Consider the following 72,089-nt stretch of genomic DNA (forward strand, 5'->3'; position numbering starts at 1 on the left):
CAACTCCTATCTTCGCGAGGCTGCTATCACCGTTGCTTAGTTTCCGGGGCTGTCACCGCAACGCTCCTCCCCATGCAGAAATCTGGCCAAGACAATAGCCAGGGACAAGCCAGTGAGTACTTTGAATGTACTCGCAAACATTATGAACACTGGGATAATATAATTGATAATTATGCACTGAAATATTCTATGATCACATCGTCAGTCATAAATAAAACATCTTTTATGCATGCAAGCAGGTTATTTATATGCAACATGAATAAGCAATAATGGAGTGGGAATAAAATGCCGCAGTCGGGCGTCTGTGCGACACCACATCAAGGGCTTATAAAGTAAATAAATAACAAGCAATGCCACAGTCGGGCGTCTCAGCGACACCACATAAAGGGCTTATAAAATAAATAAATAACAAGCAATGCCACAGTCGGGTGTCTCAGCGACACCACATAAAGGGCTTATAAAATAAATAATCACAATGAATATCCAGGAGGTAGAACCGTCCCAGGGATAGTCAATGATATAATGGGTTAGTCCATAATAATAATAATCAAAATCTTCACAAGTCAGAAGTCACAATCCAAGTTCTGGTTTAACAATTTCTCCTCCGAAGACCGACACTAAGACCAACCCTTGACCCATCCCAGACTGAAATCCTTAACCATGGACACGGCTATTCGAATAGGTTTAATCTCTGCAGAGGGTGTACTCTTTACCCACGAGTAACGGATTCCTTTAGTCCATCAGGACTAATTCCGTCTACGGTCTTTTAATTGAAAGCACACCTGACTTACACACACCAGCTTAACTCACCGGTGTCTGGAATCACCCACGACACTTGTTAAGCAAAACTCTAAGTGGGGAGGCTACAACCTCGCGTAGCATGGGATCAAATTTATATCGCGCGCTCTAAGGGGTGGCCTCCCCTCTCGGTCCCAACCGGAAACACCCATGCCCCCGGACCAGGTGGCCTGCCTACCGGCTACAACCGGTATCTTCCACCATGGCCTCTCTGTACGGTGTGTGCTTGAAAGGGGTTGATGACTTACTGAACCATACCCTACCTGTGGCAGGGACAAGTGGTAGTACAAAACAAGTATGGGGGTTACTGGAACAAGACTCGATCTACGGTCGACTCAGGAGGTTTATAAATTCCCTGCATGACATGTATAACAAATATATTTCAACCAACAAAATCACCACTCAATATACCTTACCATGCCATACCGGACATAACCGTCCCGACGGAGACCGGCGATAAGCTCACGCCTACCCAAGGCAGAGGCTTTCCCGGATTCCTTTCCGGCATGCATGCAAGGCACATGAGGATGATTACCATCACAAGTATATTCATTTCCAACAGCAAGGAAATCACTAATATGCCCTTCATGCAAATGATCGTATCGCCACATAAAATAACGAGTTTTTCCGAAGTAAGGTGGTGTTATAACCGTGTCAACTAACACACCAAAAATATTATGCCGGGGTTCAGGATGCTTGCCTTCATGGTGTGGAAAGGCAGGGTGCACTCCAAAACTTTTGAAAGCTTTCTCCTCTCTCCAAAAATCCTATTCAAAATATTTTTGAATCAATATGTAGTTTCAAAAACAGTACCAAAAAGTTGTCTGAAATTTTTTGAAATAGATCTTAAAATAAACTAGATAAAATTTGAGGAAGGTAGGAAAAAGAATCAACTCATTTGGAGTTATAATTAAAAAGTTATAGGTAGTCAAAGTTGTGGTCAAAATTTGTTTTTAAAAATTAAACAGAAAAAGAAAAACGTTTCGATTACTGACCACGTCGAAGGCGTATTTTGGATTTACGCTTCCACTTACTCCAACGTGGACGGCGCGTGGGTCACTGACAGTGGGTCCAGCGGGCCCACTGGTCAGGTTTGACCAGTCCTTTCCCTCCTCTTCCTCCGCCCCGAGCGGAGGCGGAACTCCGGCGACGCTCACCGGCGAACGGCGGCACCATCCGAGAAACCGAGGTCACCCGCAGGCTCAGGGGGTCGAGGCGGTCGCTCCGGTGGTCGCTTTGGTCTCTGGGGTGGACGGAGCTGCCGACGGCGAGCTCCGCAGCGGACGGTGGCTGTTGGGAAGAGTGGACTTTTGGCTCCGGCGGTCCCTGACCAAAATCGAGCAGGGGGATGGACTCATGGGTGCTGCAGGATGTTGTTGGTGGAGTGAGTGGAGAGGGGGAGGCCCAGGTTGTGAAGAACGGAGCCGAGGAGGCGGAGTGGCCGAACCTGGCGGAGTCGGGGAAGAGGCCTTCCCGGTCGATTGGCTGCCAGGGGGGTCCTAGGGAGATGGCTTGAGACTACCTGCGTGCGGGACGAGCTCGGGGCTTCCTTTTATAGGCGAGCAAGGCGGTTCTGGCGGCGCGTGGATAAGGTCGCCGGCGACCGCCATTCTGTAGCTAGGGCGTCGTGGCGGCGACGAGCGCTAGGGGACACGCTTGTGGATGAGCTCGCGCTGCTCCAGGGGGCAGGTGGCGAGCGGGAGAGGCTCGGGCGGCGCCGACCTGAGCAGGGGCTGTCGGGCGGCCGTGGCGGCTAGCTCCTGGCCTGCCGGGACGTGGCGAGGGGGCTGCTTGGCGTGTTGCGGTGAGAAGGGGAGTGTGTGGCGTGGTCTGCAAGTGTGGGCAAAACCAGGGGCGCGACGCGGCGGCTCGGGCGCGGCACATGCAAAACGCGTGCTCTGCTCGCGCCCAGAGCACGCACGGAACGTGCTCGACAAAATGCCAAGGCATGCTAGAGGTCTCGGGTGAGGTGGGGTTTAACAGACCTAGGTTAAAGTCATCTAGAGGCTTAGTGGACAGGTTAGTTTTCCCAGAGGTGCAAGGTCACAGTGCATTGACAAAAGTCATGTCAAAGCTGTTCATGCACTCAAGGTGTTTGACAAAATGCCAAAGGCACCTAGGCATTACTTGGAGTGGCCAAAACTTCCAGAGTGGGGTCTCTTTAGATGAATAAGAGGGTGGGGAGGTTAGTTTGTGAAAAGCACAAACTTGTTAGTGCAAGTTTTGCAAAACTACAATTCTGGACAGGAGACAAATGACATCACTTCATGAACCAAAAATGATCCAATGGGTGCATGCTCCTGGACTTAGGGGTTTGGTAGGGTTGACTACAAGTAGGAGAAAGCACAAGGTCACTGGAGCAAAAATAAATAGGGTTGCAGTAGAAATCACAAGGCTGGACCAGAATGGAAAAGAGGTTGATTCACTCCAAATTTTCAAAGAACAACATTAGGTTTTTGCATGAAGTTGAATTGCATGCTACCACTGACATCCCATAATTTTGGTGGAGGCTAGAAGGAAATATTTAAATGGGTTGTAGTACAAAATTGCACTCTGGACCAGAGAAGAAAATTGGGTGTAGAGCTCAAAATATTTCATGAATAAAAGATATTTTTGCATAAAAGTGATTTAAAAACATCACATGACATCTCCAATTTTTTGTTGGAATATTGAATGAATTTATCAATTGGTTGTAGTTCAAATAGGACCATAAAATCATGGGAAACCATTTTTCAAGAAAATAAAGATCAAGCAAATTAATTATGTAATTAGTTCTACTAATAAAAGAAGATTTTTTCTTGAGAGGTTAAAAAAGTCCAATAACATATTTGAAAGGTTTTCACTTTAGGGAACAACTCCATGATGATAAGGAAGGAAATGTTTCAAAAAATCAAAAGGGAGCCCAGAAAATAAAAGTTTTAATTTCCTGGAAAAATTTTAATTTATTAAAACAAGGTCAAAATTTTGGGGTGTCACACCTCGGTGGTTCAATTTTTTTTATTTGTAACAATATCTTTCATATACTTAGCATAAGGATTCATTTTAAGCATATCAGTCAAACGCATATGCAAAAAGATAGGTCTAATCATTTCAGCAAAGCGCTCAAAATACTCATCATCCTTTTTCTTGGATGGTTTAGGAGGAAAAGGCATGGGTTTCTGTACCCATGGTTCTCTTTCTTTACTGTGCTTCCTAGCAACGAAGTCTCTCTTATCATAACGTTGATTCCTTGATTATGGGTTATCAGGATCAACAGCAGGTTCAATCTCTACATCATTGTTATTGCTAGGTTGAGCATCAACATGAACATCATCATTAACATTATCACTAGGTTCATGTTCATTACCAGATTGTGTTTCAGCATCAGAAATAGAAATATCATTGGGATTCTCAGGTGTGTCAACAACAGGTTCACTAGAAGCATGCAAAGTCTTATCATTTTTCTTTTTCTTCTTCTTGGAAGGACTAGGTGCAGCAACATTAGTTCTCTGAGAATCTTGCTCAACTCTCTTAGGGTGGCCCTCAGGATACAAAGGTTCCTGAGTCATTTTACCCCCTCTAGTCATAACTCTAACAACATTATCATTTTTCTTATTATTTAATTCATTAAGCAAATCATCTGGTGCTTTAAGCACTTGTTCTACCTGGGTGGTAACCATAGAAGCATGTTTACTAATAAGTTTAAGGTCACCTTTAACTCTAGACATATAATCACTCAAGCGTTCAATCATACAAGCATTACGTTTCGATTGTCTACCAACATAAGCATTGAAGTTTTCTTGTTTAACAATAAAATTATCAAACTCATCCAAGCATTGGCTAGCAGACTTATTATGAGGAATATCTCCTTCATCAAATCTATAGAGAGAATTTACCTTTACTACCTGTGTCGGGTTATTAAGACCATGCATTTCTTCAATAGGTGGTAAATTCTTAACATCTTCAGCTTTAATACCCTTTTCTTTCATAGATTTCTTTGCCTCTTGCATATCTTCAGGACTGAGAAATAGAATACTCCTTTTCTTCGGAGTTGGCCTAGGAGTTGGTTCAGGAAGTGTCCAATCATTATCATTACTCAATATATTATTCAATAGCAATTCAGCTTGCTCAACGGTTCTTTCCCTGAGAACACAACCAGCACAACTATCCAGGTGGTCTCTGGAAGCATCGGTTAGTCCATTATAAAAGATATCAAGTATTTCATTTTTCTTGAGAGGATGATCAGGCAAAGCATTAAGTAATCGAAGAAGCCTCCCCCAAGCTTGTGGGAGACTCTCGTCTTCAATTTGCACAAAATTATATATTTCCCTTAAGGCAGATTGTTTCTTATGAGCGGGGAAATATTTAGCAGAGAAGTAATAAATCATATCCTGGGGACTACGCACACAACTAGGAGCAAGAGAATTAAACCATGTTTTAGCATCACCCTTTAATGAGAACGGAAATAACTTAAGGATATAGTAGTAAAAAAAAATTCCTCATGAGTGAATAGGGTGGCTATATCATTCAATTTAGTAAGATGTGCCACAACAGTTTCAGATTCATAGCCATAAAAAGGATCAGATTCAGCCAAAGTAATTAACTCAGGATCGACAGAGAAATCATAATCCTTATCAGAAATACAGATAGGTGAAGTAGCAAAAGCAGGGTCATATTTCATTCTAGCATTCAAAGACTTTTCTTCCAGCTTAGCTAACAGTTTCTTAAGATCATATCTATCCTTGCAAGCAAAAAGATCTCTAGCAGTTTCTTCATCCATAAAATAACCCTCAGGCACATCAGGCAATTCATATCTAGGGGAGAATCTTCATCATCACTTTCATCAATATTATCTGTTTCAATAATTTTATTCTCTCTAACCCTAGCAAGTTGTTCATCAAGAAATTCACCTAATGGCACAGTATTATCAAGCATAGAAGTAGTTTCATCATAAGCATCATGCATAGCAGAAGTGGCATCATCAATAACATGCGACATATCAGAATCAATAACAGGTGTAGGTGTCGCAAATTTACTCATAATAGAAGGTGAATCAAGTGCAGAGCTAGATGGCAGTTCCTTACCTCCCCTCATAGTTGAGGGAAAAATCTTGGTTATTTCATCTTTCAAGTTCCTCATAGTGATCAACAGATATCAATCTCAAATGACTCAAAGAATAGAGCTATGCTCCCCGACAACAGCGCCAGAAAATAGTCTTGATAACCCACAAGTATAGGGGATCGTAACAGTTTTCCAGGGTAAAGTATTCAACCCAAATTTATTGATTCGACACAAGGGGAGCCAAAGAATATTCTCAAGTATTAGCAGTTGAGTTATCAATTCAACCACACCTGAAAGAATTTATATCTGCAACAAAGTATTTAATAGCAAAGTAGTATGGAAATAACGGTAACGGTGGCAAAAGTAACAGTAGCAGTTTTGTAGCAATCGTAAAAGTGGCAACGGAAAAGTAACTAAGCAAAGATCAATATGTGAAAAGCTCCTAGGAAATGGATCAATGACGGATAATTATGTTGGATGCGGTTCCTCATGCAACAGTTATAACATAGGGTGACACGTAACTAGCTACAATTCATCAATGTAATGTAGGCATGTATTCCGAATATAGTCATACGTGCTTATGGAAAAGAACTTGCATGACATCTTTTGTCCTACCCTCCCGTGGCAGGGGGTCCTATTGGAAACTAAGGGATATTAAGGCCTCCTTTTAATAAAGTACTGGACCAAAGCATTAACACTTAGTGAATACATGAACTCCTCAAACTACGGTCATCGCCGGGAGTGGTCCCGATTATTGTCACTTCGGGGTTGCCAGATCATAGCACATAGTAGGTGACTATTGAATTGCAAGATAGGATCAAGAACTCACATATATTCATGAAAACATAATAGGTTCAGATCTGAAATCATGGCACTCAGGCCCTAGTGACAAGCATTAAGCATAGCAAAGTCATAGCAACATCAATCTTAGAACATAATGGATACTAGGGATCAAAACCTAACAAAACTAACTCGATTACATGGTAAATCTCATCCAACCATCACCGTCCAGCAAGCCTATGATGGGATTACTCACGAACGGCGGAGAGCATCATGAAATTGGTGATGGAGAAAGGTTGATGATGACAATGGTGACGGATTCCCCTCTCCGGAGCCCCGAACGGACTCCAGATCAGCCCTCCCGAGGAAGATTAGGGCTTGGCGGCGGCTCCGTATCGTAAAACGCGATGAATCCTTCTCTCTTATTTTTTTCTCCCCGAAAGTGAATATATGGAGTTGGGGTTGAGGTCGGTGGAGTCCCAGGGGGGCGAGAGGCAGGGGGCGCGCCCCAGGGGGGCTCCCTGCACCCTTGTGGACAGGGTGTGGCCCCCTGATGCTGATTCTTTCGTCAGTATTTTTTATTAATTCAAAAACGTGTCTCCGGGGATTTTCAGGTCATTCTGAGAACTTTTATTTCTGCACAAAAATAACACCATGGACAATTCTGCTGAAAACAGCGTCAGTCCGGGTTAGTTCCATTTAAATCATGCAAGTTAAAGTCCAAAACAAGGGCAAAAGTGTTTGGAAAAGTAGATACGTTGGAGACGTATCACCCACCAAAATTTTCTTGTCAACATATTTAAGTGGTCACACAAACCTCTCAGCAATTTGAAACAAGACATAGAATAAACCAGGACTGCTTGTGCCACAGCCTTCACCAGAACTTCTTTCCCTGCTAATGACATCATTTGTTCTTTCCATCCTTACACCTTACTCCACAGATAGTCCTTTAGATACTTGAAGGCACTGTTTTTGGAGGACCCCACTTGAGTGGGCATTCCCAAATATTTAGCACCAAGGGTTCCATTTGGCACTTGCAATAAGGCCTTCACTTCCCGCTTCACATTGTCTGGACACCCTTTGCTAAAGAAAGTAAGTGACTTATCATGGTTAATACGTTGGCCAGACGCCATGCAATAGTAACTCAACACCTGGTTTACCTCATTTGCTCCACTAGCACTTCCCTCAAAGGACAGTGTGTTGTCATTTGCGAATAGTAAATGGTTGATTGGTGGCACCGTAATAGCGATCGTGAGACCATTTAGATTGGGTGACTCGTCTGTTGATTTTTGGAGGAAATAAATGCCCTCTGCTGCTATCAAGAAAGGGAATGGAGAGATGGGGTCTCCTTGTCGAATCCCAGGCGGTGGTTTAAACTCGGTAGTTCTTACCATTGAAGAGCACTGAAAATTTTGCCGAACTCACCATGCCCATCACAATATCCACCCACTTCTCAGAAAACCTAGCTTCAACATTTTTTGCTTTTAAGTAATCCCACTCAACTCTGTCAAATGCTTTCATCATGTCCAGCTTCAGAGCATAATACATATTACTCACTGTTGTGGTCCATTTCATAAAATGAAGACACTCATAGGTTGCAATTGTATTGTCGGTAATAACTAATAAGTTTACCTGGGACGAAAGTAGACTGTTTGTTTAAGATAATGTCTGGGAGTACTAATTTCAACATGTTGGATATGACTTTGGAAGCAATCTTACACAGAACATTACACAAAGAAATAGGTCAAAACTATGTTAGTTGAGTTGGATTTTTTTTTACCTTTGGTATTAAAACCAAAATAATCTCGTTAATACTTTCAGCTATGTTTACACAGAAGCAACCTGTTGGATATTTTTACTAGATGGGAGGAGAGTTTCTCCTCTGGTCCATGGTCTCCATGGCTCTCGAAGGGCAGGAGGCCCTTCAAGATTGGATCTCTCTCTCTTTCCTCTCTCTCTCTCTCTCCCTCTCTCTCTCGTTCCTATTTTTTGGCTGAAATTTTTTCTTAAATTCCTGGAGATCCGTAATTCTGATTGGGCTGAAATTTTAACACGTTTTTTATTCGGATATTAGCTTTCTTGCGGCCGAAGAAGGGAACCAACTGCCTTATAGGGGTGCCACAAGTCTTCTAGGCACGCCCTGGGTTGGGGGCGCGCCCCTTGGGCTTGTGGGCCCCTCGAGTATTGTCTCACGTTGATTCTTTTTCTCAAAAATTGTATATATTCCAAAATAAATCTCCATAAATTTTTATCGTGTTTGAACTTCATTTGATATGGATATTCTGCGAAACAAAAAACATGCAACAGACAAGAACTAGCACTGGACACTGGATCAATATGTTAGTCTCAAAAATAATATAAAATGTTGCCAAACGTATATGAAAGTTGTAGAATATTGGCATGAAACAATCAAAAATTATAGATGCGACGGAGACTCGGCATCCCCAAACTTAATTACTGCTCGTCCTCAAGTAGGTAAATGACAAAAAAAAATGATATAGAATGCTACCTAGCATAATCTTGATCATATAATCTAATCATGACACGAATATTAAGACACAAGTGATTCCAAGTAATAGCCTATAATTTGATATAAAGACATTGATTTTTTTTCCTTAAATGCATGCATACATATATAAAAACACTCGATAACATTTGGAGAACAAGGCGCACGAGCAACTTGTTTTCTCTCACTCTTTTTTGTCTTGTCGATACCCACCTCCTCAGTCTATTCCTTCCCCGGCCTCGACCACCCGTCTCTTCAGGACCACAATACTCCCTTTTATGTCACGGCTTTCTTTCATCATTTTTCTTCTTTTTTTTCTTGCACCTCATGCCCTCATCACCTCAACATGTCGACATTTTGACCACCCGTCATTATCAGTCGAGAGACGCCAACATCATGATTGGACAACGATTTGATTAAGGCGGTGTCTTTTTTATCAACATATCAGCTCGAAGCTGAATTAATGAAAGTCGTTGCATATAAATGATTATTGCATGTGGTGCATTTTCTTTTTGTGGTACTATTTAAGAAGAATCCATGGTGGCAGTTCTTTTGTTTATAGTAAATCACCATTGCATTTCCACTCACAAGGAGGAGCGGATCTGGGCCCCAGGCCCCCAGGGCCAGGCCCCGGGCATGGATTTTTTTAGTTATTACCTAGCCATGTTTTCTAAATGGGGCCGGGGCTTAGCCCAAAGCACAGCCAGGGCCCGGGCTATCAATCTTCACACTCGTGCAGGGCGCACGACGCAGCCCAGCTCGCCCCCGACGCGCAGACCTAGTCACGCCCCGACTCCCCATCCCTTGCTCGCCCGTGCTCTCCCGCCGCTCGCCCGTGCCCTCCGGCCTCCGCTGTTCATGACGGCCGCTGGTGACTCCGTCGTGCCCTCCGCCGCTCATCCGCCTGGCCTGCTCCGTTGCTCGCGCCGTCGCCTGTCCCGCCGTCCGGTCGTCCCCTGCTCGCCTGCTGCCCTGCTCCGCCGCTCGCGCAGCTCAGCTCGTCGTCTCGCCCGATCTGCTAGCTCCTGCTCTCCACCACACGCATGACTGATCTCTGCTACCCAGGATTGGTAAGTGGCTGGGCACACTAAGACTACAACTTGTTGTTTTTTGAACATTTTTTGATCTGCTAGACTGATGTAATGTTTGGATTTGCTACTGTTAATATCAATTTCACTTCATTTTGTAGAAATAAAAGATGAAGAGATATTTTTCATCCGTGTCCGAAATAGAAGTGTCTACACCCAGAGTTTTAGTATGGAATCAAGGGGCCGAGAGGACTGAAGCAACTCCAGAAAATGAAACAACTACAGAAATGGGACCACCGCCTTCAATCCCAGCTCGAGAAAGCAACGTTTTTGTTATTCCCGATTCTTCTCGTGGTCAACTGAGGGAAGAAGGTGATATTCAACCTGATCCTGATCTTAGGAAACCTATTGAAAGCTTAGGTCCGGACATTATAGATGTTGCTAGAAGGATGTTTGTAAATATGGGTCAATGCCAACCAAGTGGTCATAAATTTAAAAAAGAAACTAGAGGAAATTCTTTGAAAAGGAGATCCTTTCAAGCTAAATGGTTCAAGAAGCATTCTGATTGGTTAGAATATAGTGTTGCTAAGGAGGCGGCCTTTTGTTTCTATTGCTTTCTTTTTAAGCAACCCATTGTAGAAAACTATGGTGTTGAGGCATTCACAACAGTAGGGTTTAAAAATTGGAAGGATGGACTTAGTATTATTGATACACATGTTGGTAAACATGATAGTGCTCACAATAAAGCTAGACAACAATATGTGGCTTTCAAAAATCAAAGGCAAACTGTAAATGTGGTGGATCATGGCACCATAAAGACACTAATGAAGCAAGCCATTGATTTGGTACTCTTTTTACTTCACGTACTATTCGTAGTTTTTGTTATCCTTTTTGTTGTATCTTTAAGCATTGAGTTTATAAATTCTAAATTTGTGGTGTAATTGAGCCCTATTTGAGGTAGCTATAGTTCGATGGACGTTAAGTTTTTCTCTCGCGACAAAAAAAATTGGGCCCTGGTTTTGCTCCAATCCTGGATTTGCCACTGCTCACAAGGCCAGGCCATGTTTCTCTTCCCTCAAGACGTAGGAACCATGCTTCGTCTTTCCCTTCCCGCGGAGAGAACAAAGCGAAACTGCCGGCTCTAGTCACTCCCAGTTTCCCTGCCGTCTTCGGCGGCTCTCCTACCCTGACGACCTTCGGTCGTCGGCGGGAGGGGAGTTGCCAGATCTCGTGCGTGACTTGTTTAGCAGTAGTTTAGGGCCAGCGTGCTTAGGTTTTCAATCGGCCATGGCGTCTATCCAGTGGTGGTTGTGACAACAGTGAATGAATTTTCTCTGGATTCCTCCCTGACGTGCTCCTCTTTGTCATCGGAAGTGGATCTGGTTGGTCTGGTGGTCAAGCCTAGTTGGTGAAGTGGCGATAGCAACTAGGTGGAGGCCCTATGTGCTTCGATCTCTTCGTCGCAATGGTGTTTGCTCCGACGCTGTGGTGGGAATTGGAGGCCTCGTTCCGGATGCAGCGGGGTCGTCGGTGTTATCACCATCGAGAATGAAAGTGGCGACCTAATCTGGAAGACGGCCGGTTCAACACGAGAAAGGCGGGGTGGGATAGTGGCTTCGGGTCTTCTCTCCAATATTGTTGGATGAGTGCAGTGAAGTCGTGGATAGAAGGGTGTGGGGATGATCCCGGTCGACGAGCCACAAGGTCTTAGGCCGCACGATGGTTTGCTTCATCGACTCACAACGCGCTTGTCTATTATGGCACTGATTCTATCCGGGGCAAGTTGACGTCTTCCTTCCGTCCGACAAATCTTTTGCGATGGCGGCGTATGGCGGCGACAGCTGGTTATTTTGCTTTTAGGATCCCAAACGTTTCTTTAAAAAAATTGTGGGTTTCTTCTTCTTGCAAAGTGTTGTCCCGTTTGTGTTCTGACTGCCTCTTGATGAACTTCCGTGAGATGGTTTTCGCTCGCTCCCAGCCCTACGGTTCGGGGCGATCCATCTGCTCTCAACCGCACCGACCTCCAAGCCACTACCGCATGTCCCTACCTCATCTGTCCGTTGGTCCGGCGACCGGAGGCGGTGGGGACCCTGGTGCTTCGGCATAGGTCTATAGTTAGGTTTGGCCTAGTGCTTTCTTGAGGTGTTGCTTTCATGGAGGAGGTAATGCCGCATCGGAATAATTTGCCTCCGCTCTTCCTCCATCTCGTCGTCGCTGCAACCGGTGGCGTCCGGGGGCAGGTGGCCCGGTCGTCTGGTGGTTGGCTGATGGCACTCTCGCGGGTCGCGGTCGTGTCAGATGTTGTAGTTGTGTTTACTGTCTTACAGTTGGGTGCGTGGATGACGGCAGGCGACGACGTTCCTCTTCTTCGACTACATCGGTTGAAGTTGATGGTGTCGAGATCTGGTGACCACGGGGAAGATCCCCAGCCTATGTGCCACAAAGACTTGGTCTCGTCGCTTGCGGCGACCCGCTTCATCGGCTCAAAAAGCATATTTGTATGCGGTGGTGCTCTCCTAGATCTTGGTATGGTAGCTGTTCTCATCTTTTTCCGGTGTTGCCATGGTGGCAGCGGAGGACGTTTGTGGACTATTTTTCGGCGAGGCACGAGTTTCTGCAAGGGTGAAACAGTAGTTTTACCTCTTGTGTAATTCTTTGTGCAAAGTTGCTTGACAAGCATTTGTGTCTCGTATGGTATATGTGTAATCTCTGTGAATAGATTGTCTAATGAATTACTCCCTCCGTTCCAGAATATAAGGTGCATTGGTTTCCGTGCAAGTCAACCATTTGAAAGTTTGACCAAGATTATAGAACAAAATAGAAATATCTGCAATACCTAATAAGTAAAATATGAAACTACCTTTCATGCTCAATCAAATGATATAAATTTCATATTGTGGATATTAATAATTTTTCTAAAAATTTGGTCAAACATGCACTCGTTTAACTTTTGAGAAAACAAATACACTTTATATAAAGGAAGGTCCGAGGGAGTATATGGTTGCTTAAAAAAAAAGACTGCCTCTTGATTGTGGCTAAGTTCTGCTCATGAATAAATGACACATGGTTTACCTCGGAAAAAAATTGGCCAGGCCACTTTAATAAGCGCTTTATTACAAGAAACACAGCGTGCCAATATTCAAATAGAAATCTCCATTTCCGGCAAGGTGCGCTACGCTAGGGACAAAAATGCCGCGAGCCCCAAATCCCCGACGCCGATGCCATAGCCCCTGATCTATGTTGCCGCCGCCGCCCCGGCGACCGCCCCGCCGCGTCACCCGTGTCGCCCGCCGCCCGTCTCCCCTTGCCCCCGACCGGAGATGGGCTACCCGAGGCGCCGCGCCCACCCGCGCCGCGGCGCCCTGCTGCCGGCGGTGGCGGCGCTCCTCCTGCTTTTCCTCGCCGTATCGCTCCTCTCCATCGCCATCTCCGCGCCGCCGCTCGCGGACCGCCACCCCGGCATCTCCCGCCGATCCCTCCGCCACCCTCCGGTACGGACGCCAGCTCCGGCTCTTCCCCCCAATCCCTCGACCCTTCGCGCAGTTCGATTCGATGTCTTGTTTTGCTCTCTGTGCGCGAGTGCGCATCCGAACAGCTCGGCTGCCGAAAACGCAGGGCTAAGAGGGCGGGCGGCGACGCCTCCGGCAATGCGAGGATTTAATCGTGATTCATGTATCGGATGGATTGTTTGATTAATATGGAATATGGGTTGATGATTGTGACCTGTTCTAGTCCTCCTACCATAGCTGGTTTGATCCGTGGAGGGTTTAGTCTTGAATGCACCGGTTCCTTCGGTCACTCTTCTTCGAATTCTCTTGTGTTAATATGTTTTAAACTGGATATAACTGATTGATTGATTGATGAAAGCAGCAGCCGGTGTTTAACTTCAGTATATAACTGATTGATTAATTGGTTGTTGTCGTGTTACCCAAATGTAGATGAGTCGATGGACTGCGAGAGATCTGTGGGGTTCGGAGCTCGCTAGCAACTTCTATGGATGCAGTCACTCTAGCGGAAAATTTCTCGGTGAGCCCTTGTGTACATGGTGTGGATGATGAATGTATCTCTGTGTGTGTATCAGTGCTTGTAGAGTGCTACATTTTGGGAATAGTTTTGAGGTGTCATCTTTGTATTACGTTAACTTTACTAATTCCCTCCTAAAGCCTTTTTAAAATCCTGCAGATTCCAGTGTTGCCACGCAACCAGATCGATATTTGCTTATTGTTACAAGTGGAGGTCTGAATCAGCAGAGAACAGGGGTGAGGTGCACCTGTCCCGACCTCCCTCCCTTGTATGAATATGCTCTCATGCGTGTGAATGGATATGATTAAAAAGCACTAACCTCATCTTCACTGATTGTCTAAGATATTTCATCAGGGTCTCCTTCAAATATTTGCAGTATCTAAATTTGTTTTTGTGCCCTTCTGAGTGTTATTTGTCCAAGAAAATATCAAAATACCATTCTTCTGATACAATGCCGTAATACATTTGAGAAGTTTCTGTTGGGCTAGAACTACACTTTTTTTTGGACCGGACTAGAGCTACACATTAGAAGCATGTGCTGTTTATTTTGCAGTTTTTTTTGGAAACAATGGGCTCTCCTGTCCATTTCCATTCATTCATTCAACAAAAGAAAAAAAAAACGAAGAGCAGATCTATTTGCCAGTATACTATGTGATACCAGCTTCCTTTGTTTCTTGAGCCTTATTTCTTTTCCTTATGGCTATAGAGTTGATAGTTTCCATCCCCATTCTTGAGTTACACAGAATAACAATTTACTGCAGCACTCATGCTTTGTACATTACTTGCAACTCTGAAGTGTGCGTGTTTTTTTCTGTCTTGTACCTTTGGACTGTGTGTATCAGTCAAGTCATGGCATTTGCTTATTTTCAGATAGTTGATGCTGTAGTTGCTGCGCGCATTTTAAACGCTACACTTGTTGTTCCCAAATTGGACCAAACATCTTTCTGGAAAGATTCAAGGTATGCAATTAGTGAGCGCTCCCAAATTTGAACTCATGGTCTTCTATGACTGTTCAATTGTTTAAGGTGAACCAATTGCACTTGTTCTATAATTAATGCAATATCTGCTGCAGCAATTTTTCCGAAATCTTTGATATCGACTGGTTCATTTCATTTCTTGCGAAGGATGTCAAAATTATCAAAGAACCTCCACAAAAAGGAGGTAAAGCTGTGCGACCTTATAAAATGCGTATACCCCGAAAGTGTACTCCACAATGTTACTTGAAGCGTGTCTTGCCTGCACTTCTGAAGAAACATGTAAGTTATTGGCCTTTTGGCTTACTAGGAACCCTCATTTTAGAAAGAAGTAGGAGCCCTCATCACTCTGCTTTATATGTTCTATACGAAATTCTCCTGATTTTCTTGTCATCCACAACATGTCAACATATTAAACTCCGTTAAAAGACGTCCCACTTATTTGCTAGTGCCTTTCTGGCCTGGCGGGGAGTATTGGCTTGTGCAACTATCGGAATATCCGGCACCAAGATTATGATGGAGCACCGCTTCAGGGTTCGGGGTGAAAACTCTAGTCCTGGCCTTTATTGATCGGCTCAGGAGTGACGAACTTGCTTCGTTACCTTGTTGAAGGCGGTGTCTCCTTGCTGTTGCGCTGGCCTTCATTGGCTGTTCTCAGCTATCAGGATGAAAATCCATGTCCATGCCATTCCGGCCAGACATGGCGACGAGGACATGAGGGTGTTTATTCCTTCTTGGAGACGTTGCTGTGGAAGAAGTTGACTTTGGTCATAGGTGTTAATTTCATGCCTTGTAATGGTTCGGCCGTGGTTGCCTATGTTGTGCACTCTGTTTGTTGATTTTTTTGCCATCGTTGCCTTGCGTTGACTATAATAACAAATGGCCGTGTGCATCATAATGATGCAGAGGTTGGGGGTTTCAGCCTCCTTTTCAAAAAAAAGTTAAGCATTTATGGACATTCGTTAGATTAACTGGCCAGTTACTTTACCTGATACTCTGACAGTTGATTTTTTTTTCTAGTAACTTAGACAACCTTTACCGAATTTACCTATGTAGGGGTGTTTTCCATTTATGCTGGCATTCTATTCATTCTGTAACTTCTTGGTACATTGTGTTGCTTTCTATGCCTGTCTGTAGTTTGATTTCTCTTTTAGCTCATTTTTTGGATCAGGTTAATTTTGATAGATTTCAGTAAATGAAAAATCCGCACTAACATAGCTTATTTACTATGTATCTCGTGTTGCAGGCTATTCGACTGACTAAATATGACTATAGGCTCTCAAATAAGTTGGACACTGACCTACAAAAACTGCGCTGCAGAGTAAATTACCATGCTTTGAGATTTACTGATCCAATAAAAGAGTTGGGTAAAAGGCTAATACAGCGAATGCGAGAGAAGAGCAGATATTTTATTGCTCTTCATCTGAGGTACAGCTAGTTGAAGCTGTCCTTGATCTACACATTTCCTTTGGTCATAATTTTATCTATCTAAGTTCACTCCTTTATGGCAGATTTGAAAGTGACATGCTTGCCTTTTCTGGGTGTTATTATGGTGGTGGAGAAAAGGAGAGAAGAGATCTAGGTGCCATTCGCAAGCGATGGAAAACCTTGCATGTATGAACAGTTTCATGTCTCAGTTACTTAGATAGTGAGCTAAAGCTACCTATTGCTAACCTGTTGTGTTCTTAAATTTCAGACAAGTAACCCAGAGAAAGGAAGAAGGCAAGGTAGGTGTCCACTAACTCCGGAGGAGGTAGGGCTACTGTTGAGGGCATTGGGCTATGGAAGCGATGTCCATATCTATGCTGCTTCTGGTGAGATATATGGAGGGGAAGAAACTTTGGCACCCCTCAAAGCGCTCTTCCCAAATTACCATACAAAAGAATCATTGTCAAGCAAAGATGAGTTGACTCCATTCTTGGCACACTCATCCCGCATGGCCGCAATTGATTTCATTGTCTGTGATGGAAGTGATGCTTTTGTGACTAACAATAATGGCAACATGGCCAAAATACTTGCTGGGCGGAGGTGATGCTTCTGTTCCTTCTGTTGTATATCTCTGTTGGCCATTTGTATTTTTCGTTCATCTTAGTACATTTCTGAATTCTGACCGTGTGATGCTGCTCCTCGCAGGAGATATTTTGGCCACAGGAGAACAATCCGGCCAAATGCCAAACAGCTCTACCACTTATTTACAAACAGAGGAAATATGTCATGGGACAAATTCTCGTCGCAGGTGCGAAAAGTCCAGAAAGGATTTATGGGAGATCCCATGGAAGTGAAGCCAGGAAGAGGCGAATTCCATGCCTACCCTGCTGCGTGTATATGCGAGAAGACGGACGAAAATAAATCGAGCCCTGGTAGTAATCAGGAAATTGTTAACCGCACGGGAATAAGGAAGGCCATCGGCGAACCAGCCTATCCTGTATACACCGACGAAGAGGCGGATGGATCTGACACTGAAGACGATCCCACAGGGACAGGAGAAGAAGAGATGATTACTGAAGAAGATCCTGCCGCTGGAGAAGAGATGGTCACTGAAGACGACCCCACTGCGACAGAAGAGGTAATTGATACCGAAGCTGAGGCCGACGATGATTCTTCGGTCAGACAGGAGGGTTCCGAGCTGGAGGAGATCCTTTCGGATTAACCGAGTTGCTATCCAGCTTGGAGGAATTAGCCAAGTTATTTGCATACAATACAAGTGTTGTATGTGGTAGAAACTAATGCGCATTGACCCCTCCAGAGTCCAGAGTAGAGCTGGTCCGCTGCCTCTGGTGTACATATAGATCTTGTGGTGGACTGAAGCTGTACATCCTCTCCCCTCCCCTCCTGGCCCAACAAGGGTGGCCTCAATTTGGCTCTCCAGTAGTACTTATCTTTAGAGTTCGTAACATTTGCGCCGTTGTTTGTAGCTCGTCGGAATGTGTTCGTTCTGCTTTCGAAGTTTCTGTCCTCTTCTCCTGGCCAAGCTTTCGTACATGTGCCATCTTCAATCTCTTGTGTTGTTCCTCTAAAAAGAAAAAATCTAATGTGTTGTTACAGTAAATATTATGAACTTTTTTTTTGTTTTTTTAGGGAATAAATATTATGAACTGATACTGTGATACAGTGCCGAATTGTTCTTTGCGCTATACTTTGTCATGTTTTGCTAAGGTGTGCATGTTCGCTCTGTAAGATTTGAGTAAACATTCATTCATTCGTGCATTTCTACTACTGTAGCGTTTCTATCGCAGTGTTTTCTACTGCATCGAATGTTTCTACTGCACCGGGCATACCAGCCCTTGCCTTTTTAATGTGTGTTTTTCAAGTAGCATAGAACCACAAACCAGTATTGAATTATTATTATCTGGCCATCAACATGATGATACACACGTCATAGAGAGAAGAAACCCATAATCGAGGTTGTCATCAAGTGCCATCGTCATCACTCCTACACAGAGACAGCGACTGCCAATATTAGGTTGTCCGACTTGAAGACCGCCAGACACAAGAGAAATATGCAGAGCTCGCGCCAACCAAGGCATCCTCAAAGTGCGGCGACTATACTCGCATTAAGCGAGTTGCTAGGACGTTTCGTTGAAGGGTCTACAGTAATTGGGCCGGCCGATTAGCGCATAGTTAATAAAGGAAAAAAGAGAGGAGAAAAGGGAGCGCGCAGGTTGATTCCAACCTTGGTCTCATGGTTGATGCAAGCGCGGCTAGCCACTGAACTAATTAAGTCGAAATGAGCCGGGTTTTCCATTGTTTCTTCCCTGTTTTTCCAGGATTTTTTCGTTTTTTTTATTGTTTTTCACCGGGTTTTCTCCATTTTCATTGTTTTTTCCTTTTTTCGTTGTTTTTCTTTGGTTTTCTTTCTTTTTTATATTCTTTTTTCCTTCTGTGGTTTTTATTCATTTTTTATTTCTTTTTTCTTTGGTTTATTTTGCTTTTTTTCATTTTTTGTCTTTCTTTGTTTCTTTTAGTTTTCATTCTACATTTTTTGTATATGTCAAAAATATTTTTCTAATACATGTTTAACATTTTTCCAACACAAAATTTAACATTTTTAATACATGGTCAATATTTTATCTATATACATTTAAAAAATGCTTGATTAACATTTTTCAAATACAATATAACATTTTCTAATACATGGTTAACATTTTTCCTATGCACATTTAACATTTTGTAAATGCAATATTAACATTTTTTTCACACATGGTCACTATTTTTTCTAAACAGATTTAAAATTTTTAATATGCTTGATTCACATTTTTCATAAACTTGTTCCAAAAAAATTCATATGCTTGATAAAAAAATATACATGATTAAATTTTTCCATCATTTTTTAATACCTAATCAACATTTTTCTATACACATTTAACATTTTTCAAATGCTTGATTAACATTTTATAAATACTTCTTAAAAAACTAAATGATTGATTAACATTTTTATATACATGATCACATTTTTTTCATCGTTTTTTAATACATTATCAACATTTTTTCTGTACACTTTTGACATTTTCCAAATGCTTGCTTGATTAACAATTTTGAAATGCTTGTTCACTTTTTTTTCAAATGCTTGATTAATATTTTTTTAATACATGATCAAATTGTTTCATAAACATTTTATTTTTTTATATATATTTCGTATATGCGATAAACGTTTTCTCTATACACATTCAACATTTTTCAAATGCTTGGTCAGTATTTTTCAAATGTTTTATGTACAGTAGTTTTTGTAATATATTTATTTAGAATATTTGGAATTATAAACAGAAGTAAAAAAAGGAAAGCAAAAAATGAAAAATAACAAAAATCGAGGTTGTTGTTCCCATGTGCATGGGCCGGGCCAACTCGTGCCACCCTTCAACGAAGGTTCCACCCGTCTCACTGAATGCGAGATATAGGGGCGCCCGCCTCAAAGACCACCAATCACATGTTATCGTCGCCACCTAGGCAGCTCCGACTCTGTGACGGCTTGGCGAGACAAAGACGAAACTTGTTGAACACGCCGAAAAGAGACTACTACCGAAGCCTTGTCGCGACCCTACTTAGCCAATCATCATCATCCTTGCAAAACTTGACACCACACGCCACACCTCACTCTCGGACGGGCACCTGCCGACCACAATGTCGCGAATGTCCAACCCCTAGAGAGCGTGAATGGGATCGAAGATCTTCAAGGCGACGCCCCAAGGGGGGAGCGACGTAGGAAACGACGTCATCCCCCGACCCGACACCAAGCCTTAAGCTTTCGCCCGGAGAACTAGATCCAGGGTCAGGGTTGCAAACCTCTACAGTGGTGCCTCCAAGAAGAACAACGACGCCTAGGGACGCCGCTACCATCGGCCTTCAAAAAGGCAACCAGGCCTTCGCTCGGAGCAAAACGACAACCTCCCGGTGCAGTCTACTCGCGCCTCTGCTGGCCCACACGCCTCCCGTGCAGTCACCACGCCATGACTAAGCGGGAGCCACCCCAATGCTCAGTGTTGGCCAAAGATAGCCAGCAAGCCAAATCCACTTGAGTCTGGCCAGATCCGGTCGCTTGTCGAGCCACGCCGCACAAGCCAGCAGCCGGTGTGACACCATCAGAACGCACGACCACCAATCGAGGAGTGCGAGCTTCCACCCCGAAGCTCCAGAGCCAGATGGAGCAAGAGGCCGAAGCCACAGGCTGGCCGGTCAAGCCGTACGAGCGGGCGATAGATCAAACAAAGAACCTTGTCATCTTCATCTATATACTATATCACAAGACTATGGCATTGATAAGGATTGCTACAAGGAGAGATATCATAAATGCAAAGGTGCTTACATGAGGTGCTAAGTGCATTAAATAGCTTAGCAACTCAACTCCTCAATGCATGGGTGCTTGTTGCTAAGCTCATTTTATTTAATGATTTATCACCTAAACTTTTTCAGGCATTGGTTAGTTTCTTTCATTTAAGTGATTTGTCTAGGTTCACGTGCTTGGACATTGGTTCTTCCTGGGTTACCAAAGTGCTCTCTCTCCTCCTTAATTGATGTGTCATGTCATTTATTTCTTATGTGACATGCTTTGCACATGTCCAGCGTGAAGCACTGGGAAGGGCCTAAGGTCAGGGTGAGTAGATTTGCTTCGGCTTTTGTCACTTTGGAAAGTTTGTTTGATAAGAAAGATGCTTCAAGAAGGAGATACAGTGTAAATCAGCATAAGCATAGCTTTACAAAGTCAAATAATACCATATTGGAGAGAAAATTACACATTTCGTCCTTGAATTCTCTCGCACCTAAAAGTTTCGTACCCCCAACTCGAGAAACACTACAATATGGTTTCTATACATGAAAATATGTAACATGTATGGTCCCCTCGACGGTCGATCTCTTTGGTGTCGCCGCATGTGCAGCTCTTTTGCGAAAAAACCCCTCATTTTTTGGAAATCCACCCATGCTCCACCGTGGCCCCACGTGCCAGCGTCATCGTCTTGGGCCCACATGTTGGTCACACACGTCTAATAGTCAAATCGATGCTGCCTTATTCAATAAGACAATCGCCTCCACTCCACCACTCCTCTCTCTTTGTATCGTCGCGTCCTCATCTTTCTCTCATCCAAAACCCCTAGTCTCACGCAAATCCCTAACCTGAGCTCGCCCAAATCCCTAACCCTCGCCGATAGATCACCCATCTGTCGCCATCCAATCTCCAAGACACAATGCAGATCACTCATTTGCTGGCGGCAATCCCCGTTTAGGCCTTGTTCATTTAATCCCCCTCCCAAGAGGATTGGAGAGGATTTTGGCTTGTAGGGGATCTAATCCCCCTCAAATCCTGCCATTCCCCTTCAAAAACCACCTCAACCGAATAAGGCCTTAGGTGGCTGCCGACGATGTGTAGAAACTCGACGACTGTGCAAGATATGCTCGTGGTTCCCTCACCAGTCGATGATCCACGAGGAAGCAGTCGGCATCACTGGTTGTGTCATAGAGGAGGAGAAGCCCAGAGTGCTCACGGTGGTCGCTCTTCCGGTGGAGATCGTCTACTGGGCGATGATGAAGATGGAGAGCAACAATCCGGTGCAGAGGTATCACTAGAGGGCCTACAAGTCTCGCATGTATGGTGATGGCGCCGGACAGGGCACGACTCATGGCGCAGCTTGTGGCCTGGGTCATGGTGCGGTTCAGGGCAGCCACAGCGCTGGCGGTGGCCCACGGCACTGGCTGGCCATGGCGCGCCACTGGACGCGGCTGGTCATGGCAATGTGGTTGGTCACGAGGAGGACATACCAGTGTCAGCCAATCAGTGAAGGAGGAGGCTGCATGCAAGGAAGGTAGCCCCGCCTCGTCGCTATCCCCACTTCCCCGCCGCCTGAGGATTGCACGCTCCACCGTTGCGCAGTAGAGATACTCCCTCCATTTCTTTTTAGTCCGCATATAAGGTTTGGTCAAAGTCAAGCTTTGTAGAGTTTGACTAACTTTATATTAAAAAATATAAACATTCACAATATGAAATCAATATTATCAGATGCACCATGAAACGTATTTTCATACTATATAGTTTTAGTATTGTAGATGTTCATATTTTTTATATAAATTTGGTCAAACTTTGTGTAGTTTGACTTTGACCAAATCTTATATGCCGAGTAAAAAGAAACAGAGGGAGTATCTTATTATTCCTCATAGACATCTTATCTAGACAATTTGTAGGTAGGGTTTAGTAAACCCAATGTTAATGTAGTTAGCTACTCTTTCATAGATATCGTATCTAGAAAATTTGTACGTAGGATTTAGCAAACCCCAATGTTAATGTCCTTAGCTAATCTTAGAAAGAAGCATTGAATTTTTGTCAATTTTTATATTACCAGTATTATTAGTATTGAATGTACTAAATTTTGACTGTTAATCTTAGTAAACCCCAAAGCTAGTGCACTTAGCTAATGTTTAGTAATATTATTAGTATTGTGAATCACATACCTTTGTAGCAGTAAGAAAACATTGCATTTTTATAATATTACTGTAGCACTGAAGTTTGATAATATGTATTATGATACAGTGGCAATAGTTCAGCATCGGTAGCCCTAAGTATTATGAAAAGCTGGCAGATAGCTTCATTGTTTTACAAATGAAAATTGGACGAGGATGTTTTGGTTGCCACTGCAAGCTGATGGATTGAAGATGTGAAAGAGCATGCAAGTTAATTAACTAGGGCCTACCTTTTACACTGTTAAGACCTGATGTGTGCCACTTTTGATGTCAGCCCCTGATCTATGTAATGTTAAGACCAGATGTATGTTTAATTAGTTCAAATTGTGTTTATTTACTTGATGTGATGAATGATATATAGTTATGATGATCACTAAATTTATTGATAGTTACACATTCAGGTGCATTCAGGCCTGTCTAACTCCAAAACACACGCACAACGACACAAGTACTAATTCAAAACATGGCATTCAAACAAATAATTCAAAACATTCCACGATTCATTCAAACATTCAAATTTTTGGATTTTTATAAAGTTTTGAACGAAACTCATTAAAAACTAACTACTCCTCTTCCCTCCCGCCTAGGTTAATGACTCCGTTGTCGCCGTTGTTGGCGCAGTCGTCGGGGCCAATGCGAGGCATCTTGTAGATTCCAACCGGTTTCCCGCACGACACGTCGCGCATGAGTCTAATTGGCCACCCGCACTGCACGATGGCATGCAGAGCTGGGATCGATGATAAAAGGCCATGCATGGGGCCACAGTGGAGCGTGGGTTGATTTCCAAAAAAACAAGGGGGTTTTCCGCAAAAGAGTTGTGCCACGTGACGGCACCGGAGCAATCGACCATCGAAGGAACTGTATATTTGACTGTACATGTTACGTATTTTCATGTATATAGAAACCGTATTGTAGTGTTTCTCGAGTTGAGGTATCAAACTATTATGCGCCAGAGAGTCCAAGGACGAAATGCGTAATTTTCTCCATACTGAATCTACTCAATAAATGCATCATTGAGGGGTTTAGATGTGTGAGCTTTAGAGTTTTGTGTGAGAGCAGTAAAGACAAGAGTCCACCCAAAAAATGGTCAAGGGCCTCTTTGATCACAGAATTTGTAAACTGCAGGAATAAGAAAATCAGAGGAATAGGGTGGCATGTCATTCTGAATCCTACAAGATTAGTACGAAAGTCTGGTTGTGCGCAGGAAAAACGTAAGATTTTTTACATGGGGGTGAAGTGGATGAAATTTTTTCTATGAAAACTAGTACAAGTAAATCCTATGAATTCATATGGATTGCAATTCAGTCCTATGTATCAAATAACCCTAGGAGGAGAAAATTCCTAAAGATTAAAATTCTTCAAAAATTCATTAGAAATCCTTTAAATCTAAGAGGGCTTAAAGAAAGAATGATACATCCCTTAAGAGCATCTACAGCCCCAACGAACAAATCTTATCTCACAAACGTCTGTGTCTAGGCATATCCATTTTGAGCTCTTATTTGCACGTCCATGCAACTACACTTCTTACTTTCTTTCTTGTATGTCCGGTCACTCAAAGCATCTACAGTCGGGCGCCCCAAACACGTCTTATACGCCTGGACGGGCCGCCCTGTCACTGACCGGTCACGTTTTTGTGACCCAGATGGCCCCCTCAAATGAGTTTCAAATGTCCGGGCTGACCGGCACCCCTCATATCTAGCCCAAATATGGGACGGATATGGGGGTGCCCGGGCACGCGCGTCACGTAGGACTGACGAAGGGGTCCCACACAGACTCGCCCGAAAACCTGGCGTTGCGACGGACGCCTCTTCTGTCGTCGCGCTGTGAACACCGCATGGCGCCGCTCCGGCTCGCTGCTCGAGAGCAAATCCGCCTATTTAACCCGGCCGGAGTCCCGCAACCCTACTCCATCCACCTCCCCCTCTCTGCGCCGCCAGTCTGAGCCCATCCACTTCCTCCCTCTCCTGCTCCGGCGCTCTACCCATGCTCCGATGGTCCGCCATGGTTCGGAGTAAGATAACCTACTACGCAATGCTCACGTTGGAGCACCGTGCCGAGATCCAGCAGGAGATCCGGGCGAGACAAGCTGCGCGCGCAGCCCACATCACTGTCGGGCTGCCTCTGGACTCGCCGGAGCAGGAGGAGGAGGAGGAGCTGGCTCCGATGGAGGTGGAGGAGGCGGACGAGGCGGAGCGGCCGAAGCATCAGCTGCCAGGCTTCAACATGGACTAGGCGGAGTTCGCCGTCACCCAGTCCGACGAGATGGCGGAGCAGCAGGCCATCCTAGAGTCCATCCAGGATGAGGCCTATGTGGAGGCGAACCGGGCGTTCCTCCGACGGGAGCAGGCGGAGTCCGACGCGCTCTCCGCCGAACTCGACGTGGAGATAGAGGCGGAGGAGGCCTGAGCGGAGCAGCCGGAGGCGCTGGAAGAGCCAAAGCTATAGTTGCCGCCAATCCTGCCGGAGCCGGGCACGAAGATCATCGACATCTCCAGCGATGAGTAGCTAGGTGATCGACGTAGTACGTAGGTTATTTCATTTGCATGTCTTTGTATGGATTTAAGAACCTAGTATGAGATGTCCGGATGCAACAAGTGAAATTTGAGGCTGCCCGATCACTGGAGCCATATTTGACATATCCGGCTATCGATGCTCTTACATGTGATCAGTGGAGATGAAGAGAGAGAAGAAAAAAGAATAAAGAAAGAGAAAAGGTGGTCCCGGGTGGGCTGCATCCTACGTGACGTATTGACTGAATGCGTTCGGTCACGTCCGTAAGCCCTCGTCTCCTTCCTATATTTAGTCTCAATATAAGGATTTACGGACAACTCGGACGTATAAAGATGGTACGAAGAATCTGATTGGGACATTTTTTTTTCTCTGTCTTCTGCCCGATTATTGGTCGGGCGTGTCTGTGTAAGGATTTGAGGAGGCCCGCGGTAGATGCTCTAATTGAAGCGGCAGCGGATCGAACACAGGTGGTGAGTCTATACCCGTAAGTTTAAAATATGTTGTTCATCTTTACTTTGGCCGTTAAGAATGCAGCTGTTGAAAATATGTTGTCGATATCAAGAAATCAAGCATAGTGGAAAATGGAGAGGTGTGGAGATGTGGATTATGAAGAGGAATATTTTTGGTAGATGCTGATGAATCCACTAGTTCAGATCTTCAGATGTGTGGTTGCCCGTGGCAACACCAAGCCAGAGCCCCTGAACTTGCTCTCGGTGATTTCATCGAGCCTCCTCGCCATCTCCGGCGTCAGGTGGTTCTTCCAGTCCCCGACGACGCCGCGCCTGAAGAAAACGCTGTTGGGCACCGACGACTCGGCCATGTCGGCCTTCCCAGACCGGTTCACCTCCAGCCCAGCCAGGCTCTCCATGGCGCAGGCATCCACGATCCCCCTGTCCACCCCCGCCTCCCGCTCCTCCGCCGTGAACGGGCGCCCGACGAACCCCGCGAGGCGCCTCAGCTGGCCGAGCGTGTCCGCGGCGAGCTCCTCGTAGGTCAGGAACAGCACCTGCGCCGGCCTCTCCAAGTGCCAGCGCCAGTACCCCAGCGCGTGCTCCCAGAACGGCCCGAACAGCGACACGCCGTCGCAGAACTGCCGGAACGCCTCGCCCAGGTCCCACGGTGCGGGCGCGAGCCCGTTCCAGAAGTACCAGAGCGACACGAGGCAGTCCTTGAGGTCCCGGCACAGGTACACCACCTTGCAGCCGGATGCGGCCACGGACTCCGGCAGCGACACGGACGGGACGTGCGTCATCAGCAGCCGCGGCGCCGGGAGGGAGCTCAGGTCGGGGATCCGGCCGTTGGTGAAGACCTGGGCCTCCAGGAATGGGACGAGCTGGTGGGGGCTGTGGGCCGCGAGACGGTCGCGCCCGTCGGCGTTGCGGTGGAGGGCCACGAACAGGAGCGCCTTGAGCCAGGTAGTGCCAGACTTGGGGAACGTGGCGAGGAGGACGTCGGTGTCGCGCGCCTCGAGGTGCCGTTTGATCACCATGGCGTTCAGCACCCCCGGCGTGAACGCGTACCAGCCGTCCGGGTGGCGGACGTATGGGCGGCCGATGCCGCTAAGCCTCGGAGCCGCCGGGTACGTGGACACGACCTCTCGGAGTTGGTCGTAAATTTCTTGGTTGGATGCTGCCTCGTCGTCGGCTTTGGGTAAAGACGACGACGAGGATGGGAGAGAGGACGCCATGAAATTTCTTAGTTCTCTAGTGAAGGCCTATTCGTGTTATATAGCGACCCAGACTGAATTGGTTCAGACCATCCACCTCAATTATGCTTTGAGATTCCTAATTCAATACTAACATTTGCCGCCCAGACTTTTTGTAATTTTCTGTGCTAGAATTTATTTAAGTTATTATACACATAAGTTTTCGTACTCCTACATAAATGATAAATCTGAAGAAATTCACACAAAAGAAATGGTACCAAAATTAGTCACGTTTCAAACAAAAAGTTGGCCACAATTCAAACCATGTCCATTATGCTCTGGAAATGGTCGTTAAATTTGGATTTGATAATGCACATGGAGTATTTCTTGTAACCTTTTGGTATTTTGTTTTCCTGTTTCTTAACCTTCTCATGGTTCTACTAGTACTCTGACACCTCCGTTTCATAATATGGTGCGTACAGATTTCTTAAATAAGTTAAACTTTGCAAATTTTTACCAAGTTTGTAGAGAAAACTATTTATATATACAGTATCAAATATATAAAGTACGAAACTACATCTTATAATGTATCTAATGATATACGTTTGGCATTCTAGATGTAAAATATTTTTCTTCACAAACTTAGTCAAAGTTTATAACGCTTGATTTTAAAAAAATCTGTATATGCACTATAATATGGAACAGAGGAAGTAGCAATATGATGTGTATCGTACAACATTGATTTTATACTGCTATTAGGTACAACTCACTGTTTTTTTTTAACTCACTGTTAAAACCTGTGTTCGGTACAACTAAAATGTATATTACGCGCTTCGCTAAGCAAAGTTGACCAGATGATTACAAAGATATATACTCCATGTGGGAATGTAAGAACAAATTGGCAGGTCGTCATTTTATTATGCCCTTGTCTACTCTGCATAATATATCCTCTCTTTTTTGCGAGAAGCATACTATATCCTCTACATGCATAAATGCTGTCAATCTGGACACTGGAATACTCAACAATTGGTGGAGTGAAGATTTGGCCTATCAACTCCACAATGAAGTGGTTTGTATCCAATTGATGCTACATTTTAAGTTAATAAAAATGCTTTTTATAAAGATAACTCTAAAATTATTCAAATCTTAACTGCCATTTACTTTGGTCTCTCTCAGAGTAAGGTTAATAATAAGCCGGTAGTTGGTTGTATGAGACTATCATGTCATCCAGAGCTAGCAATATTAATCGCTTCATATAATATGATTGGATCTAAGGTTATTGATTTTTTTTTAATTTTTCTATTTATTGTTCCTCTCATTTAGTCTTAGAGTAAGGCTTTCTTTGGTTCATATGATAGAAAATTCATATAAATAAAAAGATCATACGAAATGAGATAACATGTATGTTAGCTCCCATAGGAAAAGAGATGTCACTAGGTTCATAGGATAGTAATCTTTCCATTAGGCCTGAGGCATCCTTTGGTTTGGAGGGATTTCATAAGAATTCTAAAGGATCGGACTATTCTAAGAAATTTTCCTTTGGAGCCCTTTAGTTTATAGTAATCGATTCCTATTCATATGTAGGATTGGTTTCTATCCTCCACATTTCAAAGTAAAATAAACATTAGCGCAGACTCAATGAAAAAAATCATATCATGTGAACCAAATGATATCTCTTTTCGTATTCCTATTCATACGATTTGGGATACATGCCATCTCATTTCCTACAAGTTTTCTATTCATATGATATTCCTATCCTATGAAACAAAGGAAGCCTGAGCTAATGTCTTTTTCTTTAAAATGTAAAGGATAGAAACCAATCCTACATATGAATAGGAACCCATTCCTACAAACCAAGGCGCTCTACAAGATTTCTTTTTTCCTTTAGAAATTCTATCCTATGAAATTCCTACAAACCAAAGGAGGCATGAGTATAATATGATGATGTAAGCATGCTATGATGATTTGAATATTATAATTTTGCCGATTGAAGGAGAATGAAAGCAGGTTGTAGATTACTAGTAAGAGCAAGTTGCAACAAGGATTCCAAGAAACTATGTGAGATTGTGAGTGAACTAGGTATTAATAAAGTTGTACATATTTAATGTATGATGAGGACATGCCTACCTTGGATACGATCAAAAATATTGCATACATGTATATTTATGAGGTGATTTCTAATGCAAACTATGCAATAATTTATTTATGTCATCCAGGACAAAAATACTTCACAGGATTTTGTGCCATGTCTAATTGCAGGTGTATGGGACATTTGTGCAATCCACATATGAAGATAAGGGAAAAAGGGAAGTTTATGTGCTATTCAAAAAGTCCTCTCACGCCACTTTTGGGCCAAGAGAAGATAGAGTCCAAGTCTCTCACGTTCTGAATTCAGATTCGTACTGCATAGACATACCTGACTCAAAACGCCAATAACTCTTTCATACGGACTCCGAATTGGGTGATTCTTTTTTGTTGGAAAGTAGATTTCGTGAACTTTCCAACACAATTGGATTCACCTTCAAATTAGTCTGGAGCATTGAGTTATGGACGAAACAATCTGATGCTGCACCAGAATCCGAGTCAAACTACAAGTCTAAAGGTGTTACATCACCTCCACTTGGGTCCATTGGCCTTGTACGACCTAGGGTTGGTTTTAGGCTGCCTTGGGACGTCCTCCCACCTCCTTGGCCGTCACCCCTTGCTCCTATATAAATAGATCCATCTAGTAGCTTTTCCCTTGGGATTTGTTTAGTTAAAAGTTAGCCAACGCAACTTCGTGTATTTCGTTTGTGTCCAACGACCAGACCAATACCGCTTCCGAATCCCTGCCATTATCAATACTTCATCTATATTCGCAATATTCAGATTGTTTTATCATATTCTTGCTTGTTCTTCGATTGGTTGTAGGAATAGGCCTTAGTGGTCAGGTTGATCGTGCTCCGGCGTGGTTAATAACCTCTCGGAGTTGGTTTAGCGATTGCTAAGGCGCAACGTCGTGCATGTTTGTAGTCGGATAGTCAAAGTCGTCTCCACCAAATTGATAGTTATCATCTCATCGAAAGATCGGGACACTCCGTATCTATCAAGTGGTATCAGTTTTTAGGTTGCTCGGTGAGAATTTCTAGTTTTTCCTAGATTAGATTTATTTTCTTACCTATTGCCCAAGAAAAAGCCAAAAAAAGTTAGATCTATTCATCATTTGTCCAAGCTATTCTGAGCCTTTGCAATTTTCTTTTCATTGCTTGCATAGTTGAATTATCGGTTGTATCGTCGTGTCGAGTTGCTGGTCTTAGTGCGTAGTTCGTTTAGAGTTTCGATTTCTATTCACATTAGTCACGCCGCCGCTGCATCGTTATCCCTTCTGTTGTCCACCACCCATACATCAATTTCCACCATCTGCTACCCACCGTTCATTGTCATAATCATAGTTGAGATCGTTCACATCTTCGCTTGATCCAATCTGCATCTTATCTAGTTTGTTTTGGAGAGAGAGAGAGAGAGAGAGAGAGAGAGAGAAAGACGGAAAAAAGAGAGAACAAAGTAAAAAAAGGTCAGAGAAAGAAAAAGGAAAAAAGTGTGAGGAAAAAGAGAAGAAAAAAAACAAAATTTGGGTCTATCTAGTGTCAATCTCGTAGCTGAATTCGGATTGGAATCTGTTTTGTGCATTGTTTAATAAAACAGGCATAACTTTCTCATACGAAGTCCGTTTTGGCTCCGCGAGTACTCAAATTAAAGTTAGTGACGAGCTGCATCTAAATAGTTTTAGAAGATAGTTCAATAATTGACACATCAAAATTGGCTTCTAAATAGGTTTTTTTGCCCTCCGAAGTTTGCGAACACAACTTATTCCATTTTTTTCAGACCAGTTTTAGAATTTTTTGACTCCTCATATCAAATCGGAATTGCGTGATTCCTTTGCGTTTGAAAGCTTGAGTCAGTACCATTCTTGAAAACAATTATCAAAAAACTGGCACAAACTTTTCAAGAGGAAAGTTGGAGAGAAAGTTGTTGATATATCCTGCTTGGTTGTTGTTTCACATCATTATCTTTACTGCTATTGTGATCTTCACTTATATCTTGCTGTCCAGAGCTACTTCATATCCTTTATTGATGCTAGTTGTGCTACATCGTGACCTCATTAGTGTTCTAGGCTCGCGTCTCTAGTCCGGTCTAGCCTAGGACCAACACAGTAATGTCGTTGAGCGTTTATTCAACATTGCATCTCTGAATTGATTATTGCTAATCTTTTGCTACCATATATTTAAGCCTTCCAAGATCCACATATTTCTAGACCATGTATACATATGTTCCCCAAGAAATCACTTTACTCAATCTTCGAAGTTATTTGACACCGCTGGTTGCCTGTCACCACCTGCTGCTTGCTAAGAACTTGTAAGATATTGATATTTGTTTTACTGTGAGCGCTTTACCACCACACCCTAGTAGTTAATAGGAACATTATTCTTGAATTTTGTTTCTTCTTTATACTAATCATGACAGGGTCCAAAGATAGAAGTTCTTGGACGACAGATACATCTTCATCATCACGAGAGGTGGGACAACACACACAAGCATATGGTCAGGTTATCTCTTTACCATCATTTGAGGGTAGATTTAATCCTGCTATTTATCTAGCTTGGGAGCTTGAAGTAGAACAAGTTTTTAGTCACCATGATTTTTCTGAACTTGAGAGAGTACGAGCTACCACTAGAGCATTTACTGGTTTTGCTTCTGTTTGGTGGAGTGTACATTGTAAGAAAAATATTGATAACCAACCCACAACTTGGAAAGTTTTGAAAGTTGTAATGAGACAACAATTTGTTCCTCCTTACTATCATCATGAATTGCTTCACAAATTGGAACAATTAAAACAAGGCAGTAACACTGTTCATGCTTACTACCAAGAGTTCAAATCTTATATGCATCATTGTGACATAGAAGAATGTGAGGACGATACAATGAATAGATTTTTTGGTGGTTTGAACCATGATATTCGTGCAAGATTTCAGTATATTCCTCATTGCCTTACTGGTATGTATGTTCGTGCTTGTACCTTTGAGAGACAGATACAGGAGGATGCATTGGGTGACTACGACAACTATTATTCTAGTTCATGCTCACCACCGCCGATTGGTTCCTCCACCGTTGCACCTACTAGAGCAGCCCCACCTCGGATTGTGAGTGCGACATCAACTCAAGAGTATGGTACATTGTCAACGTCCGTATCTACATCAGCTATGTCTTTGCGACAAGGTAACCGTAAAGGTATTGATGATATAACTTCACATGAGAATGATGCATGCCTAGTTAACTTGAATGCATCATGTGTTGAGTTGCCTGTTGATTTGAGCACACCACCTATTTTTGAGAGTCTTGTTACTATCATGAATGCGTCATGTGATCAAACAGCTGAAATACCAACAATTTTGAGTGCACCCATTGAATTAACTGTTGATGCAAAAGAACCAATGTTTAATCATTTTGATATGACCTCTAATCTTGGTGATGATTCTGTGTCCAATGACTTATTGCATGTTTGCTTATTTAAGCATGTTGTAGCATGTAAATTTGATGCAAGTAAGGTTTATTCACCAATGTTGGGATGGTTTAATGATGAACATTGTCAATCTTTTGAAATGAATAAGAGCTTCACTTATATGTGCAAACTGAGTTGCAATATTTTCATGCCTTCTACTTCTTCTGATAATTTTTTGGCTTTAGATTTTATGAACTATGAAATTTACTCATGTATACATGTGTCATATGTGCAAAAATCAAGGAAAGTAAAAATGGATGACATACACATATACAACATGTACACCTTGTCTCTTTTGTTAGCCACATTTCAGATTAAGCAACGCCGAGGACGGCTTTGTTTTCAAGAAGGGGAGGATGATGAGGACATGCCTACCTTGGATACGACCAAAAATATTGCATGCATGTATATTTGTGAGGTGGTTTCTAATGCAAACTATGCAATAATTTATTTATGTCATCCAAGACAAAAATACTTCACAGACTTTTGTGCCATGTCTAATTACAGGTGTATGGGACATTTGTGCAATCCACATATGAAGATAAGGGAAAAAGGGAAGTTTATGTGCTGTTCAAAAAGTCCTCTCGCGTCACTTTTGGGCCAAGAGAATATAGAGTCCAAGTCTCTCACGTTCTGGATTCAGATTCGGACTGCACAGATATACCTGACTCAAAACGCCAATAACTCTTTCATACGGACTCCGAATTGGGTGATTCTTTTTTGTTGGAAAGTAGATTTCGTGAACTTTCCAACACAATTTGGTTCACCTTCAAATTCATTCGGAGCGTTGAGTTATGGATGAAACAATCTGATGCTGCAGCAGAATCCGAGTCAAACTACAAGTCTAAAGGTGTTACATCACCTCCACTTGGGCCCATTGGCCTTGTACGACCTAGGGTTGGTTTTAGGCTGCCTTGGGACGTCCTCCCACCTCCTTGGCCGTCACCCCTTGCTCCTATATAAATAGATCCATCTAGTAGCTTTTCCCTTGGGATTTGTTTAGTTAAAAGTTAGCCAACACAACTTCGTGTACTTCGTTTACGTCCAATGACCAAACCAAGACCACTTCCGGGTCCCCACAATTATCAATACTTCATCTATATTCACAATATTCAGATTGCTTTATCATATTCTTGCTTGTTCTTCGATTGGTTGCAGGAATAGACCTTCGTGGTCAGGTTAATCGTGCTCCGGCGTGGTTAATAACCTCTCGGAGTTGGTTTAGCAATTGCTAAGGCACAACGTCGTGCACGTTTGTAGTCGGATAGTCAAAGTCGTCTCCACCAAATCGATAGTTATCATCTCATCGAAAGATCGGGACACTCCGTATCTATCAGGTACATATTTAATGTAGCTACTATGCATGTTGGCTATTGTGTTGCTATAAATAATATTGTTGGAAATATGCCCTAGGGAAATTATATAGTATTATTATATTTATGTTTTCATAATTAAGAGTGTATATTTCATGCTATAACCACTATGATCCTGGAATATGTGATTCAATGAAAAACACATATGCATGTGTGGAATGATAAACGGTAAAGAATAGGTTCCTAGTCTTGCCTCTAAGACTGGCTCAAGTGTTGTTAGTGATCATGTTTTCTGGATATTAGGATATTGTTAAGTGTAACGATAGTCCTAAAATAACATTGAGAGTATGACATTATAAGAACGGTCGTATTGAATCGACCCAAACTTGTTTCTTACACTTTGAGATAATATCGCATGAATTCAATTGTTATAACATAGAGTGTTAGCATGTGTTTTTAGTTCCTCAGACCATGAGAGTATCGCAATCACTTCCTACCATAAGGTGGACTCTGAGGTTGCTGAAACGTCATCAGTAACATGGTGATCATAACGACAACTTACAGGTTCATCGGGAAGTTTGACAAGGGACTGGATAGCTCGAGAGTGGGATTTGCTCCTCCTGTGATGGAGAGATATTCTTAGGGCCCTCTCATTATGACAGTGTCCGTCATCATCTGGTCAGAGACAGGTGACTGCGTCATGGGGATGCCGGAACATTTCAACAAGAAAGAGGAACAAAACTGGTAACGCGAAGAACGGTATAGTGAGAATGTGGATGGCTGAGGAGGATACCGACACACCTTGAGTTTTGTAAAGTATTGCGAAGCAAGGGGGCACCACATGATAACCAAATGTTCACTCGAATGCCATTCATGTGATCATAGGGATCGATATGGACGTCCATGGTTCCGCTATCGGTCATTGAATGATGGGGTTTCGTTCATGTCTGTGATTTACCGAACCTATGGAGCCACAAGCTTAAGGTAATCACGATCTGTTGAATGATAGTAGGAAGAGAGTATCAAGGATTTATTTGTGGAATTGCCTCATTAATATTTGGAATAGTTTCAAGAGAAATGCTACTTGTGAGTGATACGTCTCCAACGTATCTATAATTTTTGATTGTTCCATGTTGTTTTATTATCAATCTTGGATGTTTTATAATCATTTTATAGTCATTTTATATCATTTTTTGGTACTAACATGTTCACATAGTGCCAAGTGCCAGTTGTTGTTTTTCCATGATTTTTACATCGCAGAAAATCAATATCAAACGGAGTCCAAATGCCACGAAACTTTACGGAGATTTTTATGGTCCAGAAGGAAGGCAATGGACCCTAGTTGCACCTGGGGGGTGCCCCAAGGGGGGCACAACCCACCCAGGCGCGCCCTGGTGGGTTGTGCCCACCTCGGGTGCCCCCTGGACCGCCTCTTTGCTCTATAAATACCCTAAAAATGCCAGAACCCTAGGGGAGTCGACGAAATATTCATCCAGCCGCCGCAGAGTCCAGAACCACCAGATCCAATCTAGACACCATCTCGGATGGGGTTCACCACCTCCATTGGTGCCTCTCCGATGATGTGTGAGTAGTTCTTTGTAGACCTTCGGGGCCGTAGTTAGTAGCTAGATGGCTTCATCTCTCTCTCTCTCCTCTATCTCTCTCTCTCTCTCTCTTGATTCTCAATACAATGGTCTCTTGGAGATCCATATGATGTAACTCTTTTGCGATGTGTTTGTTGGGATCGATGAACTTCGAGTTTATGATCAGATCTATGTTTTTATATCCATGAAAGTATTTAAGTTTCTTTGATCTCTTTTATGCATGGTCTCTTATAGCCTCGTATTTCTTCTCCGATATTTGGGTTTTGTTTGGCCAACTTGATCTATTTATCTTGCAATGAGAAGAGGTGCCCGGTAGTGGGTTCGATCTTACGGTGCTTGATCCCAGTGACAGAAAGGGAACCGACACGTATGTATCGTTGCTACTAAGAATAAAAAGACGAGATCTATATCTACCGCCATATAGATAAACGGATCTTGTCTACATCATGTCATCGTTCTTATTAAATTACTCCATTTTTTCATGAACTTAATACACTAGATGCATGCTGGATAGCGGTCGATGTGTGGAGTAATAGTACTAGATGCAGGCAGGAGTCGGTCTACTAATCTTGGACGTGATGCCTATGTAATGATCATTGCCTGGATATCGTCATAATTATTTGAAGTTCTATAGTTTCCCAACAGTAATTTGTTTACCCACCGTTTGCTATTTTTCTTTCTCATATATTTGCCTTGCAATCTACTTTTCCTTTGCATTTTTATTCAGACCTATCAAACCAAAAATCCAAAAATACCTTGCTGCAATTTATTTTATTTGGCGTTCGATCTATCAATATTTACAACTTTATCTCCCGTCACTCGCCGTTTCTGGCGCCGTTACCCGAAAGGGATTGACAACCCCTTTAACACGTCGGGTTGCAAGGTGTTGTTATTTGTGTGCAGTGGTTGTTTACGTTGTGTTGCTTGATTCTCCTACTGGTTTGATAACCTTGGTTTCATAAATGAGGGAAATACCTACCGTCGTTGTGCTACATCATCCCTCCCTCTCCAGGGAAATACCGACGTAGTTCCAGCTACCATCAAGGAGAATTTCTGGCGCTGTTGCTGGGAAGGATCTTCAACATAATCAGGTTCCTAATCACAAATCTCATCTCCTCGCAATTTACGTTATTTGCCATTTGCCTCTCGTTTTCCTCTCCCCGCTTCACAAAATTTTGTCGTTTTATTTGCCTCTCTTGTTCCGTTCGCCTTTTTCTCACCATGTCCGATCTCAAAAGAGCTAAGGGTTTTCTCCCCAGTCTTAATGCTTTGGATAGCCCCTCTGTCCTCTCTAAGCTCATAAACAATGATGCTATGGAGGGATCTACCGGGGTTGTTAAGAAAAATCTTAACCATTGTGATGAAGATGATCCCGGGATTTTTCATTATTTTGAAAGATGCTTGGGATAGGTTGTTGAGAATTCAAGCTAGCTATGTGCCCCAATATCAGATAGAGATATACTTGAAAAGTTTTTATGATGGTTTACCTTCCTCTTTCAAGCAAGTCTTAGATTCTATATTTTAAAACGGTTTTCTTCAAGGGGATGCCGTTTATACTTATGAGAAGATGAAAGCCATATTTGGGCACCCCAAAGGAGAAAATTTTGAATCAACTACTCTTATGTGCTTTTATCAAAATGAAATAATTAAAGAGATGAAGGCTAGTTTAGATACGAATTTTCGCAACATGCTTAATCTTTCTTCCGCTATCAATGGTCATGTGCTTTCACAAGATAGAAAATTAAATGCCATTGATAGAAAATTTTATCTTTTCTTTCCAAGGAACAAAGATGACAACCTTGCTATATGCCTAGCTAAGGGCGTAAAACTATAGCGCTTGTTGGGAGGCAACCTAATGAATAAAATTTATTTTTGCTTTTTGCTTTCTGTTCTTGAGTGTTAGCACAATTATTCTACTGTTATGATTTGTGTTTTTTGTGTTTTAATTAGTGTTTGTGCCAAGTACAGCCTTTAGGATCTTCTTGGGCAATAGTTGTTTGATCTTGCTGAAAAAACAGAAACTTTTACGCTCACGAAATTAATTTTCGTTTTTTACCAGAGAGAGATAAAATATACACTCCAATTTTAGTAGACCAATATACAAATTTCTCAGGTCGTCCTAATTTTTCAGAGTTTTTTTAGTTACAGAAGTATTCGAAATAGTCAGATTTTTATGGACTGTTCTGTTTTGACAGATTCTGTTTTCTTTGTGTTGTGTGCTTATTTTGATGGCTCTATGGTTTTCTTTGATGAGTTTTTGCCATAGAAAAGTTGGAATACAGTAGATATAATACAAAAACAAAATATGAATTGGTTTGATACAACACTTATAGTAGTGGTTTATTATTCTTATACTAACGGATCTCACGAAGGCTTTGTTGAGTTTTGTGTGATTGAAGTTTTCAAGTTTTGGGTTATCTTACGATGGATGAAGGAAGGATGTAAGAGCCTAAGCTTGGGGATGCCCCGGCATCACAAGCTATTATCCAAGAATGAGCAACCAACTAAGCTTGGGGATGCCCCCGAGTGGCATCCCCGCTTTCTTACAACAACTATCTGTATTTTACTCGAGACTATATTTTTATTCGTCACATGATATGTGTTTTGCTTGGAGCATCTTGTATGATATGTGTCTTTGCTTGTTTTATTTTGTGTTTTAAGTCATCAATCCTTGCTGGACACACCTATTTGAGAGAGCCAAAACTATGTCATGACTTGTTAGAATTGCTCTCTATGCTTCACTTAAATCTTTTATGAGCTAGGACTTGCTCTGGTGATTCACTTATATCTTTTTGAGAACGGTGTGCTTTGTTATTTTTGAAGAAATGCTCTCTTGCTTCACTTAGATTTATTTGAGAGTTAGTAAAATTTTGAAGAAATTATCTCTTGCTTCACTTAAATTATTTTGAGAGAAAGAAAATTTGTTATGCTCATGATCTTCACTTATATTTGTTCGGGCTTATGAAAAGCAACACATGAAAATTAGTGCCAAAGTGATAGATATCCAAGAAGGATAAAGAAAAAGAAAATGTCATGAAGATCATTGGACAAAATAAACTTGATTCTTAATAATAGTTTTGAGATATGATGATGTGATATGTGAGTCATCTTGATAAGTAATTGTGCTCTAGTAAGAATATTGATGTTAAGGTTTGTGATTCCCTATGCATGCACGAAAGTCAATAATCATGCAATGAAATTATATCCTACTTGTGGTGCATTATTTGGTGTTAATTATGCTTAAAGCTTGCTTATGAGATTATTCGTTTCTTGGTTGGTCGCTTCCCAATCTTTTGCTAGCCTTCATTTTGCACTAAGTATGACCTCTACTTGTGCATCCAAAATCCTTTAAACCAGTCTTACCACATGAGTCCACTATATCTACCTATATGCGGTATTCTTTTGCCATTCTAAGCAAATTTGCATCTGCCATCTCTAATTTTCAAAATAAACTTCTCTTTTGTGTGTTTGTTTCGCTCGCGGAGCGGTGAGGGGTGGCTAATATTTTCCATGCTAGATGTGTTATTCTCAAGATGACTGTTTATTCACTTGTCATTGCACGAGAGTAAGGCAAATGTATTAGGGATTCCCAATATCGAAATGCAAAAACAAATGAATTTACTTTATGTTGTCAAATAATAAATTCCTTGGAAAGTGTTGGTATGGAGGGCACCCGTGGATAAGGTTAGCCATGGAAAGTGAAAGTTATGGTGGAAAAAGGAATAAACTTTATTTTATGTTTGGGAACCGCCTATGATATATCTAAGCATGGAAAGTGTTGGTAACTCTAAGTCGTTTTCGTTGGTGGGATGGATACACCTCCCAAAATGTTTTTATCTCAATTTTTTCACTTTGAGCTCTGGCACCTCTACAAATCCATACTTCCCTCTGTGAAGGGACTTTATTTTACTTTATGCAATTTTTATTTTGAAATTTGAGTCTCCATCTTCTCTCATAAAAGCACCAACTAGGAGGCAATATGATCGTGCTCAAGTATTGGGTGTAGTTAATATTTGAGTGTGTTTCATGAATGGATCAATGTTTGAGCATGATGGGCTAGGGATAACTTATTTTAGCATTGATATTTTGAAAAACATGGTTGCTTGTTGATATGCTTGAGTATCTAAATTAGTATGTCAAAACTAGACTATTGCTTTGAATCACATAAAAGTCCAAATGTCCATGCTATAAAGAAAAGAATATGATATGACTTGATGAACATCACTCCACATTAAAAATTCTGTTTTTATCACTTACCTACTCGAGGACGAGTAGGAGTTACGCTTGGGGATGCTGATACGTCTCCAACATATCTATAATTTTTGATTGTTCCATGCTGTTTTATTATCAATCTTGGATGTTTTATAATCATTTTATAGTCATTTTATATCATTTTTTGGTACTAACCTATTGACATAGTGCCAAGTGCCAGTTGTTGTTTTTTCCATGTTTTTTACATCGCAGAAAATCAATATCAAACGGAGTCCAAATGCCACGAAACTTTACACACATTTTTTATGGGCCAGAAGGAAGGCAGTGGGCCCTGGTTGCACCTGGGGGTGCCCCGAGGGGGTCACAACCCACCAGGGCGCGCCAGGAGGCCTAGGCGCGCCCTGGTGGGTTGTGCCCACCTCGAGTGCCCCCCCGGACCGCCTCTTTGCTCTATAAATACCCCAAAAATACCAGAACCCTAGGGGAGTCGACGAAATATTCATCCAGCCGCCGCAGAGTCCAGAACCACCAGATCCAATCTAAACACCATCTCGGATGGGGTTCACCACCTCCATTGGTGCCTCTCCGATGATGCGTGAGTAGTTCTTTGTAGACCTTCGGGTCCATGGCTAGTAGCTAGATGGCTTCATCTCTCTCTCTCTCTCTCTCTTGGTTCTCAATACAATGGTCTCTTAGAGATCCATATGATGTAACTCTTTCGCGGTGTGTTTGTTGGGATCGAAGAACTTCAATTTTATGATCAGATCTATGTTTTTATATCCATGAAAGTATTTGAGTTTCCTTGATCTCTTTTATGAATGATCTCTTATAGCCTCGTATTTCTTCTCCGATACTTGGGTTTTGTTTGGCCAACTTGATCTGTTTATCTTGCAATGGGAAGAGGTGCCCGGTAGTGGGTTCGATCTTTTGATGCTTGATCCGAGTGACAGAAAGGGAACCGACACGTATGTATCGTTGCTACTAAGGATAAAAAGACGAGATCTATATCTACCGCCATATAGATAAACGGATCTTGTCTACATCATGTCATCGTTCTTATTTGCATTACTCTGTTTTTCCATGAACTTAATACATTAGATGCATGCTGGATAACGGTCGATGTGTGGAGTAATAGTAGTAGATGCAGGCAGGAGTCAGTCTACTAATCTTGGATGTGATGCCTATGTAATGATCATTGCCTGGATATCGTCATAATTATTTGAAGTTGATATAGGCGACGGGCCCGATCTTTCGATGAGATGGTGGCTATCGTTTTGGTGGAAGTCGACTTTGACGATCCGACTACGAACGTGCGAGGACGTCGCGTCTTTGTAATCGCTAAACCAACTCCGAGAGGTTATTGACCACGCCGGAGCACGATCAACCTGACCACGAGGGTCTATTTCCTACAAGCAACGAAGAACAAGCAAGAAATTGAAAATGCAATCTGGATATTGTGAATATAAGAGGAAAGCTTTATAGATGAAGGTGGGGTTCTGTGACGTCTTGTTCTGGTCGTTGGACACAAACGAAGTACGCGAAATTGCATCTATGGTGAACTTTTAGTCTAAACAAAACCCAAGGGAAAAGCTACTAGATGGATCTACTTATATAGGAGCAAGGGGTGGCGGCCAAGGAGGTGGAAGGACGTCCCAAGGCAGCCTAAAACTAACCCTAGGTCGTACAAGGCTCATGGGCCCAAGTGGAGGTGATGCAACACCTTTGGACTTGTTGTTTGACTCGGATTCTGCTGCAACGTCAGATTGTTTCATCGATATCTCAATGATCCGGATGAATTTGAAGGTGAATCCAATTGGGGTGGAAAGAGCACGAAATCTAGTTTCCAAAAAAAAGAATCACCCAATTCGGAGTCCGTATGAAAAAGTTGTTGGCGTTTTGAGTCAGGTATGTCTGTGTAGTCCGAATCTGAATTCAGAACGTGAGAGACTTGGACTCTATCTTCTCTTGGGCCAAAAGTGACGTGAGAGAACTTTTTGAACAGCAAGTAAACATATATTTCTCCCTTATCTTCATATGTGGATTGTACAAATGTCCCATACACCTGCAATTAGACAAAACACAAAAGTGTGTGAAGTATTTTTGTTCTGGATAACATAAATAGGTTATTGAATAGTTTGCATGTATGAAATATTTTTGGTCGTATCCAAGCTAGTCATGTCCTCATCATCCTCCCCTTCTTGAAAATAAAGCCGTCCTCGGTGTTGCTTAATATGAAATGTGGCTAACAAAAGAGACAAGGTGTACATGTTGTATATGTGTATATCATACATTTTTACTTTCCTTGATTTTTGCACATATGACACATGTATACATGAGTAAATTTCATAGTTCATAAAATCTAAAGCCAAAAAAATTATCAGAAGAAGTAGAAGGCATGAAAATATTGCAACTCAGTTTGCACATATAAGTGAAGCTCTTATTCATTTCAAAAGATTGACAATATTCATCATTAAACCATCCTAACATTGGTGAATAAATCTTAATTGCATCAAATTTACATGCTACAACATGCTTAAATAAGCAAACATGCAATAAGTCATTGGACACAGAATCAACACCAAGATTAGAGGTCATATCAAAATGATTAAACATGAGTTCTTTTGCATCAACAGTTAATTCACTGGGTGCACTCGACATTACTGATATTGCATTTGTTTGATCACATGCCAAAGTCAAATCATCAACATAGTCCTCTTAAATAGGTGGTGTGATCAAAGTAGTGGGTAGGTCATCACATGGTGAACTGAAATTGACAAGGTATTCATCATACTCATTTGGAGGTGGAAGATCAGTACCTTTGTCATTACCTTTTATGATCATCTCAGATGATGTAGGCACTCTCGGTGATGATGTGTCACATGGTGGAGGAGATGTAGTCCGCACAACAACGGATGTTGTTGTCATAGTATGCCTAGTAGTTGAAGGAACAATCGTATCAACTCTTGGAATGTGCACCGTGCGCTTGTTCTCCTCGTGGGCAACACATCGTTTTATTTTCTGTTCAGCTTTGCAAGAAAGACGAAACAAATGGTCCATAGGATAACACTCTTCATGAATTAGTATCTCTTGAATATCACGGTTTAATCCTCCCCAAAATCTATTCATAAAATCATCTTCACTTTCTTCTAAAGAGGAATGCAACAAGATAGTTTGTAAATCATCATAATATTTCATTACAGTGTCACTACCTTGTTTTAAATGTTGCAACATTTTAATCATGTCACGAGTATAATAAGCGGGGACGAATGTATGTCACATGGCAAGTTTCAAATCATCCCAAGTAGTAGGTATATAATCAGGGTGTAACCGACAATATTCACTCCACCAAACCAAAACATAACCGGTGAAAGAACCAACCGCAACCTTAACTTTTTTATGCTCATCAAAATTATGGGAATCAAATATATGTTTTATGTCGAACTCCCATTTAATATATAAAGCAGGTCTAAAACGGCCATTAAATGGTGGTATAGATACATTAACTGATCATGTTCATTTGGATGTTTGTGCACCTCTTGTGACGGTTGTGGTATTTGCAAAGGTGGTGGCACGTCTCCCATGATCGACAAAGCCCAATAATTAACTCTTGATCCTGTCATGATTAGTAGAAACAAGAAAAAGAATCCCAAAAAAATGTTCCTGTGAACTACTTAGAAGTGGTGATAAAACGCTCACAGTATAGCAAATCTCAATATCTTACAAGTTCTTACCATGCAGCAGGTGGTGATCGGCAACCAGCGGTGTCAAATAACTCTGAAGATTGAGTAAAGCGATTGCCAGGGGAAAGTGCGTAAACACGGTGTAGAAATATGTGAAGCTTGGAAGGCTTAAGTATATGGTAGCAAAAGATTAGCAATAATCAATTCAGAGATGCAATGTTGAAGAAACGCTCAACGACGGTACTGTGCTGGTCCTAGGCTAGACCGGACTAGAGACGCGAGCCTAGAACACTAATGAGGTCACGGCGTAGCACAATTAGCATCAATAAAGGATATGAAGTAGCTCTGGACAGCAAGATATAAGTGAAGATCACAATAGCAGTAAAGATAATGATGTGAAACAATAGCCAAGGAGGATATATCAACAACTTTCTCTCCAACTTTTCTCTGGAAAAAGTTGTGCCAATTTTTCTCAAGAATGGCACTGACTCAAGCTTTCAAACGCAAAAAGAATCACTCAATTCCGAGTTGATACGAGGAGTCAAAAAATTCTAAAACTGGCTTGAAAAACTGGAATAAGCTGTGTTCGTAAACTTCGGAGGACAAAAAGACCTATTTAGAAGCCGATTTTGAGGTTCCAAGTATTGAACTAGCTTCTGCAACTATTTAGATGTGGCTCGTCTCTAGCTTTAATTTGAGTACTTGCGGAGCCAAAACGGACTTCGTATGAGGAAGTTATGCCTATTTTACTGAACAGTGCATAAAACAAATTCCAACCGAATTCAGCTACGAGATTGAGTCTAGATAGATCTGAATTTTTTTCTATCTCTTTCTCTTTTTTCCTCACATTTTTTTCTTTCTTTTTTTCTCTGACTTTTTTTACTTTTTTTCTCTGTCTTTTTTTCTCTCTCCCTCTTTCCAAAACAAACTAGATAAGATGTAGATTGGATTAAGCGAAGATGGGAACGATCTCAACTATGATTATGACAATGAACAGTGGGTAGCACGTGGAGAAAATTGATGGATGGGTGGTGGACAGTGGAAGGGATAACGATGCAGCGGCGGCGTGACTAATGTGAACAGAACTCGAAACTCTAAACGAACTAGACACTAAGACCAGCAACTCGACACGATGATGCAACCGATAATTCAACTATGCAAGCAATGAAAAGAAAAATTGCAAAGGCTCAGACTGGCTTGGACAAAGGATGAATAGATGTAACTTTTTTGTGGCTTTTTCTTGGACAATACGTAAGAAAATAAATCTAATCTAGGAACAACTGGAAATTCTCACCGAGCAACCTGAAAATTGATACCACTTGATAGAGGTGACGGGCCCGAACTTTCGATGAGATGGTGACTATCGTTTTGGTGGAAGTCGACTTTGACGATCCGACTACGAACGTGCGAGGACGTCGCGCCTTAGCAATCGCTAAACCAACTCCGAGAGGTTATTGACCACGCCGGAGCACGATCAACCTGACCACGAGGGTCTATTTCCAGCAAGCAACGAAGAACAAGCAAGAAATTGAAATTGCAATATGCATATTGCGAATATAAGAGGAAAGCTTTATAGATGAAGGTGGGGTTCTGTGACGTCTTGGTCTGGTCGTTGGACACAAACGAAGTACATGAAGTTGCAGCTATGGCGAACTTTTAGTCTAAACAAAACCCAAGGAAAAAGCTACTAGATGGATCTACTTATATAGGAGCAAGGGGTGGCGGCCAAGGAGGTGGAAGGATGTCCCAAGGCAGCCTAAAACTAATCCTAGGTCGTACAAGGCTCATGAGCTCAAGTGGAGGTGATGCAACACCTTTGGACTTGTTGTTTGACTCGGATTTTGCTGCAACGTCAGATTGTTTCGTCGATATCTCAATTGTCCGGATGAATTTGAAGGTGAATCCGATTGGGTTGGAAAGAGCACAAAATCTAGTTTCCAACAAAAAAAGAATCACCCAATTCGGAGTCCGTATGAAAAAGTTGTTGGCGTTTTGAGTGAGGTATGTCTGTGCAGTCCGAATCTGAATTCAGAACGTGAGAGACTTGGACTCTATCTTCTCTTGGACCAAAAGTGACGTGAGAGAACTTTTTGAACAGCAAGTAAACATCTCTTTCTCCCTTATCTTCATATGTGGATTGTACAAATGTCCCATACACCTGCAATTAGACAAAACACAAAAGTGTGTGAAGTATTTTTGTTCTGGATAACATAAATAGATTATTGAATAGTTTGCACTAGAAATCACTTGACAAATATGCATGTATGCAATATTTTTGGTCGTATCCAAGCTAGTCATGTCCTCATCAGAAGTTCTGTCAATTGCCTAACAGTAATTTGTTTACCCATCGTTTACTATTTTTCTCGAGAGAAGCCACTAGTGAAACCTACGGCCCCTGGGTCTTCTTTCTCATATATTTTCCTTGCGATCTACTTTTTCTTTGCATTTTTATTCAGATCTATCAAATCAAAAATCCAAAAATACCTTCCTGCAATTTATTTTATTTGGCGTTCGATCTATCAATATTTACAACTTTATCTCCCGTCACTCGCCGTTTCTGGCGCCGTTATCCGAAAGGGATTGACAACCCCTTTAGCACGTCGGGTTGCGAGGTGTTGTTATTTGTGTGCGGGGGTTGTTTACGTTGTGTTGCTTGATTCACCTACTGGTTCGATAACCTTGGTTTCATAACTGAGGGAAATACCTACCGTCGTTGTGCTACATCATCCCTCCCTCTCTGTGACGCCCGGATAATTAGGCTACAGTAATCCCATATTATTGATGCCACGTCACCACGGTTACTGTTGTTAATCTCACGTTAGTTCAAAACCGGTTCGGCATTTAAACTTCAAATTAAAGTCGATTGGTGAAAGTTTTGAAACATTAAAATTAAAATGTTCGTTTTGTGTCAATTAATCCATACTAAATGTGGGTGAAGAAACCACACTTTTATAAAATTCTGAAATACTCTAAAATGATTAAAACAGTAGCAACAACAATTATTTAAATACCTTTTATAAGTAATAAAATGTCAAATATAAGTTATTTGGTGCTTAGGCTTTTTTTGACTGTGGACTAGGTTGAAATACTAATTTAGATGCTAAGTTTATATTTTTACTAGGACTAAAATAAATGGCAACAAAAAAACATGAACAAAAGTAAAAACAAAAAAACAAAAGGCCGTCCCACCTCCCCTAGGCCTTGGCCCAACTGGCCACTAGGCCGGCCCAACCCGCCCCTGTTACCACCTTCCCCTGTTCACTGCAGCTGTGACTGCCACTGATGCCCGCCACAACACCGGTCGGCGCCATGGCGACCATCCGTCGGCGAACCGCCCCCTACAAGACCCCGGCGCCCCACCCACTAACCCTAGAGCGCCCCTCCCTCTCCCTCTCTCTCTCTCTCTCTGACCCACCTCCTCCAAATCCAACCGCGCCCGGTGTCGTCGTCATGCGCCGCTCGATCCCACGGCCATCGTCCGTCCCTTGCCTCGTCGACGAGTCCAGGAGCACCTTAGCGCCATCCTCTTCCTCGACGTCGAGCCACAAGGCACCGGACGGCCTCGTGACGCCACCCCAACCTCGACTTCCGCCTCGGGCTTCGGCGGCCACCGCATCGATCCGCGCCGCCTTGAGCTCCTCCGGCGTCCCCGGGCCTTCTCGTCAACGTTGTAAGCACACGCGTGCGCCCCCCTCTGCCCACTCCAGTTTTGCTGTCATAGCTAGCCCCACCGCCGCGCCTACTCGCTACTGCTGCCGCCACAACCGCCTACGGTCCTCCGCGCGCACGCCAGTAACTACGGCCACCCAGGGCCGCACCCTACTCCCCCGCCCTGCTACCCGCATGCAACGCCGTCCCCTGTTTGCTCGCGCGCCCGGCCATGGCGGCTCCGCCGGACCACGCCCTCCACCCACTGGAGCTACCCGTCGTGCCGCTCGCTCGCGTCGGCCGCCGTTGCCTTCGACCCCTGCCTACTGCGGCTGCGCGCGAGCCTCGACCCGACTCTCCTCGCCGCATCGTCCCTGTCCGGCGTCCCACTCCGGCTATGTGCACGCTCGCACGCGTGTAGCCGCGCCCTGCTACTCCCCCTCCTCGCGTTGCTGGCTGCAGCTTGCTACTGCCGCCGCTGCGCTCGCCGACGCCCGCTGGGCGCACGCTGACCCGCGTCCCCGACGCGCCCTCACACGCACCCGCGGCTGCTCACCTTCGCCGCCGCGCCTCCCGCTCCACCCCGTGGCCGATGCTGGCCTCCTTCGACCGGCCATTCCCCATGCCGCGCTCACTGCCCCTGCCATTGCCGCGCCGCTGCTCGCCCCCTATCACTTCACCTTGAATAGCAAGCTTGATTTCGAGTTTGTGTCATACCCTTGGTTCCAATAACCTTTCGCTTCACCATTCATTTGACTCGATGTCATCACCGGTCGATTACACCTTCATGAAATCTCTCAACAATTTGTCGTGATCGTCAAACAACATTTTGATTCCTTCCAGAATATCAACCAAATTGATGATGACAAGTACCATCCTTGTCCCTCGATGATTTGTGTTATCACCGACAACATTATTGCTTTCCCTCCAACACAAACTTGTTCGTGTTTTGTGTTATACCTGGAGACCCGTGCTATCCAGCAATTATTCTTCTTTACCTTGGAGTATTACCATCTTTTATGTCAAGAATGTCGTGAGAATTTCACCACCTCCCGAGAATTCTTGATACATGTAATACTTATCACCATCACCATTCCTTCTTGGTCCTCGTGTTGTTCCTAACCGGAATACCGACAAATGAACTATGATGTGTAAATTCAAAACTTCTGGCAACCCTATTGCTTTGAACCAATGTTTGCTCGTGGATGTTCTCCTCGAGCATACAACATTATATCATTTGATTTGACAAATGTTATCTCCTTGTTCACATAAGTGTGGAAATCCATCTTTTGGAAATCTTGAAGAATTGTCGCTGAGTCCATCAGCCACCCCCCTCATCATTCCCTTGGGTTAATGATGAACTCTTGTTTCGGAACTCGCTCCCATAGTTAATTTCCTAAGAATTCTACAAGATCATCTCGACAACTGTGTTGCACCTTTTCTTCTCAGGCATCCTGAGTCAGAGGTATCCTGACACCAATCAGATCTAAATCTCGGTGAGATATGATGGTTGGGACATATTTCCAAGAGTTATAACACTGATCCTCATATATCGGTAAGGTGATGTCATGCCCATCACACCTGGCCGGAGGACTTGTGGTTATAGTTTCCTGTTTAACAAGGTTAACCATTCTTACATGAGGAAATTGTAACACTTATTCTATGGGTTGTTCCTGATGGATCCTTTGCGTATCCAAAGTCTAACCTTTGCTTAAAGACCATGCCAACGCTATCTCGAAGCATGTATGTGGTACTCCGATTTTCAATATGAACATTTGAAGCACAATGCTAAAATTTCTTTATAAATTACCCCAAGCACCGTTGTATGGGTAATGTCATCAAATTTCTCTCCCTTTTCCTAAAGGGTTTTCTACGATATATCATGTCATGGATATCATACTCTGCTTGTCCTTGGGAAGGATATACCCTTGAAATATGTGTTTAAACACATTTTCTTTTCCATTGTTCTGTTTAATCTGATAATCATATTTTCCTTTTCATTGGTTGGGTTAACGTTTCTTGTGATCTAAATGATCTAAGCTGTAATATTCTCCTGCTTATGTAAACACCTCGGTGTACAATTCTGTCAGCAAGACCATGTTACTATTGTGGATGACATTCCGGTAACCACCGATGGAAGAGAACCTTGCCTATTGGTCCGCCTCGTTTCAACGAGCAGGGAAATGGTTCTCTTCGTCCCTCACCCTTGGTACCAACGTTGTTGCCAACTTAACTGACAGGCTATCCTCTGACATACCTTGCTATCTTGACCGTGCACCTGATAGTGCTTTCCTGCTTTCAACCCACATGGTGGGCCCATAACCCATAGGTTCCAGGATCGAAACCTGACTCTCCTGTACACCCCCTGTTCCCAAAGATATTCCTCGCGCGTGGCCTCATATGTAATTCACGAGCCACCTTCCGATGAGATCATCAAATCCGGTATCAGACGCAATAGTTATTCTCGTTGCTCTGGGCCCCCTTTCACACTTTGTTTAGGCATCGAACGATTGCCTACCTACTCGAAACTTCTCATGGTGCCTCCTTACCTTGCTCTCGGCAATTTCTTAAGTTTCAATTCGAGAGTTACTTTTCGCCACCTTCCCTAATGTTATCTACCGGATAAGCAACCGTGCAGAGTTCCGTTCTTTCGAGTTACCCCTTATCATTTTACGTAAGTACGATGGAGTTCCCAAAGAAAGGATGACAACTTCGTCCCGACGCACAAAAGTAGAGGAATGGAGGGATAACCATCATGGAGCAAACTCTTGAGAGGAGCAACCAAGACCGAGAAGATCCATTAGAATTTCGTAACCAGAACTTTCCCCCTTATTCCACCTCTTAAATCTCGGGACGAGATTTCTTGTAGTGGAGGAGAATTGTGACGCCCGGATAATTAGGCTACAGTAATCCCACATTATTGATGCCACGTCACCACGGTTACTGTTGTTAATCTCGCATTAGTTCAAAACCGGTTCGGCATTTAAACTTCAAATTAAAGTCAATAGGTGAAAGTTTTGAAACATTAAAATTAAAATGTTCGTTTTGTGTCAATTAATCCATACTAAATGTGGGTGAAGAAACCACACTTTTATAAAATTCTGAAATACACTAAAATGATTAAAACAGTAGCAACAACAATTATTTAAATACCTTTATAAGTAATAAAATGTCAAATATAAGTTATTTGGTGCTTAGACTTTTTGTGTCTGTGGACTAGGTTGAAATACTAATTTAGATGCTAAGTTTATATTTTTACTAGGACTAAAATAAATGGCAACAAAAAAACAAGAACAAAAGTAAAAACTAAAAAACAAAAGGCCTTCCCACCTCCCCTAGGCCTTGGCCCAACTGGCCACTAGGCCGGCCCAACCCGCCCCTGTTACCCCCCTCCCCTGTTCACTTCAGCTGTGACTGCCATTGATGCCCGCCACAACACCGGTCGGCGCCGTGGCGACCATCCATCGGCGAACCGCCCCCTACAAGACCCCGGCGCCCCCCCCCCCGCCCCACTAACCCTAGAGCGCCCCTCCCTCTCACTCTATCTCTGACCCCCCCTCCTCCAGATCCAACCGCGCCCGATGTCGTCGTCGTGCGCCGCTCGATCCCACGGCCACCGTCCGTTCCTTGCCTCGTCGACGAGTCCAGGAGCACCTTAGCGCCGTCCTCTTCCTCGACGTCGAGCCACAAGGCACCGGACGGCCCCGTGATGCCACCCCAACCTCGACTTCCTCCTCGGGCTTCGGCGGCCACCGCGTTGATCCGCGCCGCCTTGAGCTCCTCCGGCGTCCCCAGGCCTTCTCGTCAACGCTGTGAGCACACGCGCACGCCCCCCTCTGCCCCCTCCAGTTTTGCTGTCGTAGCTAACCCCGCCGTCGCGCCTACTCGCTACTGCTGCCGCCGCAACCGCCTACGGTCCTCCGCGCACACGCCAGTAACTACGGCCACCCAGGGCCGCACCCTACTCCCCCGCCCTGCTACCCGCATGCAACACCGTCCCATGTTTGCTCACGCGCCTGGCCGTGGCGGCTCCGCCCGACCGCGCCCTCCACCCACTGGAGCTACCCGTCGTGCCACTCGCTCGCGTCGGCCGCCGTTGCCTTCGACCCCTGCCTACTGCGGCTGCGCGTGAGCCTCGACCCACCTCTCCTCGCCGCGTCGTCCCTGTCCGGCGCCCCACTCCGGCTATGCGCGCGCCCGCATGTGTGCCGCCGCGCCCTGCTGCTCCCCCGTCCTCGCGTTGCTGGCTGCAGCTTGCTGCTGCCGCCGCTGCGCTCGCCAACGCCCGCTGGCCGCACGCTAACCCGCGTCCCCGACGCGCCCTCACACGCACCCGCGGCTGCTCGCCTTCGCCGCCGCGCCTCCCGCTCCACCCCGTGGCCGATGCTGGCCTCCTTCGCCCGGCCATTCCCCACGCCGCGCTCGCTGCCCCTGCCATTGCTGCGCCGCTGCTCGCCCCCTACCGCAGCGGTCGCCGCAGCCGTCCTGCCCGTGAGCCGCGTCGTCGTCGCCCCGCTGACCGCTGCCCCCTGCGTCGCCTCTGCCCGCCGCGGCCGGCCGGCGAGCCGCGCCGCCGACCACGAACCCGGCGCCGACGCACCGTGCATGCGCGCGCCCGTGCCTCGTTCGGGCGGGCGCCCACATCCCACGCCCGCCGCGTTAACCCGCCCCGGCTGGCCCTTGTGCCACTGGCCTACGGGCCCCATGCCCCTTTAAAAAAAGTAATAAATAAAATATTTAATGGTAAAATTAATTAGTTAATTAATTATTACTTAATTAACTTAATTAATTTAGGCTTAACTAGGTAATTAACCTAATGTCTCTATGACATGGGGCCCCACTTAGTAGATTTGACCAGTCAATGGTCAGCTCTGTTGACAGTTGACTGGGTCAACTAGGACCCCCTGGGCCCCACTGTCACCCTCTGGTACACCTCTATGTACACAGATCTGGGTGCGCATAGCATTTTAGATCCGGTTGGGAGAGACGTCTCCTCCTTCTTGATCCAGCAAGGGGAGAGGAGAGGTTGGTGGAGATCCAGCAGCACTACGGCGTGGTGGTGGAAGCAGCGGGATCTCGGCAGGGCTTCGCCAAGCACCAACGAGAGGGAGAGGTGTCACGGAGGGAGAGGGAGGCGCCAGGGACTTGGGTGCGGCTGCCCTCCCTCCCCTCCACTATATATAGGGGCCGGGGGGTGCCGGCCCCTCTAGATCCCATCTAGATGGGGGGCGGCGGCCAAGGGGATGGCTTGCCCCCCAAGCCAAGTGGAGGCGCCCCCACCCCTAGGGTTTCTAACCCTAGGCGCAGGGGGGCCCAAGGGGGGAGCACCAGCCCACCAGGGGCTGGTTCCCTTCCCACTTCAGCCCATGGGGCCCTCCGGGATAGGTGGCCCCACCCGGTGGACCCCCGGGACCCATCCGGTGGTCCCGGTACAATACTGGTGACCCCTGAAACTTTCCCGGTGGTCGAAACTGGTCTTCCTATATATAAATCTTTACCTCCGGGCCATTCCGGAACTCCTCGTGATGTCCGGGATCTCATCCAGGACTCCGAACAACTTTCGGGTTACCGCACACTAATATCTCTACAACCCTAGCGTCACCGAACCTTAAGTGTGTAGACCCTACGGGTTCGGGAACCATGCAGGCATGACCGAGACACCTCTCTGGCCAATAACCAACAGCGGGATCTCGATACCCATGTTGGATCCCACATATTCCATGATGATCTCATCGGATGAACCACGATGTCGGGGATTCAATCAATCCCGTATTCAATTCTCTTTGTCAATCGGTACGTTACTTTGCCTGAGATTTGATCGTCGGTATCCCAATACCTTGTTCAATCTCGTTACCGGAAAGTCGCTTTACTCGTTCTGTAACACATCATCCCGTGACCAACTGCTTAGTCACACTGAGCTCATTATGATGATGCATTACCGAGTGGGCCCAGAGATACCTCTCTGTCATACGAAGTGACAAATCCCAGTCTCGATTCATGCCAACCCAACAGACACTTTTGGAGATACCTATAGTGTACCTTTATAGCCACCCAGTTATGTTGTGAAGTTTGGTACACCCAAAGCACTCCTACGGTATCCGGGAGTTGCACAATCTCATGGTCTAAGGAAATGATACTTGACACTTAGAAAAGCTCTAGCAGACGAACTACACGATCTTGTGCTATGCTTAGGATTGGGTCTTGTCCATCATATCATTCTCCTAATGATGTGATCCCGTTATCAATGACATCCAATGTCCATGGTCAGGAAACCGTAACCATCTATTGATCAACGAGCTAGTCAACTAGAGGCTTACTAGGGACATGTTGTGGTCTATATATTCACACATGTATTACGATTTCCGGATAACACAATTATAGCATGAACAATAGACAATTATCATGAACAAGGAAATATAATAATAACCATTTTATTATTGCCTCTAGGGCATATTTCCAACAGTCTCCCACTTGCACTAGAGTCAATAATCTAGTTACATTGTGATGAATCGAACACCCATAGAGTTCTGGTGTTGATCATGTTTTGCTCGAGGGAGAGGTTTAGTCAACGGATCTGCGACATTCAGGTCCGCATGCACTTTACAAATATCTATGTCTCCATTTTGAACATTTTCACAAATGGAGTTGAAGCGACGCTTGATATGCCTGGTCTTCCTGTGAAACCTGGGCTCCTTGGCAAGGGCAATAGCTCCAGTGTTTTCACAGAAGAGAGTCATCGGGCCCGACGCATTGGGAATAACTCCTAGGTCGGTAATGAACTCCTTCACCCAGATTGCTTCTTGTGTTGCCTCCGAGGCTGCCATGTACTCCGCTTCACATGTAGATCCCGCCACAATGCTTTGCTTGCAACTACACCAGCTGACTGCCCCACCATTCAAAATATACACGTATCCGGTTTGTGACTTGGAGTCATCCAGATCTGTGTCGAAGCTACCATCGATGTAACCCTTTACGACGAGCTCTTCGTCACCTCCATAAACGAGAAACATATCCTTAGTCCTTTTCCGGTACTTCGGGATATTCTTGACCGATGTCCAGTGTTCCATGCTGGGATTACTTTGGTACCTTCCTACCAAACTTACGGCAAGGTTTACATCAGGTCTGGTACACAGCATGGCATACATGATAGACCCTATGGCCGAGGCATAGGGGACGACACTCATCTTTTCTCTATCTTCTGCCATGGTCGGGCATTGAGCCGTGCTCAATCTCGTACCTTGCAACACAGGCAAGAACCCCTTCTTTGACTGATCCATATTGAACTTCTTCAATATCTTGTCAAGGTACGTACTCTGTGAAAGACCAATGAGGCATTTCGATCTATCTCTATAGATCTTGATGCCTAATATGTAAGCAGTTTCTCCAAGATCCTTCATTGAAAAACACTTGTTCAAGTAGGCCTTTATGCTTTCCAAGAATTCTATATCATTTCCCATCAATAGTATGTCATCCACATACAATATGAGAAATGCTACAGAGCTCCCACTCACTTTCTTGTAAATGCAGGCTTCTCCATAAGTCTGTGTAAACCCAAACGCTTTGATCATCTCATCAAAACGAATGTTCCAACTCCGAGATGCTTGCACCAGCCCATAGATTGAGCGTTGGAGCTTGCACACCTTGTCAGTATTCTCAGGATCGACAAAACCTTCCGACTGCATCATATACAATTCTTCCTTAAGGAAAGCCGTTTTGACGTCCATTTGCCATATCTCATAATCATAGAATGCGGCGATTGCTAACATGATTCGGACGGACTTCAGCTTCGCTACGGGTGAGAAAGTCTCATCGTAGTCAACCCCTTGAACTTGTCGATAACCCTTAGCGACAAGCCGAGCTTTATAGATGGTCACATTACCATCCGCGTCTGTCTTCTTCTTAAAGATCCATTTATTTTCTATGGCCCGCCGATCATCGGGCAAGTCAGTCAAAGTCCATACTTCGTTTTCATACATGGATCCTATCTCGGATTTCATGGCTTCCAGCCATTTGTCGGAATCTGGGCCCGCCATCGCTTCTTCATAGTTCGAAGGTTCACCATTGTCTAACAACATGATTTCCAGGACAGGGTTGCCGTACCACTTTGGTGCGGAACGTGTCCTTGTGGACCTACGAAGTTCAGTAGCAACTTGATCTGAAGTTTCATGATCATCATCATTAACTTCCTCTCTAGTCGGTGCAGGAACCTCAGGAACATTTTCTTGAGCTGCGCCACTCTCCGGTTCAAGAGGCAATACTTCATCAAGTTCTACTTTCCTCCCACTTACTTCTTTCGAGAGAAACTCTTTCTCTAGAAAGGATCCATTCTTGGCAACAAAGATCTTGCCTTCGGATCTGAGGTAGAAGGTATACCCAATAGTTTCTTTAGGGTATCCTATGAAGACGCATTTTTCCGATTTGGGTTCGAGCTTTTCAGGTTGAAGTTTCTTCACATAAGCATCGCATCCCCAAACTTTTAGAAACGGCAGCTTAGGTTTCTTCCCAAACCATAATTCATACGGTGTCGTCTCAACGGATTTTGACGGAGCCCTATTTAAAGTGAATGCGGCAATCTCTAAAGCATAGCCCCAAAATGACAGCGGTAGATCGGTAAGAGACATCATAGATCGCACCATATCCAATAGAGTGTGATTATGACGTTCGGACACACCATTACGCTGTGTTCCGGGCGGCGTGAGTTGTGAAACTATTCCACATTTCCTTAAGTGCGTGCCAAATTCATGACTCAAATATTCTCCCCCACGATCTGATCGGAAGAACTTGATTTTCCTGTCACGTTGATTCTCAACCTCACTCTGAAATTCCTTGAACTTTTCAAAGGTCTCAGACTTGTGTTTCATTAAGTAGACATACCCATATCTACTCAAGTCATCAGTGAGGGTGAGAACATAACGATAGCCACCGCGAGCCTCAACACTCATTGGACCGCACACATCAGTATGTATGATTTCCAATAAGTTGGTTGCTCGCTCCATTGTTTCGGAGAACGGAGTCTTGGTCATTTTGCCCATGAGGCATAGTTCGCATGTGTCAAATGATTCATAATCAAGAGACTCCAAAAGTCCATCTGCATGGAGTTTCTTCATGCGTTTGACACCAATGTGACCAAGGCGGCAGTGCCACAAGTATGTGGGACTATCATTATCAACTTTACATCTTTTGGTATTCACACTATGAATATGTGTAACATCACGTTCGAGATTAAATAAGAATAAACCATTGACCAGCGGGGCATGACCATAAAACATATCTCTCATATAAATAGAACAACCATTATTCTCGGATTTAAATGAGTAGCCATCTCATATTAAACGAGATCCTGATACAATGTTCATGCTCAAAGCTGGCACTAAATAACAATTATTGAGGTTTAAAACTAATCCCGTAGGTAAATGTAGAGGTAGCATGCCGACGGCGATCACATCGACCTTGGAACCATTCCCGACGCGCATCGTCACCTCGTCCTTCGCGAGTCTCCGCTTATTCCGCAGCTCCTGTTTTGAGTTACAAATATGAGCAACCGCACCGGTATCAAATACCCAGGAGCTACTGAAGGAAATATGCCCTAGAGGCAATAATAAAGTTATTATTTATTTCCTTATAATCATGATAAATGTTTATTATTCATGCTAGAATTGTATTAACCGGAAACATAATACATGTGTGAATACATAGACAAACAAAGTGTCACTAGTATGCCTCTACTTGACTAGCTCGTTAATCAAAGATGGTTATGTTTCCTAACCATGAACAATGAGTTGTTATTTGATTAACGGGATCACATCATTAAGAGAATGATCTGATTGACATGACCCATTCCATTAGCTTAGCACCCGATCGTTTAGTATGTTGCTATTGCTTTCTTCATGACTTATACATGTTCCTATAACTATGAGATTATGCAACTCCCGTTTGCCGGAGGAACACTTTGGGTGCTACCAAACGTCACAACGTAACTGGGTGATTATAAAGGAGCATTACAGGTGTCTCCAAAGGTAGATGTTGGGTTGGCGTATTTCGAGATTAGGATTTGTCACTCCGATTGTCGGAGAGGTATCTCTGGGCCCTCTCGGTAATGCACATCACATAAGCCTTGCAAGCATTGCAGCTAATGAGTTAGTTGCGGGATGATGTATTACAGAACGAGTAAAGAGACTTGCCAGGTAACGAGATTGAACTAGGTATTGGATACCGACGATCGAATCTCGGGCAAGTAACATACCGATGACAAAGGGAACAACGTATGTTGTTATGCGGTCTGACCAATAAAGATCTTCGTAGAATATGTAGGAGCCAATATGGGCATCCAGGTCCAGCTATTGGTTATTGACCGGAGACATGTCTCGGTCATGTCTACATTGTTCTCGAACCCGTAGGGTCCGCACGCTTAAGGTTACGATGACAGTTATATTATGAGTTTATGCATTTTGATGTACCGAAGGTTGTTCGGAGTCCCAAATATGATCACGGACATGACGAGGAGTCTCGAAATGGTCGAGACGTAAAGATTGATATATTGGAAGCCTATGTTTGGATATCGGAAGTGTTCCGGGTGAAGTCAGGATTTTACCGGAGTACCGGGAGGTTACCGGAACCCCCCGGGAACCATATGGGCCTAGATGGGCTTTAGTGGAAAGGAGAAAGGGGCAGCCCAAGGTGGCCGCGCGCCTCCCCCCTCCCCCTAGTCCTATTAGGACTAGGAGAGGTGGCCGGCCCCCCTTCTCTCTCTTTCCCCCTCAGGGAATCCTAATCCAACTAGGATTGGGGGGGGAGTCCTAATCCCGGAAGGAGTAGGACTCCTCCTGCGCCCTCCTCCTGGCCGGTGCCCCCCTCCCCCTTGGCTCCTTTATATACTGAGGCAGAGGCACCCCAGAAACACACAAGTTGATCCACGTGATCTATTCCTTAGCTGTGTGCGGTGCCCCCAGCCACCATATTCCTCGATAATACTGTAGCGGAGTTTAGGCGAAGCCCTGCTGCTGTAGTGAATCAAGATCGTCACCACGCCGTCGTGCTGACGGAACTCTTCCCCGACACTTTGCTAGATCGGAGTCCGGGGATCGTCATCGAGCTGAACGTGTGCTCGAACTCGGAGGTGCCGTAGTTTCGGTGCTTGATCGGTCGGATCGGGAAGACGTACGACTACTTCCTCTACGTTGCGTCAACGCTTCCGCAGTCGGTCTGCGTGGGTACGTAGACAACACTCTCCCATCTCGTTGCTATGCATCACATGATCTTGCGTGTGCATAGGAAATTTTTTGAAATTACTATGAAACCCAACAGCTACTACGAGTACTGGTAAGGTACACATCAATAACATGTATATCACATATACCTTTGGTGTTGCCGCCCTTCTTGTCCGCGAAGTACTTGGGGCAGTTCCGCTTCCAGTGACCACTTCCCTTGCAATAAAAACACTCAGTCTCGGGCTTGGGTCCATTCTTTGGCTTCTTCCTGGCAGCTTGCTTACCGTGCGCGGCAACCCCCTTGACGTCCTTCTTGAAGTTCTTTTTACCCTTGCCTTTCTTGAACTTAGTGGTTTTATTCACCATCAACACTTGATGTTCCTTTTTGATTTCCACCTCCGCTGATTTCAGCATCGAATATACCTCAGGAATGGTCTTTTCCACCCCCTGCATATTGAAGTTCATCACAAAGCTCTTGTAGCTAGGTGGGAGCGACTGAAGGATTCTGTCAACGACTGCATCATCCGGGAGATTAACTCCCAGCTGAGACAAGCGGTTGTGCAACCCAGAAATTTTGAGTATGTGCTCGCTGCCGGAACTATTCTCCTCCATCTTACAACTGTAGAACTTGTCGGAGACTTCATATCTCTCGACCCGGGCATGAGCTTGGAAAACCATTTTCAGCTCTTGGAACATCTCATATGCTCCGTGTTGCTCAAAATGCTTTTGGAGCCCTGGTTCTAAGCTGTAAAGCATGCCGCACTGAACCAGGGAGTAATCATCAACACGGGACTGCCAAGCGTTCATAACGTCTTGGTTTGCTGGGGGTGGTGCTTCAGCTAGCGGTGCTTCAAGGACATATGCTTTCTTGGCAGCTATGAGGATGATCCTCAAGTTTCGGACCCAGTCCGTATAGTTGCTACCATCGTCTTTCAGCTTGGTTTTCTCTAGGAACACGTTGAAGTTGAGGACAACATTAGCGTGGGCCATTTGATCTACAAGACATATTGCAAAGATTTTAGACTATGTTCATGATAATTAAGTTCATCTAATCAAATTGTTAATGAACTCCCACTCAGATAGACATCCCTCTAGTCATCTAAGTGATACATGATCCGAGTCAACTAGGCCGTGTCCGATCATCACGTGAGACGGACTAGTCATCATCGGTGAACATTTTCATGTTGATCGTATCTTCTATACGACTCATGTTCGACCTTTCGGTCTTCCGTGTTCCGAGGCCATGTCTTGACATGGTAGGCTCGTCAAGTCAACCTAAGTGTATTGCGTGTGTAAATCTGGCTTACACCCGTTGTATGCGAACGTTAGAACCTATCACACCCGATCATCACGTGGTGCTTCGGAACAACGGACCTTAGCAACGGTGCACAGTTAGGGGTAAAACTTTCTTGAAATTATTGTGAGGGATCATCTTATTTATCCTACCATCGTTCTAAGCAAATAAGATGTAAAACATGATAAACATCACATGCAATCAAATAGTGACATGATATGGCCAATATCATTTTGCTCCTTTTGATCTCCATCTTCGGGGCGCCATGATCATCGTCGTCACCGGCATGACACCATGATCTCCATCATCATGATCTCCATCATCGTGTCTTCATGAAGTTGTCTCGTCAACTATTACTTCTACTACTATGGCTAACGGTTAGCGATAAAGTAAAGTAATTACATGACGTTTATGTTGACACGCGGGTCATAAATAAATTAAGACAACTCCTATGGCTCCTGCCGGTTGTCATACTCATCGACATACAAGTCGTGATTCCTATTACAAGAACATGATCAATCTCATACATCACATATATCATTCATCACATCCTTTTGGCCATATCACATCACACGGCATATGTTGCAAAAACAAGTTAGACGTCCTCTAATTGTTGTTGCAAGTTTTTACGTGGCTGCTATAGGTTTCTAGCAAGAACGTTTCTTACCTATGCCAAAACCACAACGTGATATGCCAATTTCTATTTACCCTTCATAAGGACCCTTTTCATCGAATCCGAGCCGACTAAAGTGGGAGAGACAGACACCCGCTAGCCACCTTATGCAACTAGTGCATGTCAGTCGGTGGAACCAGTCTCACGTAAGCGTACGTGTAAGGTCGGTCCGGGACGCTTCATCCCACAATGCCGCCAAATCAAGATAAGACTAGTAATGGCAAGTAAATTGACAAAATCAACGCCCACAACAACTTGTGTTCTACCCGTGCATAGAAACTACGCATAGACCTAGCTCATGATGCCACTGTTGGGGAACGTAGCAGAAATTTAAAATTTTTCTATGCATCACCAAGATCAATCTATGGAGTCATTTAGAAACGAGGGAAGAGGAGTGCATCTACATACCCTTGTAGATCGTGAGCGGAAGCGTTCAAGAGAACGGGGTTGATGGAGTCGTACTCGTCGTGATCCAAATCACCGACGATCGAGCGCCGAACGGACGGCACCTCTGCGTTCAACACGCGTACGGTTGGGAGAGACGTCTCCTCCTTCTTGATCCAGCAAGGGGAGAGGAGAGGTTGGTGGAGATCCAGCAGCACGACGGCGTGGTGGTGGAAGCAGCGGGATCTCGGCAGGGCTTCGCCAAGCACCAACGAGAGGGAGAGGTGTCACGGAGGGAGAGGGAGGCGCCAGGGACTTGGGTGCGGCTGCCCTCCCTCCCCTCCACTATATATAGGGGCCGGGGGGTGCCGGCCCCTCTAGATCCCATCTAGATGGGGGGCGGCGGCCAAGGGGATGGCTTGCCCCCCAAGCCAAGTGGAGGCGCCCCCACCCCTAGGGTTTCTAACCCTAGGCGCAGGGGGGCCCAAGGGGGGCGCACCAGCCCACCAGGGGCTGGTTCCCTTCCCACTTCAGCCCATGGGGCCCTCCGGAATAGGTGGCCCCACCCGGTGGACCCCCGGGACCCTTTCGGTGGTCCCGGTACAATATCGGTGACCCCCGAAACTTTCCCGGTTGCCGAAACTAGTCTTCCTATATATAAATCTTTACCTCCGGACCATTCCAGAACTCCTCGTGACGTCCGGGATCTCATCCGGGACTCCGAACAACTTTTGGGTTACCGCATACTAATATCTCTACAACCCTAGCGTCACCGAACCTTAAGTGTGTAGACCCTACGGGTTCGGGAACCATGCAGACATGACCGAGACACCTCTTTGGCCAATAACCAACAGCGGGATCTGGATACCCATGTTGGCTCCCACGTATTCCATGATGATCTCATCGGATGAACCACGATGTCGGGGATTCAATCAATCCCGTATTCAATTCTCTTTGTCAATCGGTACGTTACTTTGCCCGAGATTCGATCGTCGGTATCCCAATACCTTATTCAATCTCGTTACCGCCAAGTCACTTTACTCGTTCCGTAACACATCATCCCATGACCAACTGCTTAGTCACACTGAGCTCATTATGATGATGCATTACTGAGTGGGGCCAGAGATACCTCTCTGTCATACAGAGTGACAAATCCCAGTCTCGATTCATGCCAACCCAACAGACACTTTCGGAGATACCTGTAGTGTACCTTTATAGCCACCCAGTTATGTTGTGACGTTTGGTACACCCAAAGCACTCCTACGGTATCCGGGAGTTGCACAATCTCATGGTCTAAGGAAATGATACTTGACACTTAGAAAAGCTCTAGCAGACGAACTACACGATCTTGTGCTATGCTTAGGATTGGGTCTTGTCCATCACATCATTCTCCTAATGATGTGATCCCGTTATCAATGACATCCAATGTCCATGGTCAGGAAACCGTAACCATCTATTGATCAACGAGCTAGTCAACTAGAGGCTTACTAGGGAAATGTTGTGCTCTATATATTCACACATGTATTACGATTTCCGGATAACACAATTATAGCATGAACAATAGACAATTATCATGAATAAGGAAATATAATAATAACCATTTTATTATTGCCTCTAGGGCATATTTCCAATACAGATATCGCCTACTCTTCTCTATACTGCTTGCATTAGAGTAGTGTAGTATGTTACTGCTTTCCGTTAATCCTATTTTGATGCATAGCCTGTCATTATTACTACAGCTGTTGATACCTTACCTGCAATCCTAAATGCTTAGTATAGGATGTTAGTTTATCATCAGTGGCCCTACATTCTTGTCTGTCTTCCATGCTATACTATCGGGTCGTGATCACGTCGGGTGTTGATCACGGGTATATACTATAGATACATACTATACAGGTGGTGACTAAAGTCGGGTTGGCTCGTTGAGTACCCGCAAGTGATTCCGATGTTGGGGGCTGAAGGGGCAGGTGGTTCCACCCAGGTAGTGGTGGGCCTAGGTTCCCGACGGTCCCCGACTGTTACTTTGAGGCGGAGCGACAGGGCAGGCGGAGACCACCTAGGAGAGAGGTGGGCCTGGCCCTGGTCGGCGTTCGCGGTTACTTCAAAATAACACGCTTAACGAGATCTGGGTATTTGATCTGAGTCTGGCTACTGGCCTATACGCACTAACCAACTACGTGGGAACAATTATGGGCACTCGACGTCGTGGTATCAGCCGAAGCCTTCGTGACGTCAGCGACTGAGCGGCGCGCGCCGGGTTGGACTGGAACGCCTGCTCTTGTATAAGGGAGGCTAGGTCTGCTCGCTGGCCACGTATGCAACGTGCAGGTGTGCAATGGGAGATGGGCCCAGACCCCTGCGCCATAGGATTTAGACTGGCGTGCTGACCTCTCTGTTGTGCCTAGGTAGGGCTACGACGTGTTGATCTTCCGAGGCCGGGCATGACCCCGACAAGTGTGTCCAGACAAAGGGGGTCGAGCGTGTTGGGAAATGTGGTGCACCCCTGCAGGGAAGTTAATCTATTCGAATAGCCGTGATCTTCGGTAACAGGACGACTTGGAGTTGTACCTTGAGCTTATGACAACTAGAACCAGATACTTAATAAAACACACCCTTCCAAGTGCCAGATACAACCGGTGATCGCTCTCTCACAGGGCGACGAGGGGAGGATCATCGGTTAGGATTATGCTATGCGATGTTACTGGGTGAACTTACCATCTACTCTCTTCCTCTGCTGCAAGATGGAGGTTACCAGAAGCGTAGTCTTCGAAAGGACTAGCTACCCCCCTGTTATTCCGGCATTCTGCAGTTCAGTCCACATATGATACCCCCTTTTCCATTTGATACCAATGCATACATATGTAGTGTAGCTCCTTGCTTGCGAGTACTTTGGATGAGTACTCACGGTTGCTTTGCTCCCCCTTTTTCCCCTTTTCTCTACTCGATTGCTGCGACCAGACGATGGAGCCCAGGAGCCAGACGCCATTGTCGATGACGACTACTACTACTCGGGAGGTGCCTACTACTACGTACAGCCCGCTGACGACGACCAGGAGTAGTTTAGGAGGATCCCAGGCAGGAGGCATGCGCCTCTTTCGATCTGTATCCCAGTTTGTGCTAGCCTTCTTAAGGCAAACTTGTTTAACTTATGTCTGTACTCAGATATTGTTGCTTCCGCTGACTCGTCTATGATCGAGCTCTTGTATTCGAGCCCTCGAGGCCCCTGGCTTGTAATATGATGCTTGTATGACTTATTTTATTTGTAGAGTTGTGTTGTGATATCTTCCCATGAGTCTCTGATCTTGATCGTACACGTTTGCGTGTATGATTAGTGTACGATCGAATTGGGGGCGTCACACTCTCCAGGGAAATACCGACGTAGTTCCAGCTACCATCAGTTAGCTGTGTTGGAATTTCCTTGAAGAGGAGAGGATGCTGCAGTATAGCACAGATAAATATTTCCCTCAGTTAAGAACCAAGGTTATCAATCTAGTAGGAGTACCACGCAACATCTTGTTAGCAGTACCTACACACAAAATAACAAATCCTTGCACTGAACACGAACAAGGGGTTGTCAATCCCTTGGTGGTTACTTGCAAGAATTTTATGGTGATAGGTAGATAATTAAGACACAAAATGAAAGAAAGAAAGAAAGAAAAACTGCATCAAGGTAATTTTGATTTAATATATGATAAAAAGTAGACCCGGGGGCCATAGTTTTCACTAGAGGCTTCTCTCTTGAAAATAGCATGCGGTGGATAAACAAATTACTGTTGGGCAATCGGTAGAAAAATAAATAATCATCATAATATCCAAGGCAATGATCATGTATATAGGCATCACGTCCGAGACAAATAGACCGACTCCTGCCTGCATCTAATATTGTTACTCCACACATCGACCGCTATCCAGCATGCATCTAGAGTATTAAGTTCATAAAGAACGGAATACTGCCTTAAGCAAGATGACATGATGTAGACAAAGTAAACTTATGCATGAATAAAGCCCATCTTTTTATCCTTAATGGAAACAATGCAAATCCGTGACATGTCCCATTCTGTCACTGGAATTGAGCACCGCAAGATCAAACCCATCACAAAGCACCTCTCCGATTGCAAAAAAATCAATCTAGTTGGCCAAACCAAATCAATAGATCGGAGAGAAATATAAAGCTATAACAATCATGCATAAGAGGGTTCAAAGAAAACTCAAATAATATTCATGGATAGATCTGATCATAAACTCACAATTCATTGGATCCCAACAAACACACCGCAAAAAGTCATTACATCGAATAGATCTTCAAGAACATCAAGCAAAACATTGTATTGAAGATTAAAGAGAAAGAAGAAGCCATCTAGCTACTAGCTATGGACCTGTAGGTCTGTGGTAAACTACTCGCACATCATCGAAATAGCAGCAAGTTTGATGTAGAGCCCCTCCGTGATCGATTCCCCCTCCGACGGAGTACCGGAGAAGGCCTCCAGATGGGATCTCGTGGGAATAGAAACTTGCGTTGATTATGTTTGCCTCAATAACACTTGCACTATAACCATGCCACTGCTATATCTATGATAAGTTTTCAGGTCAAGAAGTGGAGGGCTATCTAGGCATACCGATCGTAAGTGAACCAAAACCTTCTCGTTATTTCGGTTTAAACAATTGAGTTCCTTATGATTCGGATTTCTCTCCATGTTGCTCGAGGACGATCAAGTTTAAGGTTGGGGAGTTGATGAGTGATATTTTTACTCTCATTTCAACCTTGTTTAAACCGAGATATTTCACTAAAAGAGAGGTATTCACTCCGATATCGCCACTAATGGCTAATGAATGCAAAGGATTTTACAAATCCTTTCTTTAATATTTTTTCCACCGGAATTGGGCTGAAAAGGGAAGATATCATGTGGGAGAAAGGAAAGGAAGGAAAATGGAGAAGAAATGAATCACCAGGAAGCGTCATAGGACTCTAGAGCGAAAAACGACATGCCATGCGACCACGAGCGCTTGCATGAGCAATCGTTTGGCATGGAAATCGAGGTAGCTCATCCACCGGAACAACTTTTATTAAGGGGACCCCGTCGAAATGTCAACAGACGGAGCAAAGGAGGAGCATCGAGCACAACCAGAACCCGTTCATCATCATCTTCATCCACAAACCCTAGCCGCCACCATTTTCACCTCCATAGCCATCTCCACCACCATAGCCCTCTCTCATCTAGTTCATGTAATCGTGCATCGCATAAGGCATCCATTGTAAGCATATTGCAATCAATCAATCTCAAGATGTGTACTTCAATGATTTCTTCTCGCGATCTGATCTCCATGTGTGAGTAGTCCGGTAAGGTATGAGGTGAGGCATGAGCCTTGCAGCCCCAGGTATTTGTTAATGGGATCAACAGAAGTCTTTGACACAACGTCTTGTATGTGTAAAATAAAATTGTATCGTGAAGTATCTTTTGTTTTGCCGGCGATCTTCATCCCTGCAGGTACCCAGAAACATGGAGATCGAGCACCGGTGAGTCTAGGAGCAAGGGGACCATGAAGTATTATATCAAACACCGGTGACAGTAAGGTTTAGTAGGGTAACATGGATCCTATCTTTGGGGATTCATGAGGTGTAGTCATTGAACGCCCAAGCTTTTGTCTAATATTATTATCTTAATTATCGAGGCAACCCCGTGAGACGGATAGAGCCTTCGGTACCGATTCTTGATGCAAGACTCATGCCGGTCAAGATGTTATTTGGACACATCCGCCATTCCAAATGAAGCAAGCACCTCTTGATGGGTGACTTCCCGAACACAAACTAATATCATTTTTTATCCCAACACCAATACATGGTTGTAAGCATTAAGACCTCATCCCAGTACCTTCTTTTTATTACAAGTGTTTGAATCAATATATGCTTGCTTATCCGGTCAAAAGTTGGATTTGACACTTCGGCAAAAGCTTGCTAGAGACCATCCCTTCAAGGAAATTCTCCTCTCGTGGGTTAGATAACACAAGGTCACCTCTGGGGAAACATGTGCGGGATACTCTTTTTAGTTCCAATACCGGATCAACAAAAAGAAGATAACAATAGTCCATTCTATTTCTAGATTACCATGATTTGCTCGGCAGTTTGCGCGTAGGGAGGTGGTGTCGCTCGGCACCGTGGTGGTGTCAACAGATGGTCGGACTGGCAAGGGTGATGATGATCTCTTTCCCGAAGATGGGTCATCGGTTCAATGATGTCGGCTTCTAAAATGTGTGCATGTGGCATACGCTTTAGTTTTGCTGTTGTAGGTTCCGATACGTTATGTGGATAGATCGACGACCACATTGGTTTTAGATATGGGGAGCGAGAGCACTCTACATTATCGAGTTTGTATGTGTGAGTGATGGCTTCGGATGGCGTGATGTATGTTCTTGTCAGATCTTTGATGAATAGTTATAAAGATGATTGTACACACCGATTAATGCAGAGGCCGGGTTTTTTACCTCCTTTTCTAAAAAGAAATCTATAGCCTTTTTCTAGTAGTGCGATGATCAAGGGATTCTAATTCGTTAGTTAAGCTAGTCATAGTGGGAGTAACCTAGCGAGTAACATAACGCACTCCAATTTTTTTTGCTTATATGGCAATTAGTTAATGAGAAGTAGTAACATAATATGTTACTGCAACATAGCGTTTCCCAATACAAGATGAGTCTACAAGCTAATAAATGAAGCCGTATACGACACTACTATTATGTTACTTTGCACTATAAACATAGATATAGGACTAGGTCTACATCGTTTATAGTAACTTAGACTAATGTCATATGCATGACACTAGTATAAGTTATTTCCCACTATGACCAGCCTTAGATATAGGACTAGGTCTAGAAATTGATTTGTGAGTTAAAACATTGGTGATATCTACCCCCAACCGTATGAGCAACAGTATGAAATCTCTCATTATGCGGTCAAGAATCAGTTAAAACATGGGCAGTTCAGCGGCTGGCCTGGGTTTCTATCAGCTTGACATGCCTTAAGTATCAAGGAATAGATTCTAGGACATCTAGAGAATGTTGGGATTGTTTATGTTGAAGCATGGATGATTAGCAAAGAGGAATTGGCCCAGGAATTCTTAGTCATCTACAAGACCAACTGGTTCACCTAAAAAAAATTAACAAGACCAACTCGTCGTGGCCGATCAAAGCTCTTGATGAATGAACATTTCTGGTCAAGCTAAGAGAGATCGAGTCGGAGAAAACAAGAGGGTCCATTGAAACTGTCTGTCCGTCGGGCGGGCAAAGAAAAGAAAGATTCGTGCCCATACGCACACGGTGATACGAACCGTCCAAACCTAGAGGCCAACAGCATCGATCGTAGCACCGGTAAAACGATAAACGATGCTGTAACAAACCCTCTGCTCTTGGGGGGCGACCTGACCGTGGATGCGCTGGCCGGCTCTGTCGATCAGCTTGTGTGTGTGAGAGAAAGCTTGGTAAACAACGGTGACGAGTACGATCAGATACAAGTGCCATAGTAGCTTGCTGGCCAAAGGCGCCGTGCCTCACGGTCACGGGGACATTAACTTTACGAAATTTATTTATTTAGAGCATTTTCAGCAGTTGACCCCCTAGGACGTATAAAAATCCCCCCCCCCCCCCGCGCGAGCCGGCTATACAATCACCGCTGGGGAGGGGGGGGTTGCGTCCAGTCATCGCTCTCAGCTCGCCACCAGGCGTCGATATTGGCCCACTTTCCAGCCCCATTTCGACGAATAAAGGGCCCATATGGGCGACAATAGGCCCATATTCGACGTGGTTCGTCGTTGCTCGGCGTTCAATTATCAACATAAATTTTTTTATCACATATTTCATCACAGAAAAATCAAATACTTCAACAAAATAGTACAACAACAAATAATTCAATACAAATTATATAGTTCAACAAATAAAAACTCATATTTCATCACATGTCGTGCCCGATGTCGCCCTTTAGCCTCCATAGGTGCTCTATCAGATCTTGCTGCAGTTGATGATGCACCTGTGTGTCTCGGATCTCCTAACGCATACTGAGATAGGCAGTCCGGGTCGCCGTAGCTAGTGATAAACTTCGGCTAGAGGACCCTGCCTGTAGTATGGTTCAGTGTCAAACACTGGGTCTTCTTACTCGCTCTCGATGATCATGTTATGCAAGATGACACAACAAATCATAATCTCCCACATTTAATCTTTTGACCATGTCTGAGCGGGGTATCGGACAACAACAAATCGAGATTGGAGCACACCAAATGCCCGCTCGACATCCTTCCTACAAGCCTCCTGAACCTTCGCAAACCAGGCGTTCTTGCCTCCTGGCACAAGGTTTGAGATCGTCTTCACAAATGTCGACCATCTCGGATAGATGCCATCAGCTAGATAGTACCCCTTATTGTAGTGCCACCCATTGATCTCGAAGTTCACCGGAGGAGAATGACCTTCAACAAGCTTGGCAAAGACAGGAGAGCACTGCAGCACGTTGATGTCATTGTGAGTTCCTGGCATATCAAAGAAGGAGTGCCAAATCCAGAGGTCCTGTGTAGCCACCGCCTCCAGTACCACACTGCAACCGCCTTTGCCGCCTTTGTACATCCCCTGCCAAGCAAATGGACAATTCTTCCATTTCCAATGCATGCAGTCGATGCTTCCAAGCATCCCAGGAAATCCTCTTACTGCATTCTGTGCTAGGATCTGAGCAGTGTCTTCCGCATTGGGTGTTCTCAAGTATTGCGGTCCAAACACTGCCACCACTGCCCGACAGAACTTGTAGAAACACTCCATGCTGGTGGACTCGGCCATGCGCCCATAGTCGTCCAGTGAATCACCGGGAGCTCCGTATGCAAGCATCCTCATTGTTGTCGTGCACTTCTGGATCGAGGTGAATCCAAGTTTGCCGGTGCAATCCATTTTGCACTTGAAGTAGTTGTCGAACTCCCGGATGGAATTCACAATCCTGAGGAAGAGCTTTCGGCTCATCCAATAACGGCGCTGAAATGTTTTGTCGCCGTGAAGTGGAACATTGGCGAAGTAGTCGGAGTAGAGCATGCAGTAGCCTTCGAGACGATGCCGGTTTTTTGCTTTCACCCGCCCCGGCGCCGATCCACCTCGCCGCGACTTTTCATTGCTCGTCAGCAGCTGGGTGAGGGCGGCGAGCACCATCAGATGCTCTTCTTCCTGGACGTCGGCCTCGGCTTCCTCCTCCAGCAGCACGGCGAGCGCTTCCTCGTCATCCGAGTCCATCGCCGAGGCAGGCAAATCGCCGAACACCTTGCGCCCGGTGGGCGTGCACCTGCCGAACTGCCCCTCCGCGGCCGGATACGGCGGCCGGAAACGCCCAACTGTTGTTGGAGGGGCTGCCGCGGCGAACCTCTGTTATTTGTCCGGCGGGGAATGGCTATCTAGCGGTGAAGGGCGGCGGGCGGCGCCGGGATATAGCTAGTGGTGGCCGAGGGCGCGGGGGTGGAAGGCGGGTCGGGAAAAAAAATCTTGACTTTTTGCCTGACGGTGTGGGCCAGCCGCGCTTTTCCCTTGCGCTGGAGCCCCCGATCGCCCCCCAGTGCGCCGGGTTCGGCCTGCGGCCGTTGATGGAAAAAAGGACCGAACCGGCGCTTTTCGTCGTCCTGGAGACGCGGCTGAGACATTTTTTTGGCGCAGGCGCCGAAAAGATGATCTGAGGGCCTGTTGGGGACGCAACTGGAGATACTCTTATACGATCACACATCCTGTTTGAAATAGTACTCCTTCCGATCCTTTTTACTCTATACATTAGATTTGCCGAAAGTCAAACTTTGCTAAATTTGATCAAGTTTATATTAAAAATTATTTGCATCTATAATATCTAATAAATATAATATGAAGATATATTTCAAAATGAATCTAATGATATTGGTGCTGTTATGTAAATGTTTATAATTTTTTATATAAATTTGATTAAAATTGAATGAGATTGACTTCAGAACAATCTAATAATATGCAGAGTAAAAAGACCGGAGGGAGTACGTACAAGCTGCAGCGTGCTGTACAAACTTGGCCCAGGAAAACTGCAATAAATGGACGCGGAGATGAGGAAAGGCCGCGCCTCGCCTGCCTGCCTGCCTGCCACCGTGACAGGCGGCAAGTGCTCCGGCCGGTGGACGCGCGCGCACGGGGCCCACTGCTACAAGCGCAGGTCTACACCGTGCGACCAGAATCGCACGGCCTGGATCACCCGTCAAACCAGGCAATGACCACCCCAGCGGCGTCCGGGGGCGGGGAGCCCCACCGCCCACCTCGCCCCCGCGTGCCGCCGTGCAGGCGCACTGCCCCACGCCACGGGCTCACCACCGCCACCGCACCGCTCTCCTCCTCCTCCTCTACCTCCGCGCCATTGCGCCTCCCCAACATTTAAACAGCCAAACCAAACAAAAGCCACACACGCCGCCCCGTGCTGCTCCACTGTACCACCACCCACACAGTCCCACTCTCCCACTATCCCCTAGCCTCCAGCTGAGCCAGCTCCCCTCGCCGCCACGCCGGCAATGGCGCCCGCTTGCTCCCTCCCCGCCCTTCTCCTCCTCACCCTCGCGGTGCTGTCCCCCACCCCGGCCGCGGCGGCGCGGTTCGCGTGCAACGCCACGGCGCCGCGGGCCTCCACCTGCCAGGCCCTCGTCTCCTACTCCCCGCCCAACGCCACCACCCTGGCCGCCGTCCGCGCGCTCTTCCAGCTCCGCTCGCACCGGGCGCTGCTTGCCTCCAACGACCTCCCGCTCTCCACGCCCACCACCGCGCCGGCCCCGTCCCCGGTCCGCGTCCGCCTGCCCTGCCTCTGCTCCGGGGGCGCCGGCGCCACCTTCCAGCGGCCCACCTACAAGGTCCGCGCGGGCGACACGCTCGACGCCGTCGCCCGCGGCGCCTTCGCGGGGCTCGTCACGTACCGCGACATCGCCGCCGCCAACAACATCTCCGACCCCAACCGGGTCGCCGTCGGCCAGGAGCTCTGGGTGCCGCTGCCCTGCAGCTGCGACCCCGTCGGAGGGGAGCCCGTCGTGCACCTCACGTACGTCGCGCCTGCCGGGAGCTCCGTCGCCGGGATTGCGGAGGAGTACGGGACCACGGAGGAGACGATTCTGGCCCTCAACCGCATGCCCGACGCCAAGAGCCTCCTCGCCGGCCAGGTCCTCGACGTACCGCTCCGAGGTAGTGCCGCCACGAAGACCTCTCTCCCTTTTCTTGTTGCTGACTTGCCATTGCTCCAAGATTCAGCCTTTTTGCTATGCATTTTTGCCTCCTCTTTTTGTG

General features: G+C 44.8%; 3 protein-coding genes and 1 long non-coding RNA gene across 4 annotated transcripts in view; 3 read left to right on the top strand and 1 right to left on the bottom strand.

Moving 5' to 3' along the window:
* Positions 1 to 9,834: 9,834 nt before the first annotated feature.
* LOC125556546 lies at positions 9,835 to 11,008 on the top strand. Its single transcript, XR_007305123.1, has 2 exons — positions 9,835 to 10,194; positions 10,314 to 11,008. It is a non-coding gene; the product is annotated as an uncharacterized LOC125556546 (long non-coding RNA).
* Positions 11,009 to 13,294: 2,286 nt separating this feature from the next.
* LOC125510328 (O-fucosyltransferase 16-like) lies at positions 13,295 to 18,258 on the top strand. Its single transcript, XM_048675483.1, has 9 exons — positions 13,295 to 13,643; positions 14,091 to 14,178; positions 14,335 to 14,411; positions 15,046 to 15,134; positions 15,248 to 15,431; positions 16,396 to 16,577; positions 16,661 to 16,763; positions 16,846 to 17,177; positions 17,283 to 18,258. Exons 1-9 carry the CDS (start codon positions 13,473 to 13,475, stop codon positions 17,797 to 17,799), a joined length of 1,743 nt encoding a protein of 580 aa, XP_048531440.1. The 5' UTR covers positions 13,295 to 13,472; the 3' UTR covers positions 17,800 to 18,258.
* A 7,844-nt stretch (positions 18,259 to 26,102) lies between these two features.
* LOC125556547 (cytosolic sulfotransferase 5-like) lies at positions 26,103 to 27,291 on the bottom strand. Its single transcript, XM_048719259.1, has one exon. The coding sequence runs from the start codon at positions 27,289 to 27,291 to the stop codon at positions 26,254 to 26,256; it is 1,038 nt and encodes a 345-aa protein (XP_048575216.1). The 3' UTR covers positions 26,103 to 26,253.
* Positions 27,292 to 71,189: 43,898 nt separating this feature from the next.
* Positions 71,190 to 72,089, top strand: part of LOC125556548 (chitin elicitor-binding protein-like) — a 2,768-nt gene continuing 1,868 nt past the window's right edge. The window contains exon 1 of the mRNA XM_048719260.1: positions 71,190 to 71,987. Coding sequence (XP_048575217.1) covers positions 71,330 to 71,987 — 658 coding nt within the window. The 5' untranslated portion in view covers positions 71,190 to 71,329. The remainder of the gene's footprint in view (positions 71,988 to 72,089) is intronic.

This window comes from Triticum urartu, chromosome 5, assembly GCF_003073215.2.
Source record: "Triticum urartu cultivar G1812 chromosome 5, Tu2.1, whole genome shotgun sequence".
Lineage (NCBI taxonomy): Eukaryota > Viridiplantae > Streptophyta > Magnoliopsida > Poales > Poaceae > Triticum > Triticum urartu.

Bases quoted from the DNA above. Each gene is read 5' to 3' on its own strand.
- LOC125556547 (XM_048719259.1), bottom strand. From the start codon at position 27,291: ATGGCGTCCTCTCTCCCATCCTCGTCGTCGTCTTTACCCAAAGCCGAC.
- LOC125510328 (XM_048675483.1), top strand. From the start codon at position 13,473: ATGGGCTACCCGAGGCGCCGCGCCCACCCGCGCCGCGGCGCCCTGCTG. The intron at 14,179-14,334 runs GTGAGCCCTTGT...AAAATCCTGCAG, and splicing joins CTCTAGCGGAAAATTTCTCG to ATTCCAGTGTTGCCACGCAA. The intron at 16,578-16,660 runs GTACAGCTAGTT...CCTTTATGGCAG, and splicing joins TTTATTGCTCTTCATCTGAG to ATTTGAAAGTGACATGCTTG.